Source organism: Urtica dioica, chromosome 1 (genome assembly GCF_054948205.1).
Source record: "Urtica dioica subsp. dioica isolate 48M chromosome 1, U.dioica_male_clone48M_v1_H2, whole genome shotgun sequence".
NCBI classification, from domain to species: domain Eukaryota; kingdom Viridiplantae; phylum Streptophyta; class Magnoliopsida; order Rosales; family Urticaceae; genus Urtica; species Urtica dioica.
In genome coordinates, this window is record NC_142756.1 from 38,187,057 (window position 1) to 38,259,145 (window position 72,089).

Genomic DNA, 72,089 nt, shown 5'->3' on the forward strand with positions numbered 1-72,089 from the left:
TTGACTCAAAGAAGATGTGTGTAGTCTTTCATGCCTAATCCCTCACGATGTTGGTCGAAGACCTTGTTCGCTAGGGCCTTGGTGAATGGATCTGTCAGAGATCTACTTCACCTCCACGTCTCCGCGCTGCGCGATCTCCAGAATCAAATGGTATTTCCTCTCAATATGCTTAGAGCGATTATGGCTTCGATGTTCCTTTGAGTTAGCGACAGCCCCACTATTATCACAATAAAGGGTCATTGGCTCGTCGACGTTTGGAACAACTTCCAAATACTTAAGGAATTTTCTAAGCCATACAGCCTCTTTCGATGCTTCACAAGCAGCCACATACTCTGCTTCCATTGTGGAGTCAGCAATGCAAGATTGCTTAATACTTCTACACAAAACAGCTCCACCATTAAGTATGAACACAGATCCCGAAGTGGATTTCCTCGAATCCTTATCCGCTTGAAAATTGGAGTCGATATATCCCGTCATAGTCAGGTCAGTACCTGAGTATGTAAGCATCAAGTTCCTAGTTCTTCGAAGATACTTAAGAACATGCTTAACAGCAATCCAGTGCTCGGGTCCAGGGTTCGATTGGAAACGGCTAACTACGCCAACGGCAGAGGCATAAGGAATTTTCCTCATGTCTTCAATCTCTTGTGCAGTCTTGGGAGACTAGTCCTTAGAGAGTGAAACTCCATGCCTAAAGGGTGTTTGACCCTTCTTGGAGTCTTGCATCGAGAAGCGATCCATCACCTTATCAATATAAGATGCTTGAGAGAGTGACAGGGTCCGGTTTTTCCTATCTCTAAAGATTTGGATTCCCAGAATGTACGCGGCTTCTCCTAGATCCTTCATATCGAATTGCATTGCTAGCCAGACCTTAACCTCAGATAACTTACCCACGTCATTACCAATGAGTAGTATATCATCGACATATAGCACCAGAAACATAACTTTGCCTTCGTGTATTAACTTGTAAACACAAGGCTCATCTATTGACTGTTCAAAGCCAAAGCTCTTACAGTTTCATCGAATCTAATATTCCATGACCTAGATGCTTGCTTTAATCCATAAATGGACTTAAGCAACTCACAAACCTTGGTCTCTTGACCTTCTTCCACGAAACCGTCTGGTTGAGCCATGTAAATGCGCTCGTCAAGATTGCCATTCAGAAAGGCTGTCTTGACATCCATGTGCCAGATCTCATAGTCGAGAGCTGCAGCTATGGATAGGAGTATGCGGATGGATTTAAGCATCGCGACTGGCGAGAAGGTTTCTTCATAGTCAATCCCTTCTTGTTGGGTATAACCCTTTGCCACAAGTCGTGCTTTGAACGTCTCGACGTTCCCATCAGGACCTCTTTTCTTCTTGTATATCCACTTACACCCTACGGGTTTAATCCCTTCAGGAAGGTCTACAAGTTTCCAGACATTGTTGACATACATCGAGTGCATTTCAACTTTCATGGCGTCAAGCCAAAGGTTTGATTCAGGCTTTTGAGTAGCCCTCCCACTACGTCTAAGTACTACTTGACGAGATTCTGATGAGTTAGGTTGTGTTTCAGTTGGGGTAAGAACAGTTCTTACAGATGAGGTAGAAGCTTCCTCACCCAACTTTTCTTCAAGCACAATTTTGCTTCTAGGTTTTGCATCTTTCATAAAGTCCTCCTCAAGGAAACGAGCATTCGTGCTAACGAAAGTCTTATCATCCTCGGGACTATAGAAAGTAAAACCTTTGGTTTCCTTTGGATATCCCACAAACAGGCACAATTCTGACCTACTAGCCAACTTGCTAGTCTTTTGCCTCAGCACGTGTGCAGGGCAACCCCAAATTCGGATGCGGCCAAGATTCACTTTACGGCCAGTCCATCGTTCATAAGGTGTACCAGGAACCGTTTTGGACGGAACTTGGTTCAGAATATAGGCGGCTGTTTCAAGGGCATATCCCCAAAAGGAAAGAGGGAGTGATGAGTAACTCATCATTGATCTAACCATCTCCATAAGAGTTCGGTTTCTTCTCTCTGACACTCCGTTTTGTTGAGGCATGCCAGGTGCGGTAAGCTGAGAAGCGATACCTTCTTCTTTAAGAAAGTCATCGAACTCTCCAGACATATACTCACCACCTCGATCAGATCGAAGGGTTTTGATCACTTTGCCAGTTTGCTTTTCCACTAAAGCCCTAAAGACCTTAAATACGTTAAAGGTCTCAAATTTGTGTTTGAGCAAATAGACAAACCCATATCGTGAGTAATCATCGGTGAAGGTAATGAAGTATTCGTATCCTCCACGTGCCTGTTGGTTGAGCGGACCACATACATCAGAATGTACTAGTTCCAGCAACTCAGTGGCTCTTCGACCCTTATCAGAGAAAGGTCGCTTAGTCATTTTTCCTTCTATGCAGGATTCACAAGTAGGTAGTGAACCTATTGCAGAGGCTTGGAGTGGACCGTCCCTCATAAGTCTCTTAATCCCATCTAGACTGATATGACCAAGTCTTAAGTGCCATAGGTATGTTGATTTTGTTAGATCGGAGGATTCAGAAAGTTTGATCCTCTTTGGCTCCCTAATTTGATCGTTATCTATTTCGGTGTCTAAAAGAGAAGGTTGAGTGGGATAGATGTAAAAAAGACCATTCTTCATACATGCATCAGTGACAAAAGAATTAGAAAAAGAAATACGAATTCTATTCTTTACAAACTTTAAACAATAATTTTGCTCAAAAAGTTGAGCAACAGATATTAGGTTTTTCCCAAAGGAAGGAACATAATAAACATTATTCAAATTTAAAGTTCGATCTTCAAAAGATAGCGTCACGGATCCCACAACCTTCGCAGACACCACGCTCCCATCACCCTATTTGAAGCAGAAGTTGCCATCCTCTAAGCTTTTGCTTTTCCTAAAACCAATCAAGGAGCAGCAAATATGGTTAGTAGCAGCGGAGTCAATAATCCACGATGATACATTATCAGCTACTAAACAAGCTTCAGGAACAAGTACAATACCTTTTACTTTGATTTTGAGGTAGGCATGACAGTTCCTACGCCAGTGACCAGGCTCATTGCAGTGGTGGCACTTGTCTTTAGACTTGTCCACCTTCGGAGCCTTTGGCGCCTTCTTCTTCGTTTGAACCTTATGTTGGTTCTTCTTCTCGGCATTGCGAGGTCTCTTCTTAGATCCAGAGGTGGAGGCAGTAGCATGTACTTCTTCTTGAGCCCTCTTTTTCTTAGTGAGTGCCTCAGCGGTTTGAAGTTCCTTCATGAGCTTGGGAACAGTGTACTCTAGCTTGTTCATGGAATAATTCTACTTGAAGGTATCAAAGGTTTCGGGGAGAGTTTCCAAGATCATATCTATTTTAGTCTCCCCATCAATCTCAGATCCAAGGATCTCCATCTCGTTGAGATAGCTAATGATCAGCATCATATGATCTCTAACAGGAGTTCCAGCCTTCATACGACAGTTCATGAATTGTCGGACCGCTTGTTGCCTAGCTTGACGTCCTTTCCCTCCAAACATCTCATGGAGATTGTAGACCATATCGGTGGCAGTTTCGTAATCACGATGTTGTTGTTGCAACACATTGTTCATCGATGCCAAAATATAGCATCTCGCAATCTCATCGGATCGAAGCCAGGCCGCCAGGGCGTCTTTCTCCTCTTGCGTCGAATCATCATTCGTTTGAGGACAGGGGGTGGTGAGAACCCATTTGTGCTTGTCGACAGTGAGGACTATGTTGAGGTTACGTTTCCAGTCGACGTAATTGTCGCCTTCGAGTTTATTCGAGGAAAGAATGGTTGAGAGAGGGTTGTGTTGTCACTGTTTTTCGGACAACTATTTAGGAGCCAAAGACGGTTAGACCCAAGGCCAGACCAAGTGGTCTCGTCTCGACTCGAGCGTGTCGGACCCGGTATCCCGAGTCGTCCCTTAGCTGTGGATGTCCCTTGAGTTCGTCAGAGTACCTGAAAAGGAGTAGAGAACACGTGAACTACAAAGGGGAAACAGGGGGGGTGCCCCTGTTTACCTCTCCGACGCTCAACATTAGCGGGATTGAGGTGGAGTATAGAGGTTTTAGGGGTGTTTAGAGGCCAAAGCTTGAGAGGAACGAGCGAGGTACGAGTTCGGCAGCGTTCCAGTACTCAAGAATGGATTACCTGGAGTAGGGGAGCGGCCCCTCTATTTATTGGCAGCCAAGGGGTGGTTTGAAGACCCCTTGGCCGAGTGAACTTGCTTGGTTCGGCCATTGAGTGGCTGGGTCGGCCAATGGCCGAGTGAACATGGTGGTGAGGTTCACTCGGCCATTAGCCGAGTGAAGAGCTTGGGCCGGCTGAGGTTCACTCGGCCATTGGCCGAGTGAACTGCTGGAAGGTTCACTCGGCCAATGGCCGAGTGAACTGCAGGGGCAGCTGGATGGTTCACTCGGCCATTGGCCGAGTGAACTGTTGGATGGTTCACTCGGCCAATGGCCGAGTGAACTGTCTTGGCGGCTGGAGGGTTCACTCGGCCATTGGCCGAGTGAACTGCTGGAAGGTTCACTCGGCCAATGGCCGAGTGAACTGCCTTGGTGGCTGGAGGGTTCACTCGGCCATTGGCCGAGTGAACTGCTGGAAGGTTCACTCGGCCAATGGCCGAGTGAACTGTCTTGGCGGCTGGAGGGTTCACTCGGCCATTGGCTGAGTGAACTGCTGGAAGGTTCACTCGGCCAATGGCCGAGTGAACTGCCTTGGTGGCTGGAGGGTTCACTCGGCCATTGGCCGAGTGAACTGCCGGAAGGTTCACTCGGCCAATGGCCAAGTGAACTGCCTTGGTGGCTGGAAGGTTCACTCGGCCAATGGCCGAGTGAACTGCCTTGGTGGCTGGAGGGTTCACTCGGCCATTGGCCGAGTGAACTGCCGGAAGGTTCACTCGGCCAATGGCCAAGTGAACTGCCTTGGTGGCTGGAGGGTTCACTCGGCCAATGGCCGAGTGAACTGCCCAATGGCCGAGTGAGCCATTGACTTGGCCATTGGTTTGGGCCGGCCCCTGGTTGGGTCGGGGTTTCGAAGCCCGAGACCTCGCACCAGCCACGTGGATTGCAGAGATGCCTTTGTCCTCGTCGGCCCTAGACGAGCCGACAACATTAGCCCCCCGAGTTTCCGGTCGAGCGTAGATCGAGTGGAAACTCAAAATCTACGCTTTTGTACGGATGCGGGATGAACGCTCTCGGGTTTGCGTCACGAGGATTGGCCTTCGCGCGTCGCGAGGGACGGCCTTTGGGCGTCGCGAGGGACGACTTATCGTTTCGGGTTGATCGTGCGCGGCTTATTTTCTCGATCTACCAGTGAGGGCGTGATCGATTAGCACGGCCTTATTGTGTTGTGCGCGTCTTGTTTTCTCGACTTGCCAATGAAGGCATAATCGATTTGCACGTCTTTTTTGTATTGTGCGCGTCTTATGTTCTCGATTTGCCACCGAAGGCATAATCGATTTGCACGTCTTTTTTGCGTTGTGCGCGTCTTATTTTCTCGACCTGCCAACGAAGGCATAATCGATTTGCACGTCTTTGTTGTATTGTGCGCGTCTTATGTTCTCGATTTGCCACCGAAGGCATAATCGATTTGCACGTCTTTTATGTATTGTGCGCGTCTTATGTTCTCGATTTGCCACCGAAGGCATAATCGATTTGCACGTCTTTTTCGTATTGGGCGCGTCTTACGTTCTCGATTTGCCACCGAAGGCATAATCGATTTGCACGTCTTTGTTGTATTGTGCGCGTCTTATGTTCTCGATTTGCCACAGAAGGCATAATCGATTTGCACGTCTTTTTTGTATTGTGCGCGTCTTATGTTCTCGATTTGCCACCGAAGGCATAATCGATTTGCACGTCTTTTTCGTATTGTGCGCGTCTTATGTTCTCGATTTGCCACCGAAGGCATAATCGATTTGCACGTCTTTTTTGCGTTGTGCGCGTCTTATTTTCTCGACCTGCCAACGAAGGCATAATCGATTTGCACGTCTTTGTTGCATTGTGCGCGTCTTATGTTCTCGATTTGCCACCGAAGGCATAATCGATTTGCACGTCTTTTTTGTATTGTGCGCGTCTTATGTTCTCGATTTTCCACCGAAGGCATAATCGATTTGCACGTCTTTTTTGCGTTGTGCGCGTCTTATTTTCTCGACCTGCCAACGAAGGCATTATCGATTTGCACGTCTTTGTTGTGTTGTGCGTGTCTTATTTTCTCGACCTTCCAACGAAGGCATAATCGATTTGCACGTCTTCGTTGCGTTGTGTTGTGTTGTGCGCGTCTTATGTTCTCGACCTGCCAACGAAGGCATAATCGATTTGCACGTCTTCGTTGTATTGTGCGTGTCTTATTTTCTCGACCTGCCAACGAAGGCATAATCGATTAGCACGACTTTGTTTTTGAGTTGTTGTTTTTTTTTTGTTGAGCGAGCGAGCTTTAGTTTCGTTGAGCATTGTTTCCCATTAGCCCCCCGAGTTTCTCGTGTACTCGTAAAGGAGACTAGAAATTATAACGCAACAAGATAAAGACTTCGAGGTGAAATGTAATCTAATTATCATGTAGAAATAGTCAAAAATTACATCCCTAGGCCATTGGCGTTATTGAAATTCGAGATTTTCTTAAAACTGGAAATAAAATGACATAATGAGAAACGGGAGCGGGCTTCCACTGCTGTGCCAACTTCTGCAGCATGACCGAGCTAGAGGATGGCCGCTCACCATCTTTTCCTTCCCTTTCCCGTCCACGCCTTGGATGTAGCACATCCTCGCCATCGATTGGTCTCCCAACATGATGGCAATCCCCTTCTCAGTTGGGAACTTCATCATCAGGTGATAGGTGGACGTTATGGCCTTCAGCCGGTTGAGAGTCGGGCGGCCGATGATGATGTTGTATGTCGAGGGCTGGTCCACAACTAGGAAGGATACGATGCGAGTGTCCTCGAGCCGCCCCGGTGTTCCGAAGGTGACCGGGAGGTCGATGGTTCCTTCCGTCATGACCCTCTCCCCAGAGAAGCCGAAGAGTGGGGTCGAGATTGGGGTCGGTTTCAGTCCGGTCAGCTTCATCCTGTCCAATGCTGATTTGAAGACGATGTCGGCCGAACTGCCGTTATCAATCAGGATTCTTCGGACGAGATTGTTGGCGACCGGGGCCAAGACGACTATTGCGTCATTGTGCGGGTGGAGGATTCGTGCCGCCTCTTGGCCGGTGAAGAACATGGACTCGAACGGGGCCGGAGGGGGAGCCTCGTATGTATGGTTGATGTAGTGCGCAATTTTTCCTCGAGAAACCTCGCGCACGTACTTCTTCCTTTGCGTGGACGAGTCCCCAAACTCCGGGCCACCCATGATCGAGCCCACGACATGCAGCTGTGAGCTCTCCGGTTCTTCAATCGCCTCCCGGTCCATGACAGTCACCGTCGCCGGACCCTTCCTTCCTGGCCGTGGACGGTCTTCGTGCATCGTGGCCGTCCCGACCGTTCTCAGGACATATTCTTTTAATTTCCCGTCTTGAATCAGGGCCTCGATCTGACGCCTGAGATGATAGCACTCGGACGTCAGATGCCCGTGATCCTGGTGGTACTCACAGAACTTGTTTCGATCCCTCTTCACTGGATCCTTCGCAAGAGAAGCCGGACTTCCTAGCTTGTCGCGGTGCAGGGCTAGGATCCGCTCTTGCGGAGTGTTCAGAGGGGTGTACGTTGATGACGCTCGGAAGCTATCAACGTGCGACGATCTTGGACCGGAGAGGGGGCGACCGTTAGGGGTCCGGCCTCCCTTGCTTCTCTTCCTTTGAGGGACGGGACGATCTTTGTCATGTTCTTCGCGGTGTTGACTACCTTGTCCTCCTGACTTTCGGCCATCGCGGCCATCGAGATAGTCCTCGATTCCCATATGTGTGCGGGCTCTCGTTATCAGCTCTGCCATGTCTCGCGGGACTTGCCCGACAATGGACTTGAGGAAGTCACTCGTGCGAACTCCCTCGGTGATCGCTGTGATGGCGTCCTTGTCGTTGAAGCCCTCGACTTTGTGAGACTCCTCGGTGAAGCGAGCGAGGTATTATCTCAATGTCTCATCTCTCCCCTGTCGAATGGAGAGGAGGTGGGTCTTCGACTTCTTTTGTGCCACAAGCGTGGCAAAGCGAGCGAGGAAAGCCTCTCGCAAGGCCCGGAAGGACGGGATGCTTCCAGGCCTCAAACTCCGGAACCACTCAAAGCCCGACCCTGTGAGGGTCAGGCTGAAGGCTTGGCAGAGGGTGGCGTCCGTCTGCCCTTGCATCTTCATCCACGTCTCATAATGTTGGACGTGGAAGTGGGGGTCCGTACGTCCATCATAGGGGGGAATGGACGGTAACTTGAAGTTTCCCACGCATGGCTGCGCGAGGACTTGTGCGGCGAAGGGAGAGTATGATTCCTCGATCCCTCCGTACGGCCTTTGCCTCCCTGACTCCCTCATCTCGATGATTTGATTTTGGAGGCTCTGAATCATCGTGACCATGTTAAGCCCGTTAGCAGGGCCGACCGTCGGGGCCACGGGAGTCACCGGTTGGCGCTCGTTGGACGCTTGGTCCACGACATTGACCTGAGGCCGGCCAAGAGTTGCGGCGGGGAGCGCGTCCCTTCGAGAATTTAGCCTTTGGCGGAGATCCTCCCCTCGGGAGTTTCTCTGCGCCGTCAAGCGCTCTCTAAGGTCCACGCTTGGTGCGTGACGAGGCGAGGTCGCCCTTGGTCGGGTCGTCCGGCGAGTGCTTCGGCTATCGGCTCCATCGTCGACCAGAGTCGCTCTCTCCTCGGCGAGGGGCCGTGTCCGGCCACCTCTTGAAACCGAGGGGGCGAGTCCCCGGGACTGTGACCGTGCCTGTTGTCGCGCCGGGTACAAAGGATCGGCCAACGCACCATTGGCCCTCTCGGGTTGTGCTTGAGCGAGGCTAGGGGTGGCCTCGTTGGTCCTCGACTCCTCCACGTATTCGGGGTCGGAGTCATCCTGAGCGGATCGATCCTCGACGTCGTAGCCGAGGAGATCGGCGATGAGGGAGCCGTCAACGCCAGGACAGTAAAGGAGCTCCGCGAGCCGCCGGGCCATGTCCTCTCGGAGCTCGGCCTCGGGGTCGTTCACCGGGTCTTGGGGCTGGCTCTCGCTATCGCGAGGTTGCCCTTCAAGACGGTGTGCGAGGAGTCGGAGACCGTACCTCGAGCTCGTCGCTCGGGTACCCGCGGAGGTAGTGGGTAGGTGACTCATCTCTCGAGAGTCGTAGAAGTGGTGAAAATGTGGAATGGAAGGGAGAGCGTGCCAAGGTCGGTGGTCCCCTCCTTCTAGCGCCAAAATGTTGTCGCTGTTTTTCGGACAACTATTTAGGAGCCAAAGACGGTTAGACCCAAGGCCAGACCAAGTGGTCTCGTCTCGACTCGAGCGTGTCGGACCCGGTATCCCGAGTCGTCCCTTAGCTGTGGATGTCCCTTGAGTTCGTCAGAGTACCTGAAAAGGAGTAGAGAACACGTGAACTACAAAGGGGAAACAGGGGGGGTGCCCCTGTTTACCTCTCCGACGCTCAACATTAGCGGGATTGAGGTAGAGTATAGAGGTTTTAGGGGTGTTTAGAGGCCAAAGCTTGAGAGGAACGAGCGAGGTACGAGTTCGGCAGCGTTCCAGTACTCAAGAATGGATTACCTGGAGTAGGGGAGCGGCCCCTCTATTTATAGGCAGCCAAGGGGTGGTTTGAAGACCCCTTGGCCGAGTGAACTTGCTTGGTTCGGCCATTGAGTGGCTGGGTCGGCCAATGGCCGAGTGAACATGGTGGTGAGGTTCACTCGGCCATTGGCCGAGTGAAGAGCTTGGGCCGGCTGAGGTTCACTCGGCCATTGGCCGAGTGAACTGCTGGAAGGTTCACTCGGCCAATGGCCGAGTGAACTGCAGGGGCAGCTGGATGGTTCACTCGGCCATTGGCCGAGTGAACTGCTGGAAGGTTCACTCGGCCAATGGCCGAGTGAACTGTCTTGGCGGCTGGAGGGTTCACTCGGCCATTGGCCGAGTGAACTGCTGGAAGGTTCACTCGGCCAATGGCCGAGTGAACTGCCTTGGTGGCTGGAGGGTTCACTCGGCCATTGGCCGAGTGAACTGCTGGAAGGTTCACTCGGCCAATGGCCGAGTGAACTGTCTTGGCGGCTGGAGGGTTCACTCGGCCATTGGCCGAGTGAACTGCTGGAAGGTTCACTCGGCCAATGGCCGAGTGAACTGCCATGGGGGCTGGAGGGTTCACTCGTCCATTGGCCGAGTGAACTGCTGGAAGGTTCACTCGGCCAATGGCCGAGTGAACTGCCTTGGTGGCTGGAGGGTTCACTCGGCCAATGGCCGAGTGAACTGCCCAATGGCCGAGTGAGCCATTGACTTGGCCATTGGTTTGGGCCGGCCCCTGGTTGGGTCGGGGTTTCGAAGCCCGAGACCTCGCACCAGCCACGTGGATTGCAGAGATGCCTTTGTCCTCGTCGGCCCTAGACGGGCCGACAACAGGTTGAGAGACATATTGCCTATAAAAGTTGAAACAAGTATATGATTAGTCTTTGGTTTAGGATTTAAGTTTTATTAACACTTTTATAAAATCCAAAGGTGTTATAAACCAAACGATAATTTACTCCCTCAAGAGAAGGCCGCAAAAAATCTCCTTTTATAAGTAAATGACACATCATTAATGCTAAGCCAAGATGTCAATACATCTATTTTGACTAGCCACCTTTTAAATTGGTTTGATCACTCACATCCTTTCGCAGAGCCTCAAGGGAGGATTACTAGGGATTGAGCCTAAGTGTGCAACCAACCACTTAGTCCAAAAGGTCAACTTTGAAAAACAATCCCCCAAGGGGAGGCCTTGCCATCATCGTCTCACTCTCGGACGTAGCACGTTGAGCAATGATCGAAGCAATAACGCCTTGAAGTACTCCCATTTAAGTGAGGGTCGCAAGAGCGGCTCTTAGTCCCACGTTAATTGATTCTTTCATTAGTGTTGGGGATCGTGGGTTACAAACAACAAGTATAACCCTCCCACTTAGTTTTTGGAGTTGGTTCATCGACTCTTATAAGTTCGGAAACAAATTTCCTAGTTAGAGAGCGATAGAGCGGAGAACTAGAAAAGAATCCTAGATCGACATGTTCAGAGTAGTATTAGTGCATAAAGGCACAAGGTACATACTCGATCTTTTCCTATTTTCTATTTCGGGAAAGTGCATGAGGGAAGTGTGAACTTCAACTCACTCGAACACTTGAAAGTTTGAGATTACACATCTTTTTATTTTTCGGCTTGTCTACAAAGAGACCTCCCACTCAAATTTTCAAGAGCATATAGATTTTGAACATATGTGATATAGATATAGTTTTGAAAACATTTTGAAAACTTATTTGATTTGGATGACAAAATATTTTCAAGTTTGAAAGTGAAAACGGTTTTTCAAAATTCAAACTAGTTTTGTAAAAACTCAATTTTAATTAAACTTTCAAAAATCAAAACATTTTAATCTTAAACATCATGTTTATAATCATATGAAAAACATTTTTGCTCAAGAAAATTTTCTCATTAGAGTTCTATAACTCATGGTAGTGGGGTTTGAAAATCCGGATTTCTAAAAAACTGGAGTTTCAGACAGCCACACACCTCGGCGTAAAATCGCCATATCTGGCGGCTCCGATGTCCGTTTTAGCCGAAACCGGTGGCATTGGACAGAGGACAGACAGAGCTTTAATTTGATTCTAGAATCATTAAATTTAAATTTCTGAGCAGAGAGTTATGCCACTTTTAATGCGGGTTTACTTCAGCTCAAAGAAAAAGAAATAATTAAAGCTTGGTCCTTTTTAGGTGCGAAAAAGAATCGAGTGTAACGGAACGTTTTATGAAGGTTGTTAAAGCTTTTATTTGTGTTTTATTAGCAAGGTAATAACAAGTCATAAAAGAAATAACAACAAGCATAAAACGATTCAAGTAAAAATAAGAAACTAGCAAGATAACAAAACTAGTCACAAAATTTTACTCGAAATTTCTCAAACCTTTAAAATACGTTTTTCAATATAAAAAATTAAAAACTTTTAGAACTGATTCTAATGTGTTTTAAAAACATCCCAAAATCATAGAAAAACAACATGGTTTTTAAATTAAAGGCAAGAGCAATAAATTAAAAAAAAATCTAAGATAACAATTATAACTTGTCACAAAATTAGTAAACTTTCGAAAACGATTTTCAAGCTCATATTTTTAAATACATGTACATGCTAATCTTTGACCATAGCTCTGATACCATTTGTTGGAATCGATCTAGGGTTTAAGAAAATAATTAACGCTTCGGTAAGCGGCGGAATTTTAAAAAATTTCTTTTACAAGTAAAACAGTTTTTACTAACCTAGACAAGTGCAAGTACATGTAATTAAAAACTAATATGAGCTAGAAGTTTACTAACCTTTCTTGAAGCTTGAACTTTAAAGAAGCTTTTGGAAAGTTTGCAACGCTCGTCTCCCCTCGCAGCACGTCTCTCTTTCTTTCCTCGGCACCTCGAGCAACCACGAAAGTTTCTATCACTAAATCACTCGAAATAAAGGAATTAGTGAGTGCGCACTTTTAAACACTACGACTTAAGAACGAGTCTTGAAGTCGCAGAGCTAAACACTAGGTCGAGTGAGGACCTAGGTGCCAAAACAAGAAAAATCGAAAATAAACTAGAGAGAGAGAGAGAGGAGTTTCGGCCACAATGTCTGGAGAGAGAGTCTCTCAATCTCTAACTTGTGTGGAATGAGAAAAATGAGAACAATGAGGCTCCTATTTATAGGAGAGGTCTTACCTTCAATAAGGTAGTTTCGTCTTCTATAGAATATCACATATTCATGAGCCAATTTCCTCTTTTCCTCTATGACATACTCGGCCAAGGTAGGCTTCATTAAGCCTTGGATTTGTTTCCTATTTTGTTCCTTGCCTTGCCTTTTATCTCATGTGGCCGAAGTTCCTTATGCAAATTTGTTTCCTCTTTTTCTTTTGGCAAGTATCTAAATACATTTATGCACAAAATAAACTCTCCTATTTCTCTATAGGGTAGGCGCCCAACATGTCTCTAGAAGGAGCTTCTAGAAGCTTCTTCATTTATTCATGAGAACATGAAAAAGGCCCATAAAGAATTTTCAATAAAACTCTTATGAAATGAAATTAATTCACGAGGCCCAATGATCAAGTCATGACCGAGTGACATTAAGTCATCAAATGAACTTGTCAAAAAAAATTTATTGACATTCATTTCATCCTTTGTCTCAAAAGACAAAAATACCCGTTTGACTATTTTCGTTCTCGTTTTGACTTAGCTTCCAGTTTAACTATTCCTATCGATGTGATTCGTGACAGTGACCTCATGGACCCAAATGAACAAAGCTTGAGCTAAACACTTGGACTCAAAAGTTCACAAACCTTTTCCAAGTTTAGCTTAATGCCAACTGAGTCCACTAAAGAGCTGACACTGAAAATCTCTCGGTTCAAATGAATTTATTTTCTACTCAAGAATTCACCTAATTATAATGAGCGGATCCACTAAATATTATCTATGTTTACCCTTCATAAATGTCATCAGCTAGTCGGGATTTACTAAATTACCATTTTACCCTTCTAGCTGTTATTTCCTCAACTCCTTTTTCGCTTGTGAATAAGTTAGAAACAATGTATTGACGAGGGGCTAATAAGTCACATTGTTTCATCCAAAAGAGTCAGGACTCAATTTGGACACTGGCCAGTCCATTTATTCACACTCCAAGGAACAAAGCATGAGGTGACATGCATTGCATTTCAGTAATCTTGTACATGAATTCCATATCTATGAGAACTTCACAAAGTTACTCATGACATACTCACAACTTAGTACTTCACCAATAGGCCCTGTTCGGAATCACATAGTGAGTCCGAACTCTGACTTTCTCAAATGAGAATACTAAGGTGTGAAATGACATGTCTCATTTCAGGATTAAGGTAAGCATGATGCAATTCATACATAGTGACTTCGAGACATAAGAGGTTAAATGGTTTGTTCTTATCTTGTCTCTAGAAGTGCACTGGTCAATTCAGTACCTTCGGAACATACCTAGAAGAACTATAGAGTCTCCAACTCTCAATGCCTCATAACCAGACATCATAGATTCTTCTAACAATCGTACTGAGGTCAATAGTCCTTTGACCCTAAGATTGCGAATATATTGTTTTAAGCAAACTACGAATAGTGTGTTCATGCAAATCTACATTTGTCTCTTCGTAAGTTGTTAAGTTTGTTTATGGAGTAAAAGACTAAGGTTTTATCATAAAGCTTCAAACAAAGAAAGAATGAATGAACGTTTCAACTTTATTAATGAATGAATAGGCAATTACAAGCAAGAGTCTTCATGAGACTTTATTACATCAAATGTACAAAATAAAGATTACAACTCTTCTTGTGGGCACCATTGACAACATTAACAACCCTGATAACGTCACCGGGACCAAAAAGTACTTCTTGCGCTCCGAAGCACATGGTGACGAAGAGAGCTCGACCCGCTCACCATCTCCATCTCCTGATAGCAGGGACAACCGCATCATGGAGTTAGAGGAGAGTATCCGCCGACTGAAGGCGAGGAACGCAAGGTACCACAGCCGAATGGCTGCGAAGAAACCTGTGCGTAACACGGTATTCCCCAACGGGGATCCTGAGAACCTCAACGAGGAAAGCCGCGACCGCGACCCTGATTACGAGGGTACTGGTGAGTCGAAGGATATCGAGACTTCTCTCACGAAGGACGGGGGACTGCCCGCCGTGTTTGAAGCCGGTCCATCGAATCCCTTACCCTGAACAGGCGATGCTCCGGCAGCTTCTCAAGTGGGGAATTCCCAATGTTTAGCTCTCGACCGACTAGGTCCGAGGGAGAATGTTGCGGAAAGTCAGGGCACGCGGAGAGCTCGCCGTCGCAGACGAAGCCTGTGCCTCCGTTCGACCAGCCCTGACCTTAGGGACCGCCTAACTGCTCAACGCATTGGGCGTGGCAATGATCTGAGAGAGCAGCTAAGCTCTAGACCCAGCATCCCGTTGGCAGCCCCAACTAACGGGAACCGCCGAGCAGGTCAAGGGTCTAACGAGAGGCTGCAGGTGACTCCTCCCGAACAAGGGGTTACTCCAACGACCGGTCTCGATGTGGTCACTATGATCCACAACCTTCGAAATGAGGTACGAGATCTCTGAGAATACGGAATAGGTGGAAGCGCCTATGGGGTCATTGAGGAGAATTCATCGCCTTTCACGGCTCAGATACTGGCTGAGGTTTGTACGGGGAATTTCAAGCTCCCGAACCTCAATCCCTATGATGGAAAAGCAGATCCTGCTTACTGTTGTCCGCCCGTCTAGAGCCGACGAGGACGAAGGCATCTCTTCGACCCGCGCGGCTGGTGTGAGGTCTTGAACGGCGAAACCCTGACCCAACCGGGGGCCGGCCCAAACCAATGGCCAAGTCAAATGCCTTGCCCGGCCATTGGCCGAGTCAATGGCTCACTCGGCCATTGGCTGAGTCAATGGCTCACTCGGCCATTGACCGAGTCAATGACTCACTTGGCCATTGGTTGAGTCAATGGCTCACTCGGCCATTGGCTGAATCAATGACTCACTCGGCCGATGGGCAGTTCACTCGGCCATTGGCCGAGTGAACCTTCCAGCAGTTCACTCAGCCAATGGCCGAGTGAACCTTCCAACGGCCTATGCAGTTCACTCGGCCATTGGCCGAGTGAACCTTCCAGCGGCCCATGCAGTTCACTCGGCCATTGGCCGAGTGAACCTTCCAGCAGTTCACATTCCCGGGGACTCGCCCCCTCGGTTTCAAGAGGCGGCCGGACACGGCCCCTCGTCGAGGAGAGAGCGACCCCGGTGGATGATGGGGCCGATAGCCGAAACACTCGCCGAACGATCCGGCCGAGGGCGACCTCGCCCCGCCACGCACCGAGTGTGGACCTTAGAGAGCGCTTGATGGCGCAAAGAAACTCCCGAGGGGAGGATCTCCGCTCGAGGCTCAACTCTCGAAGGGACGTGCTCCCCGCCATAACTCTCGGCCGACCTCAGGCTAACGTCGGGGACCAAGCGTCCAACGAGCGCCAACAGGCAACTCACGCAGTCCCGGCGGTCAGCCCCGCGAACGGGCTCGACATGTTGACAATGATTCAAAGCCTCCAAAATCAAATCATCGATATGAGGGAGTCGGGCAGGCAGAGGCCTCATGGAGGGATCGAGGAGTCATACTCTCCCTTCGCCGCTCAAATCCTCGCGCAGCCCTGCGTAGGGAACTTCAAACTGCCGTCCATCCCCCCCTACGAGACATGGATGACGATGCAGGGACAGTCAGACGCCACCCTGTGTCAAGCCTTCAGCCTAACTCTCACAGGGTCGAGAGTCTGAAACCAAGAAGCATCTCGTCCTTCCAGGTTTTGCGAGGAGCTTTCCTTGCTCATTTTGCCACTCTCGTGGCACAAAAGAAGTCAAAGACCTACCTCTTGTCTATCCGACAAGGGAGAGACGAGACCTTGAGACAATACCTCGCTCGCTTTACCGAGGAGTCTCACAAGGTCGAAGGGTTCGACGATAAGGACGCCATCACGGCGATCACTGAGGGAGCTCGCACGGGCGACTTCCTCAAACTATTGTTGGGAAGGTCCAACGGGACACGGCAGAGCTTATGTAAAGAGCCCGCACCTACATGGGAATCGAGGACTACCTCGACGGCCGAGATGGCCGGAGGACGGAGGGGCAGAACAGTCTCCGCTGTGACAATCAAGACGAAGATCGTCCCGACCCTCGAAAAAGGAGGAACAAGGGAGGCCAGGCCCCTGGCGATCGCTCCCGCCCGGGTCCTAGACCCCCACACGTCGATAGCTTCCGAACGTTCTCGGCATTCACCCCTCTGAACACTTCGCGAGAGCGGATCCTAGCTTTGCACCGCGACGAACTAGGAAGGCCCGCTCCGCTCACGAAGGATCCTGCGAAGCGGGACCGAAGCAAGTTCTGTGAGTACCACCAAGACCATGGGCACCCGACGTCTGAGTGTTACCAGCTCAAGCGCCAGATTGAAGCCCTCATCCAGGACGGGAAGTTGAAAGAATACGTCCTTAGAACGATCGGGACGGCCGCTGCGCACGGAGAGCGCCCGCGGCGGGAAAAGAAAGGCCCGGCGACGGTGACCGTCACAGACCGAGCTGCAGTCGAAGGACCGGAGAGCTCGCAACTGCACATCGTGGGCTCGATCTTGGGCGGCTCGGAGTTCGGAGACTCAAGCACGCAAAGAAAGAAATACGTGCGCGAAGTTTCCCGGGGGAAAGTAGCGCACTACATCAACCACACATACGAGGCCCTTCCTCCGGCCTCGTTCAAGTCCATGTTCTTCATCGGCCAAGAGGCGGCGCGTGTGCTCCACCAGCACAACGACGCGATAGTTGTCTCTGCCCCGGTCGCCAACAACCTTGTCCGGAGAATCCTAATCGACAATGGAAGCTCCGCTGACATAATCTTCAAGTCAGCACTGGACAAGATGAAGCTATCCGGAATGAGACCGACCCCGGTCTCGACTCCACTCTTCGGCTTCTCCGGGGAGAGGGTCATGACGGAGGGAACCATCGACCTCCCGATCACCTTCGGAACGCCGAGAGGGCTCGAGGTCGCTTGCATCGTATCCTTCCTAGTTGTGGACCAGCCCTCGGCGTACAACATCATCATCGGCCGCCCGACTCTCAACCGACTGAAGGCCAAAACGTCCACCTATCACCTGATGATGCAGTTCCCGGCTGAGAAGGGGATTGCCATCATGTTGGGAGACCAGTTGTAAAGGATAACTTTTGAATCTCGCCGTTTGTAAAATTTACGAGCTTCCGTTTGTTACAATTAAATTAATGAGTGAATTATGGACGTTGAAGTTTATCGAGTTAATTTAAGTTCTTTTAAGGTAATGGAAAATCTCGGAATAAATAAAGGATTTATCGAGTTCGTCTCGAGTAATAAATTATTTTCCGATGAAATATTCCGGAATTTAATTTAAGAAATAAATTCTCAAGGATGAGAATTATTTCCGAGAAACCTTAAATATATTTAAATTAATCAAGAACGAACGAGGAAACTCTCAGTTTGAATAACTTAATTAAAAGTTTGAGCGAGTACGGTTTTAGTCACAAAATTTTGTGACAAGGACGTGATTGTAACGTTTTTGGAGGTATTTGAAAATAAAAATGTGAGTTGGGGGTTGATTTAAGAAGATGGAGGAAAAAATGGGTTTGATGAATAAATTCATTTTCTTTCTTCTTATCTCCTCTTTCTCTTATCTTCTTCTTCCTTCTATTACGTTCCTTCACGTGCAAAAAGAGAAATCTCCTTCTCTTCTTCTCTTCCTCACCCGTGCGAGCCACATGCAGAGGATAACAAAGAAAAAAAAAATTCCTAACCGCTCCAAGGACGAGCTCCGGCCGAACCAGACCACCTCATCACTCTCGCGGCTTCATTCTTCTTCCTCCCCGTTCGTTATCCTCGTGCGCCATCAGCCCGAGCCCGAGCTCCATGCGTGCGCGCCTCGCCGAGGAGATCGACCGACCGCCGCCAAGCCGTCGTGAAGCTTGAGCCGCCGCGAGCTAGAGAGAGGACGTCGGTGAAGAAAAGAGTGAGCACGGAGAGGTTGATTTCTCCAAAAGCAAGGTGAGGTTTGTTTACCAAATTGAAGAACTCGAAATTAGGTTTCATTGATTTGGGGATTTCGAATTCTATGATGATTTCTGAAGAATTGAGGGTGATTAGTTGTTATTTGAGCTTGATAATCGATGTTGATGACTTGAATTGGAGAAATTGAGCTCGAATTTGTTTGGGTTCTTTGTTGTGGCCGTGAGTTTACTTGGCCGAGGGACTTGTTTCAGTTGTGAGTCCTTTTGATTGTTTGTGAAGATAAAATCTGAGTCTCGGGGTTTTATTTTGTGGTTAATGCTCGGTTTGATTGTTGGTTGAGTTAGTTCTCGGGTTGTGAAGTTATGTGAATTTGAAATCGTCGTTTGTGTTTTGAGATGAGTTGGTTCGTTTCGAGTTTGGTTAGCTCGTTGTGAGATTGAAATGTGAATTTATTGACAAGTTTGGGTTTTGTGACAAGTGATGTTATTAGTGGTTTGATTTCGGGTTCTAAGTCGAGTCGGGAACTGGATTTGTGAATTGACTCGGTGTTTATTTCTGAATTTCACAGCTCAGTCACAGATCGGATAGAATCGAGCGAGAGCCGGCGGAATTGAACACGTTGAAGCCGGAAAAGTAGTGAATTCAGAACAGATTTTTTTAATGCTCGATCTCACTCGTGAGTCGTTTATCGCTTTATAGCGTTAGACTCGAGTCTTAATTTTGGATTTAAGATTTGTACTCAAGGATTATTAATTATTTATTAAGAGATGTTCGAGAATTTAATTTTTGGTTAATTCATTTAGAATTCTCGGTTTGTACTATTTTCGGATTATTCATTTAATTTATTTAAGACTCGTTAAATAATGATTTGGATTTTATTTCGTACTCATTCTCTGGTACGAATTCGTACGAGTCTTGAATAAGTTTAAATTCCGAAAAGCCGGGAAATAAGTGAATTAAATTCTCGAACCCCTGAACCGACTCGCAGTGAATCCCGATAACGAACCTTAAGCTTGTCACCACCCTTTGGATCATTGACTAATGAGTTTTCAACTTTGGGTTTTAGTTTCTCGACGCTTCAGGACGTGTTAACGCTTCAGGATGTGTAGAGTCTCGGGAAGCATGAAAAGCATGGAAACTCTCGATGCTAGTTCTTTCGACGTTTCGACAAGAGTCAAGTGCCTCGAAGAACGTGTGAAGCAAGACATCTTCGGGAATCGTCGAGCTTTCTGTCAAATAATTCCAGGTAAGGGAGGAGACCTAAGTCAACTACTTACCAAGGGAATAACCCTGTTTGTTTGTGCATTTGTTTGCTAGTAAACAAGAGTAGGTGAAAGCCCTAAAATGAATAAACTTAAAAGTTAAGGCTTCGGCCACTCTTGCTTGAAAACTTAGTTCGGGTACGCCCGTTAGGTTCAAACGCTAACTTGAACCAGCCACGTTGTTGCTTTGTTGTTGTTAGATCCCTCTGCTAACCATAGAGTTTGGCTAGATCGGAGGTGACAGGAGAGCATGTTAGACTCTCAGATTCGAGCCGAGGGTAGAAGTACCGGGAGTCACATCCTGAGTCTTCAATCTAAAACACTTAACGAGCATGAAAGGGAAACCATAATTCTTTCGGGATTTATCCCGAGACGCTCTCCTGTTTGTTATTAGTTGTATACTCTATAAGCTAGAGTATCCAAACAATAAATAATGTTGTCGGTGGTACCCACGAGTTCCTACTCGTGTTGAGGACTAAGACGGTCCTGATGGCGCTGAGTACTCCACGGGAGCTGCTGAGAGCACCCCGTTCTAGCAATGGGAAAGGTCGCCCCGGCGAGCCCATTTGCTGTGTCATGACGACACGTAGCGCCGGCGCCCAAATGAAGATGGTACCACTAGTGGATCCCAGACAGTCTTAAAACTCTAAGCCACTGATGACTACTGCTCGAAGTCTGAGGTTGGCTTCTTGTCATTCCAAGGGTTATAGCAGTGGATGTTGTATAACCTTGTGGAATGGCAAGTGATAGCGTAGAGCGAGGCCCCGCGTTAGGCATGCTCTTGAATCATATGTATCTGCATTCTGCATTCTTGTATATTTGTTTGCACGTCACATGGCATTAGTCGTTTTACTTTATAGATAGACTCCCACTTACTGAGTCAATCGACTCATAGTTTTATGACCCTTGGTAATGTAGATAAGGGAAAAGCTGGTAAGCGGGACACGAGATTGAAGACCAAGACCGAGCGCGTATTGCCTTGACCTATGGGCTATGGGGTTTCTTAATCGGGGTTAGTATCTTTTGATAAAACGTTCCGGAACATATTTGTATAGGAGTCGCTATAAGACTCTAAGTTATAAAAGCGAAAAATTTCCCCGGATTTTCGCAAACTATTTTATTATATAATCTTATGAGATATTATGCTTAATTAATGTGTTTATATTATGAGTTATGTATAGATTTGAGTTGATCGGTTGGGGTTCGTGGGCGAGCTGTCGCTCGCGGGTCGTGACAGATTTTGTGGTATCAGAGCCCCAGGTTTAGCCGTTTCTGTAGACTTGGGATACGTGTTCTCGGTATAGGTCGCGAGTATGCCATGTGATAGTGTTGTGCTTAGAGTCGACCTGTCTAGAGATAGGTTCAACATGATGCAGGATGAGTTGCTAGGAGTTAGATCTCTCCTCCCCGATGAGATTCGTCTGTACCGCGATGCGATCACGTGAATTCCTTCGACCGCAAGTACGTTTAGTGTCGTGAGAGGCACCATCACTTAGGGGCCGGTGGATCGGTCTGACTTGTGAGTGGATGAGTGTCATCTCGACGTTTCACTGCTCCAGTACGAATATCGCGATGACCCCTCCTTATTGGCCAACGTTGAGTCGATGGACTCGTTTCACCGCTGACGGTATTATCAGCCGAGATTGTGAGATGTTCCAGAAGGTGATACAATACACGTTGGGGCCAGGAGAGGGGGACGAGAGGGAGGAGCAACTTACGAATTCTACCGGCTCGGGATTGGATCGGTTGTCCGATATGGAGACCGACTTGTCCAAGAAATTGTGGACCGGTGTCCGATGTGCTAGAGGATAGACTCCAGTGAGGTATCGAGTATTGGGAGCTATGTGTAGAGCTCCAATATCTGACGCTGGAATCTGATTGTCCCTTGTTCGCTGTCTTGCGAATGCAGACTGAATTCCTCGTCGTGACGCGATGTGGTATATGAGTACCTTACCCCCGATGATTGTTTTTCCGGTGGTTGTTCCGCATGATGACGAGAAGGTTGACTGTGACGAGGGAGATTCCGAGGAGGATCCCGCTGAGCGTTCGGACGACCCAGCTGCGTAGACGTTTGCTTGTCAACCACGAGAGTGGTTGCTTTGTGTGTGTAACGAGAGAACTAGCATTTTGTGCTTAAGTCTCGTTTGACTAGGCCTTGAGAGGCTAGTCCAGGTTGGTTATGCATTCTCGATGATGTGACTTGGATTTTAACCATGCCCTCTTCCATGTGTAGAATTGAGTAGGCATGAGGCCTAGACAAGACCCGTCTAATGCCGAGAATGTTACAACGGCGGATCTCACGGAGATCAGACGCATGCTGGAGAGACAAGGTGCCGACGCAACCCAGAGAGATGAGATGAATCGGAGGTTCGCGCAGCAGCTAGAAGAGCATAACCACACGATCGCGGAACTCAACAAGGTTGAACGCGCCGTCTCAACAGCACCCAACGCCTCCAATTCCTGGAGAACGACGTGAGAATCCACAGCCAGTGCATTTGGATCCTCTTGAAGAGCTTAACCTCCTGATTCCTGACGTCGACCCTCCAGTGGGCAAGCCTGTGTACGAGAGATTTTGTAAGCAAAAAAAAAAAAAAAAAAAAACCTCCGACGTTTGGAGGCAATGTTGATCCAGCTGCATTTGGGAATTGGATCAAGAAGATGCAGCAGATCCTCAACTTTATGTAGCTATCTAATACAGAGTGAGTGGCTTGCGTCATAATCAGTTGGAAGATGAGGCTAGGGGCTGATGAGAGGTGATGGCATCGTCTGAGGATGTCCACTCGATGACATGGATCCATGGGAAGTACTTGAGTGAAGCTAACTTGTCGGACAAGGTACGTGAGCTTGTGAGCCTATGACAAGGTTCAATGTCAGTATCAGAGTCTACGACAGAGTTCGACATGTTAGCAAGGTTCGCTTCTTCCCTAGTCCCTACTGATCAGGCTAGAAAGATGAAATACATGCATGGGCTCAACGTGGATATCGTGAGCCAAGTGGATAGCGGCGATGATGGACCTCGCTCTTACGCCAACGCCGTGCAAAGAGCTTTGCGGATTGCTGGTTGGCGCGAGGGTGATCGGACTCCTGCACCAGAACCAACTGCTGCAACATCTTTTAAAGCTGCTGGCCCTAAGCATAGTGAATCAAGGAAAAGATTCAGAACCCAATCGAGATGGGAGAGTCGGTCGCATCAAAGAGACGGAATGAGGTCCCAGCAAGGCTTGAGTTATTGACCTCATGTAAGTTCTGGAAACTGATCACTGTCGGTGAACCATACCAAAAGCCGAAAAGATAGCGGACGGTCAGGGCCGCCTAGTAAGAAACCTATGACCTCTGGAAGCAATCAGTCGCCCATGTGCCGAATGTGTGGCAGATCGCACGAGGGAGAGTGTTATGCTCGTGCGCTGGTGTGTTTCAGATGCGGGAAATAGAGTCATCTGTCTCGGGTATGTGAGAATCCAGAAGTAAAGACCCCTGCACCCAAAGAGCGCCGAAAGCTAATGCCAGAGTCTTCTCCATCCGTGAAGATGAAGTATGAGCAGGGTCGTCCACCGCTGTCACAAGTTAGATTAGGCATTGATAGGTGCAGGAGCCACGCATTCATTCATCACATCCAGAAAGTCTGACCAGTTGGGTGAGCATCAGAAGGAAGTCTCGTACCCGTTTGTTACGGCTACGCCTTCTGGAGAAAAGTACCGGTCGTTATGCTGGTATAGAGATGTGCCCATCCGAGTTCATGATTGGATAATGGAAGCACACTTGATAGAATTGGAAATGGTGGACTATGACGTAATCCTTGGAATGGATTGGTTGAGTATGCACCGTGCAATCATAGATTGCCAAGGGAAATCAGTTATGTTCCAGAACCCAGGACTTGGACCGCTGCAGTTCCAAGGTTCCTCTTAGAAATCGAGTTTTCCGATCGTATCGGCGCTGAAGGTCGTGAAGATGATGCTTTAGGGATGTGCTGGTTACCTTGCAAGTGTGGCAGATGTCACGAAGACAGTCAAGCCACAGCCGTAGGGGATTCCAGTTGCTAGAGATTTCCTTGATATTTTTCCTGAAGATCTTCCAAGTCTACCTCCTAATTGAGAAGTTGAATTCAACATAGAGCTCATTCCAGGTACAACTCTGATATCGAAAGCTCCATATCGTATGGCTTTGGCAGAATCGAAAGAACTCAAGAGGCAGCTACAAGAGTTACTTGACAAAGGGTTCATACGACCGAGCCATTCACCTTGGGGATCGCATGTCTTGTTCGTTAAAAGGCTGATGGTTCATCACGGCTATGTAATAACTACCGTGGGTTGAACAAAGTAACGATCGAGAACAAGTATCCGTTGCCATGGATCGCAGATCTTTTTGATCAATTGTCAGGAGCGACAGTGTTCTCGAAGATTGACCTGCGTTCGGGATACCATCAGCTGAAGGATTACGAAACCCGATATCCTACACATAATCTAGAACTTGCTGCAGTAGTGTTTGCAGTCAAGATATGACGACACTACCTGTACGGAGTCCGTTGAGACATCTATACAGACCACAAAACGGTAAACAGGGTGACTTCAAGTTGGATGAGAATGAGATTCTAAGGTGCAACGGAAGAGTTTGTGTGCCTTCCAACGAGGAAGTCAGGAAGCAGTTAATGGAAGAAGCTCACAGGACACCATATTCGGTACATCCAGGCGTGATAGAGATGTATCAAGACTTGAGAAAGGTGTATTGGTGGCCAGGAATGAAGAAAGACATAGCCGAGTTTGTCCAAAAGTGCCTAACTTGTCAACAAGTTAAGGCATAACATAAGAAACCAGCTGTAATGCTGCAACCACTAGAGATTCCACAGTGGAAGTGGGAGCAGATAACGATGGATTTTGTGTCAGGATTGCCAAAAAACCACAACTGGACACGACTCAGTATGGGTCATTGTTGACAGATTGACCAAATTAGCTCATTTCCTGCCCATCAAAACCACTCACACCGTGGATAAGCTCGCTGAACTCTAAATAAAGGATATTGTACGTCTTCATGGGGTTCCTAGCTCGATTGTTTCTGACCGTGATGCTCGCTTCACATCCAGGTTCCGGAAAAGATAACAAGAGAACCTGGGGACTCGCTTGAAGTTTAGTATTGTTTTCACCCGCAAACCGATGGTCAAAGCGAACGAACGATCCAAGTGTTGGAAGATATGCTCCGAGCTTGTGTTTCAGACTTCCAGGGCTCGTGAAGTCGTTATCTTCCGCTAGTTGAGTTCTCGTACAACAATAGCTATCAGGCGTCAATTGACATGGCGCCGTATGAAGCTCTATATAGGTGGAAGTGTCTCTCTTCAGTTCATTGGGATGAAACTGGTGAGAGCAAGTTTGTTGGACCTGAGATACTAGAGCAGACCACAGAAGCAGTTAAGAAAATCCAAGCTCGGATGAAATCGTCCCAGAGTTATCGGGAAAAACTACGCTGACATAGGAGGCCTCTAGAGTTTAGAAGCAGGAGAGAATGTTTTTATGAAGATCTCACCCTTGCGAGGAGTTATGAGGTTTGGAAAGAAAGGAAAGCTCAGTCCAAGGTATGTTTGACTTGTTGAGATCCTTGAGCGTGTAAGCCAGACAGCTTATCGCTTGGCGTTACCGCCGTCTATGTCAAACCTGCACGATGTGTTCCACATGTTCATGTTACGAAAGTACGTGTCTGACCCTTCGCATGTTCTGCAAGAGCAAGAGGTTGAGATCTCTCCTGAAATCAGATATGAGGAGCCAACCGTTGCGGTTCTCGATCGCAAAGATAAAGTCTTGAGAAACAAGACCATTCCCTTGGTCAAGGTTTTGTGGAAGAGACATGTTGTAGAAGAAGTTACATCGGAGCTCGAAAGTGAGATACAAAAGAAGTACCCTGCTCTGTTTTAAGTTTCGAGGACGAAACTCTTTTAAGGGGGTAGGAATTGTAAAGGATAACTTTTGAATCTCGCCGTTTGTAAAATTTACGAGCTTCCGTTTGTTACAATTAAATTAATGAGTGAATTATGGACGTTGAAGTTTATCGAGTTAATTTAAGTTCTTTTAAGGTAATGGAAAATCTCGGAATAAATAAAGGATTTATCGAGTTCGTCTCGAGTAATAAATTATTTTCCGATGAAATATTCCGGAATTTAATTTAAGAAATAAATTCTCAAGGATGAGAATTATTTCCGAGAAACCTTAAATATATTTAAATTAATCAAAAACGAACGAGGAAAGTCTCAGTTTGAATAACTTAATTAAAAGTTTGAGCGAGTACGGTTTTAGTCACAAAATTTTGTGACATGGACGTGATTGTAACGTTTTTGGAGGTATTTGAAAATAAAAATGTGAGTTGGGGGTTGATTTAAGAAGATGGAGGAAAAAAATGGGTTTGATGAATAAATTCATTTTCTTTCTTCTTATCTCCTCTTTCTCTTATCTTCTTCTTCCTTCTATTACGTTCCTTCACGTGCAAAAAGAGAAATCTCCTTCTCTTCTTCTCTTCCTCACCCGTGCGAGCCACATGCAGAGGATAACAAAGAAAAAAAAAATTCCTAACCGCTCCAAGGACGAGCTCCGGCCGAACCAGACCACCTCATCACTCTTGCGGCTTCATTCTTCTTCCTCCCCGTTCGTTATCCTCGTGCGCCATCAGCCCGAGCCCGAGCTCCATGCGTGCGCGCCTCGCCGAGGAGATCGACCGACCGCCGCCAAGCCGTCGTGAAGCTTGAGCCGCCGCGAGCTAGAGAGAGGACGTCGGTGAAGAAAAGAGTGAGCACGGAGAGGTTGATTTCTCCAAAAGCAAGGTGAGGTTTGTTTACCAAATTGAAGAACTCGAAATTAGGTTTCATTGATTTGGGGATTTCGAATTCTATGATGATTTCTGAAGAATTGAGGGTGATTAGTTGTTATTTGAGCTTGATAATCGATGTTGATGACTTGAATTGGAGAAATTGAGCTCGAATTTGTTTGGGTTCTTTGTTGTGGCCGTGAGTTTACTTGGCCGAGGGACTTGTTTCAGTTGTGAGTCCTTTTGATTGTTTGTGAAGATAAAATCTGAGTCTCGGGGTTTTATTTTGTGGTTAATGCTCGGTTTGATTGTTGGTTGAGTTAGTTCTCGGGTTGTGAAGTTATGTGAATTTGAAATTGTCGTTTGTGTTTTGAGATGAGTTGGTTCGTTTCGAGTTTGGTTAGCTCGTTGTGAGATTGAAATGTGAATTTATTGACAAGTTTGGGTTTTGTGACAAGTGATGTTATTAGTGGTTTGATTTCGGGTTCTAAGTCGAGTCGGGAACTGGATTTGTGAATTGACTCGGTGTTTATTTCTGAATTTCACAGCTCAGTCACAGATCGGATAGAATCGAGCGAGAGCCGGCGGAATTGAACACGTTGAAGCCGGAAAAGTAGTGAATTCAGAACAGATTTTTTTAATGCTCGATCTCACTCGTGAGTCGTTTATCGCTTTATAGCGTTAGACTCGAGTCTTAATTTTGGATTTGAGATTTGTACTCAAGGATTATTAATTATTTATTAAGAGATGTTCGAGAATTTAATTTTTGGTTAATTCATTTAGAATTCTCGGTTTGTACTATTTTCGGATTATTCATTTAATTTATTTAAGACTCGTTAAATAATGATTTGGATTTTATTTCGTACTCATTCTCTGGTACGAATTCGTACGAGTCTTGAATAAGTTTAAATTCCGAAAAGCCGGGAAATAAGTGAATTAAATTCTCGAACCCCTGAACCGACTCGCAGTGAATCCCGATAACGAACCTTAAGCTTGTCATCACCCTTTGGATCATTGACTAATGAGTTTTCAACTTTGGGTTTTAGTTTCTCGACGCTTCAGGACGTGTTAACGCTTCAGGATGTGTAGAGTCTCGGGAAGCATGAAAAGCATGGAAACTCTCGATGCTAGTTCTTTCGACGTTTCGACAAGAGTCAAGTGCCTCGAAGAACGTGTGAAGCAAGACATCTTCGGGAATCGTCGAGCTTTCTGTCAAATAATTCCAGGTAAGGGAGGAGACCTAAGTCAACTACTTACCAAGGGAATAACCCTGTTTGTTTGTGCATTTGTTTGCTAGTAAACAAGAGTAGGTGAAAGCCCTAAAATGAATAAACTTAAAAGTTAAGGCTTCGGCCACTCTTGCTTGAAAACTTAGTTCGGGTACGCCCGTTAGGTTCAAACGCTAACTTGAACCAGCCACGTTGTTGCTTTGTTGTTGTTAGATCCCTCTGCTAACCATAGATTTTGGCTAGATCGGAGGTGACAGGAGAGCATGTTAGACTCTCGGATTCGAGCCGAGGGTAGTGTTGGAATCGATCTAGGGTTTAAGAAAAAGTTTAACGCTTCGTTAAGCGGCGGAATTTTAAAAATTTTCTTTTTAAGTAAAACTAGTTTTTACTAACCTAGACAAGAGCATATGCATGTAAATAAAAACTAATATGAGCTATAAAAGTTACTAACCTTTTTGATGCTTGAACGTTGATGAGCCTTTGGAAGGTTGGCAACGTTCGTCTCCCCTCGCAGCACGTCTCTCTTTTCTTTCCTCGGGAACTCGAGCAACCACGATAGTTTCTATCACTAAATCACTCGAAAAGAAGGAATTAGTGAGTGGGCACTTTTAAACACTACGACTTGAGAACGAGTCTCGAAGTCGCAGAGCTAAAGACTAGGTCGAGTGAGGACCTAGGTGCCAAGACAAGAGAAAACCGAAAATAAACTAGAGAGAGAGAGAAGAGGACTTCGGCCAAAGTTCTAGAGAGAGAGTCTCTCAAATCTCTTAAACTTGGATGAATGAATTGTGAGGAAATGGGGCTCCTATTTATAGGAGAGGTCTCACCTTCAATAAGGTAGTTTCCTCTTCTATAGAATATCACATATTCATGAGCAAAAATCCTTCATTTCCCATTCCTTGTTGGGCGCCCAAGGCTGCCTCCTAGAGGCAAGGATTTGTTTCCTTTTTTGTTCCTTGGCTTTCCCTTTTCTCACTTGGCCGAATTTCCCATTGCATGTGTGGGAAATTTGTTTCCTCTTTTTCTTTTGGCAAGTATCTAAATACATTTATGCACAAAATAAACTCTCTTTCCTTGGGTATTATGGGCGCCCATTTCACTTCTAGAAGGAGCTTCTAGAAGCTTCTTCATTTATTCATGAGAACATGAAAAAGGCCCATTAAGAGTTTTCAATAAAATTCTTATGAAATGAAATTAATTCACAAGGCCCAATGATCAAGTCATGGCCGAGTGAAACATGTCATAAAATGACCTTGTCAAAAAATTTATTGACATTCATTTCATCCTTTGTCTCAAAAGACAAAAATACCCTTTTAACTATTTTCGTTCTTGTTTTGGCTTAGCTTCAAGTTTAACTATTCCTATCGATGTGATTCGTGACAGTGACCTCATGGACCCAAATGAACAAAGCTTTAGCTAAACACTTGGACTCAAAAGTTCACAAACCTTTTCCAAGTTTAGCTTAATGTCAACTGACTCCACTAAAGAGCTGACACTGAAAATCTCTCGGTTCAAATGAATTTATTTTCTACTCAAGAATTCGACCTAATTATGATGAGCGGATCCACTGAATATTATCTATGTTTACCCTTCATGAATGTCATCAGCTAGTCGGGATTTACTAAATTACCATTTTACCCTTCTAGCTGTTATTTCCTCAACTCCTTTGTCGCTTGTGAATAAGTTAGAAACAATGTATTGACGAGGAGCTAACAAGTCACATTGTTTCATCCAAAAGAGTCAGGACTCAATTTGGACACTGGCCAGTTCATTTATTCACACTCCAAGGAACAAAGCATGAGGTGACATACATTGCATTTCAGCAATCCTGTACATGAATTCCATATCTATGAGAACTTCACAAAGTTACTCATGTCAGACTCACAACTTAGTACTTCACCAATAGGCCTTGTTCGGAATCACATAGTGAGTCCGAACTTTGACTTTCTCAAATGAGAATACTAAGGTGTGAAATGGCATGTCTCATTTCAGGATTAAGGTAAGCATGATGCAATTCATACATAGTGACTTCGAGACATAAGAGGTTAAATGGTTTGTTCTTATCTTGTCTCTAGAAGTGCACTGGTCAATTCAGTACCTTCGGAAGATACCTAGAAGAACTATAGAGTTCCTAACTCTCAATGCCTCATAACCAGACATCATAGATTCTTCTAACAATCATACTGAGGTCAATAGTCCTTTGACCCTAAGATTGCGAATATATCGTTTTAAGCAAACTACGAAGAGTTTGTTCATGCAAATCTACATTTGTCTCTTCGTAAGTTGTTAAGTTTGTTTATGGACTAAAAGACTATGGTTTTATCATAAAGCTTCAGACAAGGAAGATTGAATGAACGTTTCAACTTTATTAATGAATGAATAGGCAATTACAAGCAAGAGTCTTCATGAGACTTTATTACATCAAATGTTCAAAATAAAGACTACAACTCTTCTTGTGGGCACCATTGACAACAAACTCCCACTTGACTCAAAGAAGGTGTGTGTAGTCCTTCATGCCTAATCCCTCACGATGTTGGTCGAAGACCTTGTTCGCTAGGGCCTTGGTGAATGGATCTGCGAGGTTGTCCACCGTTGAGATCTTCTTCACTTCCACGTCTCCGCGCTGCACGATCTCTCGAATCAAATGGTATTTCCTCTCAATATGCTTAGAGCGCTTATGGCTTCTAGGTTCCTTTGAGTTAGCGACAGCCCCACTATTATCACAATAAAGGGTCATGGGCTCGTCGACGTTTGGAACAACTTCCAAATACTTAAGGAACTTTCTAAGCCATACAGCCTCTTTGGATGCTTCACAAGCAGCCACATATTCTGCTTCCATTGTGGAGTCAGCAATGCAAGATTGCTTAATACTTCTCCACACAACAGCTCCACCATTAAGGATGAACACAGATCCCGAAGTGGATTTCCTGGAATCCTTATCCGCTTGAAAATCGGAGTCGGTATATCCCGTCATAGTCAGGTCAGTACCTGAGTATGTAAGCATCAAGTTCCTAGTTCTTCGAAGATACTTAAGAACATGCTTAACAGCAATCCAGTGCTCGGGTCCAGGGTTGGATTGGAAACGACTAACTACGCCAACGGCGAAACATATATCAGGTCGGGTGCAAAGCATAGCATACATGAGGCTTCCTACGGCAGAGGCGTAAGGAATTTTCCTCATGTCTTCAATCTCTTGTGCAGTCTTGGGAGACTGGTCCTTAGAGAGTGAAACTCCATGCCTAAAGGGTGTTTGACCCCTCTTGCAGTCTTGCATCGAGAAGCAATCCATCACCTTATCAATATAAGATGCTTGAGAGAGCGACAGGGTCCGGTTTTTCCTATCTCGAAAGATTTGGATTCCCAGAATGTACGCGGCTTCTCCTAGATCCTTCATATCGAATTGCTTTGCCAGCCAGACCTTGACCTCAGATAACTTACCCACGTCATTACCAATGAGTAGTATATCATCGACATATAGTACCAGAAACACAACTTTGCCTTCGTGTATTAACTTGTAAACACAAGGCTCATCTATTGACTGTTCAAAGCCGAAGCTCTTTACAGTTTCATCGAATCTAATATTCCATGACCTAGATGCTTGCTTTAGTCCATAAATGGATTTAAGCAACTCACAAACCTTGGTCTCTTGACCTTTATCCACGAAACCGTCTGGTTGAGCCATGTAAATGCGCTCGTCAAGATTGCCATTCAGAAAGGCTGTCTTGACATCCATTTGCCAGATCTCATAGTCGAGAGCTGCAGCTATGGATAGGAGTATGCGGATGGATTTAAGCATCGCGACTGGCGAGAAGGTTTCTTCATAGTCAATCCCTTCTTGTTGGGTATAACCCTTCGCCACAAGTCGTGCTTTGAACGTCTCGACGTTCCCATCAGGACCCCTTTTCTTCTTGTATATCCACTTACACCCTACGGGTTTAATCCCTTCAGGAAGGTCTACAAGTTTCCAGACTTTGTTGACATACATCGAGTGCATCTCAACTTTCATGGCGTCAAGCCAAAGGTTTGATTCAGAACAAGCCATTGCTTGGCTATAGGAAACAGGATCATCCATGTCGGAGACGGCTACAAGAGAGTCTCCATAAGACATGTACCTGTCAGGCTTTTGAGTAGCCCTCCCACTACGTCGAAGTACTACTTGACGAGATTCTGATGAGTTAGGTTGTGTTTCAGTTGGGGTAAGAACAGTTCTTACAGATGAGGTAGAAGCTTCCTCACCCAACTTTTCTTCAAGCACAATTTTGCTTCTAGGTTTCGCATCCTTCATAAAGTCCTCCTCAAGGAAACGAGCATTCGTGCTAACGAAAGTCTTATCGTCCTCGGGACTATAGAAAGTAAAACCTTTGGTTTCCTTCGGATATCCTACAAACAGGCACAATTCTGACCTACTAGTCAACTTGCTAGTCTTTTGCCTCAGCACGTGTGCAGGGCAACCCCAAATTCGGATGCGGCCAAGATTCACTTTACGGCCAGTCCATCGTTCATAAGGAGTACCAGGAACCGTTTTGGACGGAACTTGGTTCAGAATGTAGGCGGCTGTTTCGAGGGCATATCCCCAAAAGGAAAGCGGGAGTGATGAATAACTCATCATTGATCTAACCATCTCCATAAGAGTTCGGTTTCTTCTCTCTGACACTCCGTTTTGTTGAGGTGTGCCAGGTGCGGTAAGCTGAGAAGCGATACCTTCTTCTTTAAGAAAGTCATCGAACTCTCCAGACATATACTCACCACCTCGATCAGATCGAAGGGTTTTGATCACTTTGCCAGTTTGCTTTTCCACTAAAGCCCTAAAGACCTTAAATACGTTAAAGGTCTCGGATTTGTGTTTAAGCAAATAGACAAACCCATATCTTGAGTAATCATCAGTGAAGGTAACGAAGTATTCGTATCCTCCACGTGCCTGTTGGTTGAGCGGACCACATACATCAGAATGTATTAGTTCCAGCAACTCAGTGGCTCTTCGACCCTTATCGGAGAAAGGTCGCTTAGTCATTTTTCCTTCTATGCAGGATTCACAAGTAGGTAGTGAACCTATTGCAGAGGCTTGGAGTGGACCATCCCTCACAAGTCTCTTAATCCTATCTAGACTGATATGACCAAGTCTTAAGTGCCAGAGGTATGTTGATTTAGTTAGATCGGAGGATTCAGAAAGTTTGATCCTCTTTGGCTCCCTAATTAGATCGTTATCTATTTCGGTGTCTAAAAGAGAAGGTTGAGTGGGATAGATGTAAAAAAGACCATTCTTCATACATGCATCAGTGACGAAAGAATTAGAAAAAGAAATACGAATTCCATTCTTTATAAACTTTAAATAATAATCTTGCTCGAAAAGTTGAGCAACAGATACTAGGTTTTTCCCAAAGGAAGGAACATAATAAACATTATTCAAATTTAAAGTTCGATCTTCAAAAGATAGCGTCACGGATCCCACAGCCTTCGCAGACACCACGCTCTCATCACCCCACTTGAAGCAGAAGTCGCCATCCTCTAAGCTTTTGCTTTTCCTAAAACCAGTCAAGGAGCAGCAAATGTGGTTAGTAGCAGCGGAGTCAATAATCCACGATGATACATTATCAGCTACTAAACAGGCTTCAGTAACAAGTACAATACCTTTAGCTTTGGTTTTGAGGTAGGCGGGACAGTTCCTACGCCAGTGACCAGGCTCGTTGCAGTGGTGGCACTTGTCTTTAGGCTTGTCCACCTTCGGAGCCTTTGGCGTCTTCTTCTTCGTTTGAACCTTAGGTTGGTTCTTCTTCTCGGCGTTGCGAGGTCTCTTCTTGGATCCAGAGGTGGAGGCAGTAGCATGTACTTCTCCTTGAGCCCTCTTTTTCTTAGTGAGTGCCTCAGCGGTTTGAAGTTCCTTCATGAGCTCGGTAACAGTGTACTCCAGCTTGTTCATGGAATAGTTCAACTTGAAGGTATCAAAGGTTTCGGGGAGAGTTTCCAAGATCATATCTATTTTAGTCTCCCCATCAATCTCAGATCCAAGAATCTCCATCTCGTTGAGATAGCTAATGATCAGCATCATATGATCTCTAACGGGAGTTCCCTTCATACGACAGTTCATGAATTGTCGGACCGCTTGTTGCCTAGCTTGACGTCCTTGCCCTCCAAACATCTCATGGAGATTGTAGAGCATATCGGTGGCATTTTCGAAATCACGATGTTGTTGTTGCAACACATTGTTCATCGATGCCAAAATATAGCATCTCGCAATCTCATCGGATCGAAGCCAGGCCGCCAGGACGTCTTTCTCCTCTTGCGTCGAATCATCATTCGTTTGAGGACAGGGGGTGGTGAGAACCCATTTGTGCTTGTCGACAGTAAGGACTATGTCGAGGTTACGTTTCCAGTCGACGTAATTGTCGCCTTCGAGTTTATTCGAGGAAAGAATTGTTGAGAGAGGGTTGAGAGACATATTGCCTATAACAGTTGAAACAAGTTTATGATTAGTCTTTGGTTTAGGATTTAAGTTTTATTAAGACTTTTGTAAAACCCAAAGGTGTTATAAACCAAACGATAATTTACTCCCTCAAGAGAAGGCCGCAAAAAATCTCCTTTTATAAGTAAATGACACATCATTAATGCTAAGCCAAGATGTCAGTACATCATTTTGACTAGCCACCTTGTAAATTGGTTTGATCACTCATATCCTTTCGCAGAGCCTTAAGGAAGGATACTAGGGATTGAGCCTAAGTGTGCAACCAACCACTTAGTCCAAAAGATCAGCTTTGAAAAACAATCCCCCAAGGGGAGGCCTTGCCATCATTGCATCACTCTCGGACGTAGCTCATTGAGCAATGATCGAAGCAATAACGCCTTGGAGTACTCACATTTAAGTGAGGGTCGCAAGAGCGGCTCTTAGTCCCACGTTATTGCATCTTTCACTAGTGTTGGGGATCGCGGGTTACAAACAACGAATATAACCCTCCCACTTAGTTTTTGGAGTTGGTTCATCGACTCTTATAAGTTCGGAAACAAATTTCCTAGTTAGAGAGCGACAGAGCGGACAACTAGAAGAGAATCCTAGATCGACATGTTCAGAGCAGTATTAGTGCATAAAGGCACAAGGTACATACTCGATCTTTTCCTATTTTCTATTTCGGGAAAGTGCGTGAGGGAAGTGTGAACTTCAACTCACTCGAACACTTGAAAGTTTGAGATTACACATCTTTTTATTTTTCGGCTTGTCTACAAGGAGACCTCCCACTCAAAACTTCAAGAGCATATAGATTTTGAACATATGTGATATAGATATAGTTTTGAAAACATTTTGAAAACTTATTTGATTTGGATGACAAAATATTTTCAAGTTTGGAAGTGAAAACGGTTTTTCAAAATTCAAACTAGTTTTGTAAAAATTCAATTTCAATTAAACTTTCAAAAATCAAAACATTTTAATCTTACACATCATGTTTATAATCATATGAAAAACATTTTTGCTCAAGAAAGTTTTCTCATTAGAGTTCTATAACTCATGGTAGTGGGGTTTGAAAATCCGGATTTCTAAAAAAACTGGAGTTTCAGACAGCCGCGCACCTCGGAGTAAAATCGCCATAACTGGCGGCTCCGATGTCCTTTTGAGCCGAAACCGGTGGCATTGGACAGAGGACAGACAGAGCTTTAATTTGATTCAAGAATCATTAAATTTCGATTTCTGAGCAGAGAGTTATGCCGCTTTTAATGCGGGTTTACATTCCAGCTCGAAGAAAAAGAAATAAATTAAAGCTTTGTCCTTTTAGGTGCGAAAAAGAAACGAGTGTAACGGAACGTTTTAAGATGTTGATTAAAGCTTTTATTTGTGTTTTATTAGCAGGGTAATAACATAGAATAAAAGAAATAACAACATGCATAAAACGATTCAAGTAAATAAACGAAACTAGCAAGAAAATAAAACTAGTCACAAAATTTACTCGAAAAATCTCAAACCTTTAAAACACGTTTTTCAATATAAAAAAAATTAAAAACTTTTAGAACTGATTCTAATGTGTTTCAACATCATCCCAAACTCATAGGAAATCAACATGGTTTTTAATTTAAAGGCATGAGCAATAAATTAAAAAAGGATCTAAGATTACAATTCTAACTTGTCACAAAATTAGTAAACTTTCGAAAACGATTTTCAAGCTCATAATTTAAAAACATGCACATGCATTCCTTTGACCATAGCTCTGATACCATTTGTTGGAATCGATCTAGGGTTTAAGAAAAAGTTTAACGCTTCGTTAAGCGGCGGAATTTTAAAAATTTTCTTTTTAAGTAAAACTAGTTTTTACTAACCTAGACAAGAGCATATGCATGTAAATAAAAACTAATATGAGCTATAAAAGTTACTAACCTTTTTGATGCTTGAACGTTGATGAGCCTTTGGAAGGTTGGCAACGTTCGTCTCCCCTCGCAGCACGTCTCTCTTTTCTTTCCTCGGGAACTCGAGCAACCACGATAGTTTCTATCACTAAATCACTCGAAAAGAAGGAATTAGTGAGTGGGCACTTTTAAACACTACGACTTGAGAACGAGTCTCGAAGTCGCAGAGCTAAAGACTAGGTCGAGTGAGGACCTAGGTGCCATGACAAGAGAAAACCGAAAATAAACTAGAGAGAGAGAGAAGAGGACTTCGGCCAAAGTTCTAGAGAGAGAGTCTCTCAAATCTCTTAAACTTGGATGAATGAATTGTGAGGAAATGGGGCTCCTATTTATAGGAGAGGTCTCACCTTCAATAAGGTAGTTTCCTCTTCTATAGAATATCACATATTCATGAGCAAAAATCCTTCATTTCCCATTCCTTGTTGGGCGCCCAAGGCTGCCTCCTAGAGGCAAGGATTTGTTTCCTTTTTTGTTCCTTGGCTTTCCCTTTTCTCACTTGGCCGAATTTCCCATTGCATGTGTGGGAAATTTGTTTCCTCTTTTTCTTTTGGCAAGTATCTAAATACATTTATGCACAAAATAAACTCTCTTTCCTTGGGTATTATGGGCGCCCATTTCACTTCTAGAAGGAGCTTCTAGAAGCTTCTTCATTTATTCATGAGAACATGAAAAAGGCCCATTAAGAGTTTTCAATAAAATTCTTATGAAATGAAATTAATTCACAAGGCCCAATGATCAAGTCATGGCCGAGTGAAACATGTCATAAAATGACCTTGTCAAAAAATTTATTGACATTCATTTCATCCTTTGTCTCAAAAGACAAAAATACCCTTTTAACTATTTTCGTTCTTGTTTTGGCTTAGCTTCAAGTTTAACTATTCCTATCGATGTGATTCGTGACAGTGACCTCATGGACCCAAATGAACAAAGCTTTAGCTAAACACTTGGACTCAAAAGTTCACAAACCTTTTCCAAGTTTAGCTTAATGTCAACTGACTCCACTAAAGAGCTGACACTGAAAATCTCTCGGTTCAAATGAATTTATTTTCTACTCAAGAATTCGACCTAATTATGATGAGCGGATCCACTGAATATTATCTATGTTTACCCTTCATGAATGTCATCAGCTAGTCGGGATTTACTAAATTACCATTTTACCCTTCTAGCTGTTATTTCCTCAACTCCTTTGTCGCTTGTGAATAAGTTAGAAACAATGTATTGACGAGGAGCTAACAAGTCACATTGTTTCATCCAAAAGAGTCAGGACTCAATTTGGACACTGGCCAGTTCATTTATTCACACTCCAAGGAACAAAGCATGAGGTGACATACATTGCATTTCAGCAATCTTGTACATGAATTCCATATCTATGAGAACTTCACAAAGTTACTCATGTCAGACTCACAACTTAGTACTTCACCAATAGGCCTTGTTCGGAATCACATAGTGAGTCCGAACTTTGACTTTCTCAAATGAGAATACTAAGGTGTGAAATGGCATGTCTCATTTCAGGATTAAGGTAAGCATGATGCAATTCATACATAGTGACTTCGAGACATAAGAGGTTAAATGGTTTGTTCTTATCTTGTCTCTAGAAGTGCACTGGTCAATTCAGTACCTTCGGAAGATACCTAGAAGAACTATAGAGTTCCTAACTCTCAATGCCTCATAACCAGACATCATAGATTCTTCTAACAATCATACTGAGGTCAATAGTCCTTTGACCCTAAGATTGCGAATATATCGTTTTAAGCAAACTACGAAGAGTTTGTTCATGCAAATCTACATTTGTCTCTTCGTAAGTTGTTAAGTTTGTTTATGGACTAAAAGACTATGGTTTTATCATAAAGCTTCAGACAAGGAAGATTGAATGAACGTTTCAACTTTATTAATGAATGAATAGGCAATTACAAGCAAGAGTCTTCATGAGACTTTATTACATCAAATGTTCAAAATAAAGACTACAACTCTTCTTGTGGGCACCATTGACAACAGGTAGAAGTACCGGGAGTCACATCCTGAGTCTTCAATCTAAAACACTTAACGAGCATGAAAGGGAAACCATAATTCTTTCGGGATTTATCCCGAGACGCTCTCCTGTTTGTTATTAGTTGTATACTCTATAAGCTAGAGTATCCAAACAATAAATAATGTTGTCGGTGGTACCCACGAGTTCCTACTCGTGTTGAGGACTAAGACGGTCCTGATGGCGCTGAGTACTCCACGGGAGCTGCTGAGAGCACCCCGTTCTAGCAATGGGAAAGGTCGCCCCGGCGAGCCCATTTGCTGTGTCATGACGACACGTAGCGCCGGCGCCCAAATGAAGATGGTACCACTAGTGGATCCCAGACAGTCTTAAAACTCTAAGCCACTGATGAGTACTGCTCGAAGTCTGAGGTTGGCTTCTTGTCATTCCAAGGGTTATAGCAGTGGATGTTGTATAACCTTGTGGAATGGCAAGTGATAGCGTAGAGCGAGGCCCCGCGTTAGGCATGCTCTTGAATCATATGTATCTGCATTCTGCATTCTTATATATTTGTTTGCACGTCACATGGCATTAGTCGTTTTACTTTATAGATAGACTCCCACTTACTGAGTCAATCGACTCATAGTTTTATGACCCTTGGTAATGTAGATAAGGGAAAAGCTGGTAAGAGGGACACGAGATTGAAGACCGAGACCGAGCGCGTATTGCCTTGACCTATGGGCTATGGGGTTTCTTAATCGGGGTTAGTATCTTTTGATAAAACGTTCCGGAACATATTTGTATAGGAGTCGCTATAAGACTCTAAGTTATAAAAGCGAAAAATTTCCCCGGATTTTCGCAAACTATTTTATTATATAATCTTATGAGATATTATGCTTAATTAATGTGTTTATATTATGAGTTATGTATAGATTTGAGTTGATCGGTCGCGGTTCGTGGGCGAGCTGTCGCTCGCGGGTCGTGACACCAGTCGATGGCGAGGATGTGCTACATCCAAGGCGTGGACGGGAAAGGGAAGGAAAAGATGGTGAGCACCATCCTCTAGCTCGGTCAGGCTACGGAAGCCGGTACTACAGTAGAAGCCCGCTCCCGTTCTCATTATGTCATTTTATTTTCGGTTTTAAGACAATTTCAGATTTCGATAAGGCCAATGGCCTGGGAATGTAATTTTTTACTATCTCGACATGGTAATTAGATTACATTTCGCCTCGAAGCCTTTATCTTGTTGCATTATAATTTCTAGTCTCCTCTACGAGCACACGAGAAACTCGGGGGGCTAATGGGAAACAATGCTCAACGAAACTAAAACTCATTCACTCAACTAAATAATTAAAAAACAAAAAACAAAAACAACAAACAAAAGCAAAAGTGTAGCGAAGTCTCAAGGGGCCAATGGTCAGGCCGGAGGTCCCAAAGAGAAACACACCCTATACATATCTCCTCGAGTTGAGTTCACTCCTCGAGTCTAGTACCGAGTCCACGAGTCGACTAGCTACTCCTCGTGCTGACTCTTCATTTCTCCTCGAGTTGAGTTCACTCCTCGAGTCGAGTACCGAGTCCACGGGTCGACTAGCTACTCTTCGTGCTGACTCTTCATTTCTCCTCGAGTTGAGTTCACTCCTCGAGTCGAGTACCGAGTCCACGAGTCGACTAGCTACTCCTCGTTCTGACTCTTCATTTCTCCTCGAGTTGAGTTCAATCCTCAAGTCGAGTACAGAGTCCACGAGTCGACTCGCTACTCCTCGTACCGACTCTTCACGTAACTCCTCGTGCTGACTCTTCATTTCTCCTCGAGTTGAGTTCAATCCTCGAGTCGAGTACCGAGTCCACGAGTCGACTAGCTACTCCTCCTGCCGACTCTTTACGTAACTCCTCGTGCAGGCTCTACATGAGTCCTCGAGTTGAGTCCCAAGTCCACGAGTCGACTAGCTACTCCTCGTGCTGACTCTTCATTTCTCCTCGAGTTGAGTTCAATCCTCGAGTTGAGTACCGAGTCCACGAGTCGACTAGCTACTCCTCGTGCCGACTCTTCACGTAACTCCTCGTGCAGGCTCTACATGAGTCCTCGAGTCGAGTTCGAGCCCACGAGTCAACTAGTCTTCCTCGTGCTGACTCTTCACGTAACTCCTTGTGCAGGCTCTACATGAGTCCTCGAGTTGAGTCCCGAGTCCACGAGTCGACTAGCTACTCCTCGTGCTGACTCTTCATTTCTCCTTGAGTTAAGTTCAATCCTCGAGTCGAGTACCGAGTCCACGAGTCGACTAGCTACTCCTCGTGCCGACTCTTCATGTAACTCCTCGTGCAGGCTCTACATGAGTCCTCGAGTCGAGATCGAGCCCACGAGTCAACTAGTATTCCTCGTGCCGACTCTTCACGTAACTCCTCGTGCAGGCTCTACATGAGTCCTCGAGTCGAGTTCGAGTCCACGAGTCGACAAATATTCCTCGTGCCGACTCTTCACGTAACTCCTCGTGCAGGCTCTACATGAGTCCTCGAGTCGAGTTCGAGTCCACGAGTCGACTAATATTCCTCGTGCCGACTCTTCACGTAACTCCTCGTGCAGGCTCTACATGAGTCCTTGAGTTGAGTCCCGAGTCCACAAGTCGACTGATACCCCTCGTGCAGGCTCTACATGAGTCCTCGAGTTGAGTCCCAAGTCCGCGCTCGCCGCCCAGCTCGTGAGCCGAAAGGCAGCGAGTTTCAAATGGGTTTCAAAGGCTTGCGTCCGGTGGACGTATCTGGTCTAGCCAGCATCCGCCGTAAAATCGCCATGCAAGTGTGGCACCGCGCTCGCCGCCCAGCTCGTGAGCCGAAAGGCAGCGAGTTTCAAATGGGTTTCAAAGGCTTGCGTCCGCCGGGCGTATCTGTTCTAGCCAGCGTCCACGGGAAAATCACCACGCAAATGTGGCTCCGCGCTCGCCGCCCAGCTCGTGAGCCGAAAGGCAGCGAGTTTCAAATGGGTTTCAAAGACTTGCGTCCGCCGGACGTATCTGGTCTAGCCAGCATCCACGGGAAACCTCGCCACGCAAATGTGGTTCCGTGCTCACCTGCCCAGCTCGTGAGCCGAAAGGCATCGAGTTTCAAATGGGTTTCAAAGGCTTGCGTCCACCGGGCGTATCTGGTCTCACCAGCGTCCACGGGAAACCTCGCCACGCAAATGTGGCTCCGCGCTCGCCGCCCAGCTCGTGAGCCGAAAGGCAGCGAGTTTCAAATTGGTTTCAAAGGCTTGCGTCTGCCAGACGTATCTGGTCTAGCCAGCGTCCACGGGAAACCTCGCCACGCAATTGTGGCTCCGTGCTCACCGCCCAGCTCGTGAGCCGAAAGGCAGCGAGTTTCAAATGCGTTTCAAAGGCTTGCATCCGCCGGACGTATCTGGTCTCACCAGCGTCCACGGGAAACCTCGCCATGCAACTGTGGCTCCGCGCTCGCCGTCCAGCTCGTGAGCCGAAAGGCAGCGAGTTTCAATTGGGTTTCAAAGGCTTGCGTCCGCCGGACGTATCTGGTCTAGCCAGCGTCCACGGGAAACCTCGCCACGCAAATGTGGCTCCGCGCTCGCCGCCCAGCTCGTGAGCCGAAAGGCAGCAAGTTTCAAATGGGTTTCAAAGGCTTGCGTCCGCCGGACGTATCTGGTCTAGCCAGCGTCCACGGGAAAATCACCACGCAAATGTGGCTCTGCGCTCGCCGCCCAGCTCGTGAGCCGAAAGGCAGCGAGTTTCAAATGGGTTTCAAAGGCCTGCGTCCGCCGGGCGTACCGAGTCTAGCCAGCGTCCACGAGAAACCTCGCCACACAAATGTGGCACCGCGCTCGCCGCCCAGCTCGTGAGCCGAAAGGCAGCGAGTCACAAATGTGTCTCGAAGGCTTGCGTCCGCCGGGCGTACCTGGTCTAGCCAGCGTCCGCGGGAAACCCAGTCACACAAGCGTGACACCAAGACCCCCCGAGGCCCAAGTCGTGCTAATCGATCACGCCTTCATTGGTAGGTCGAGAAAATAAGCCGCGCACAGTAAAGCCGTGCAAATCGATCGCGCCTTTATTGGTAGGTCGAGAAAATAAGCCACGCACGATCAACTCGGAACAAAAGCCGTCCCTCGTGACGCACATAAGTCGTCCCTTGTGATGCATAATAAGTCGTCCCTCGCGACGCACAAAAGCCATCCCTCGCGACGCAATAAAGGCGTCCCTCGCGACGCACAAAGGCCGTTCCCCGTGACGCAAACCCGAGAGCGTTCATCCCGCATCCGCATAAAAGCGTAGATTTTGAGTTTCCACTCGACCTACGCTCGACCAGAAACTCGGGGGGCTAATGTTGTCGGCCCGTCTAAAGCCGACGAGGACGAAGGCATCTCTTCGACCCCCGCGGCTGGTGTGAGGTCTTGAACGGCGAAACCCTGACCCTGTTGTCAATGGTGCCCACAAGAAGAGTTGTAATCTTTATTTTGTACATTTGATGTAATAAAGTCTCATGAAGACTCTTGCTTGTAATTGCCTATTCATTCATTAATAAAGTTGAAATGTTCATTCATTCTTTCTTTGTTTGAAGCTTTAAGATAAAACCTTAGTCTCTTAGTCCATAAACAAACTTAACAACTTACGAAGAGACAAATGTAGATTTGCATGAACAAACTCTTCGTAGTTTTCTTAAAACGATATATTCGCAATCTAAGGGTCAAAGGACTATTCACCTCAGTATGATTGTTAGAAGAATCTATGATGTCTGGTTATGAGGCATTGAGAGTTGGAGACTCTATAGTTCTTCTAGGTATCTTCCGAAGGTACTGAATTGACCAGTGCACTTCTAGAGACAAGATAAGAACAAACCATTTAACCTCTTATGTCTCGAAGTCACTATGTATGAATTGCATCATGCTTACCTTAATCGTGAAATGAGACATGCCATTTCACACCTTAGTATTCTCATTTGAGAAAGTCAGAGTTCGGACTCACTATGTGATTCCGAACAGGGCCTATTGGTGAAGTACTAAGTTGTGAGTATGTCATGAGTAACTTTGCGAAGTTCTCATAGATATGGAATTCATGTACAAGATTGCTGAAATGCAATGCATGTCACCTCATGCTTTGTTCCTTGGAGTGTGAATAAATGAACTGGCCAGTGTCCAAATTGAGTCCCGACTCTTTTGGATGAAACAATGTGACTTGTTAGCTCCTCGTCAATACATTGTTTCTAACTTATTCACAAGCGACAAAGGAGTTGAGGAAATAACAGCTAGAAGGGTAAAATGGTAATTTAGTAAATCCCGACTAGCTGATGACATTCATGAAGGGTAAACATAGATAATATTCAGTGGATCCGCTCATCATAATTAGGTTGAATTCTTGAGTAGAAAATAAATTCATTTGAACCGAGAGATTTTCAGTGTCAGCTCTTTAGTGGAGTCAGTTGGCATTAAGCTAAACTTGGAAAAGGTTTGTGAACTTTTGAGTCCAAGTGTTTAGCTCAAGCTTTGTTCATTTGGGTCCATGAGGTCACTGTCACGAATCACATCGATAGGAATAGTTAAACTGGAAGCTAAGTCAAAACGAGAACGAAAATAGTCAAGAGGGTATTTTTGTCTTTTGAGACAAAGGATGAAATGAATGTCAATAAATTTTTTGACAAGTTCATTTGATGACTTAATGTCACTCGGCCATGACTTGATCATTGGGCCTCGTGAATTAATTTCATTTCATAAGAGTTTTATTGAAAATTCTTAATGGGCCTTTTTCATGTTCTCATGAATAAATGAAGAAGCTTCTAGAAGCTCCTTCTAGAGACATGTTGGGCGCCTACCCTATAGAGAAATAGGAGAGTTTATTTTGTGCATAAATGTATTTAGATACTTCCCAAAAGAAAAAGAGGAAACAAATTTGCATAAGGATGCATAAGGAACTTCGGCCACATGAGATAAAAGGCAAGGCATGGAACAAAATAGGAAACAAATCCAAGGCTTAATGAAGCCTACCTTGGCCGAGTATGTCATAGAGGAAAAGAGGAAATTGGCTCATGAATATGTGATATTCTATAGAAGAGGAAACTACCTTATTGAAGGTAAGACCTCTCCTATAAATAGGAGCCTCATTCTTCTCATTTTTCTCATTCCACACAAGTTAGAGATTGAGAGACTCTCTCTCTAGACATTGTGGCCAAAAACTCCTCTCTCTCTCTCTCTAGTTTATTTTCGATTTTTCTTGTTTGGGCACCTAGGTCCTCACTCTATCTAGTGTTTAGCTCTGCGACTTCAAGACTCGTTCTTAAGTCGTAGTGTTTAAAAGTGTCCACTCACTAATTTCTTTATTTCGAGTGATTTAGTGATAGAAACTTTCGTGGTTGCTCGAGGTGCCGAGGAAAGAATGAGAGACGTGCTGCGAGGGGAGACGAGCATTGCAAACTTTCAAAAAGCTTCTTCAAAGTTCAAGCTTCGAGAAAGGTTAGTAAACTTCTAGCTCATATTAGTTTTTAATTACATGTACTTGCACTTGTCTAGGTTAGTAAAAACCGTTTTTACTTGTAAAAGAAAATTTTTAAAATTCCGCCGCTTCCCGAAGCGTTAATTATTTTCTTAAACCCTAGATCGATTCCAACAAATGGTATCAGAGCTATGGTCAAAGAGATGCATGTACATGTTTTTAAAAATATCAGCTTGAAAATCGTTTTCGAAAGTTTACTAATTTTGTGACAAGTTAGAATTGTTATCTTAGATTTTTTTAATTTATTGCTCTTGTCGTTAAATTAAAAATCATGTTGATTTTCTATGGTTTTGGGATGTTTTTAAAACACATTAGAATCAGTTCTAAAAGTTTTTAATTTTTTATATTGAAAAACGTGTTTTAAAGGTTTGAGAAATTTCGAGTAAAATTTTGTGACTAGTTTTGTTATCTTGCTAGTTTCTTATTTTTACTTGAATCGTTTTATGCTTGTTGTTATTTCTTTTATGCCTTGTTATTACCTTGCTAATAAAACACAAATAAAAGCTTTAACAACCTTCATAAAACGTTCCGTTACACTCGATTCTTTTTCGCACCTAAAAAGGACCAAGCTATAATTATTTCTTTTTCTTCGAGCTGGAGTAAACCCGCATTAAAAGTGGCATAACTCTCTGCTCAGAAATCAAAATTTAATGATTCTTGAATCAAATTAGATCTCTGTCTGTCCTCTGTCCAATGCCACCGGTTTCGGCTCAAAAGAACATCGGAGCCGCCAGATATGGCGATTTTACTCCGAGGTGCGCGGCTGTCTGAAACTCCAGTTTTTAGAAATCCGGATTTTCAAACCCCACTACCACGAGTTATAGAACTCTAATGAGAAAATTTCCTTGAGCAAAAATGTTTTTCATATGATTATAAACATGATGTGTAAGATTAAAATGTTTTTATTTTTGAAAGTTTAATTGAAATTGAGTTTTTACAAAACTAGTTTGAATTTTGAAAAAACCGTTTTCACTTTCAAACTTGAAAATATTTTGTCATCCAAATCAAATAAGTTTTCAAAATGTTTTTAAAACTATATCTATATCACATATGTTCAAAATCTATATGCTCTTGAAAATTTGAGTGGGAGGTCTCTTTGTAGACAAGCCGAAAAATAAAAAGATGTATAATCTCAAACTTTCAAGTGTTCGAGTGAGTTGAAGTTCACACTTCCCTCACGCACTTTCCCGAAATAGAAAATAGGAAAAGATTGAGTATGTACCTTGTGCCTTTATGCACTAATACTACTCTGAACATGTCGATCTAGGATTCTCTTCTAGTTGTCCGCTCTGTCGCTCTCTAACTAGGAAATCTGTTTCCGAACTTATAAGAGTCGATGAACCAACTCCAAAAACTAAGTGGGAGGGTTACATTTGTTGTTTGTAACCCACAATCCCCAACACTAATGAAAAGTGCAAGTGTCGCCGGACTAAGAGTCACCCTCGTGGCCCTCTCTTAAATGAGAGTACTCAAGGGCGCTTTGCTCTGATCATTGCTCAATGAGCTACATCCGAGAGTGAGACGATGATGGCAAGGCCTCCCCTTGGGGGATTGTTTTTCAAAGTTGATCTTTTGGACTAAGTGGTTGGTTGCACACTTAGGCTCAATCCCTAGTAATCCTCCCTCGAGGCCCTGCGAAAGGATGTGAGTGATCAAACTAATTTACAAGGTGGCTAGTCAAAATAGATGTATTGACATCTTGGCTTAGCATTAATGATGTGTCATTTACTTATAAAAGGAGATTTTTTGCGGCCTTCTCTTGAGGGAGTAAATTATCGTTTGGTTTATAACACCTTTGGATTTTATAAAAGTCTTAATAAAACTTAAATCCTAAACCAAAGACTAATCATAAACTTGTTTCAACTTATAAAGGCAATATGTCTCTCTATCTTTCTTTCCTCGATCAAACTCGAAAACGAAAACTACGTAGATTCGAAACGTAACCTCGACATAATACCTACCTTTAACAAGCACAAATGGGTACTCACCACCCCGTGTCCTCCTCTGACGAATGATGATTCAACTCAAGAGGACAATGACGCCTTAGCGACCAGGCTTCGATCCGATGAGATTGTGAGGTGCTATATCTTGGCATCTATGAACAATATGTTGAAAGAGCAACATCGTGACGTCGAGACTGCCGCTGACATGCTCTACAATCTCCTTGAGATGTTTGGAGGGCAAAGGCGTCAAACAAGGCTACAAGCAGTCCGACAGTTTATGGACTGTCATATGCAGGCTAGGACTCCTGTTGGAGACTTCATGATACTGATCATTAGTTTTCTGAATAAAATGGAAATCCTAGGATCTGAGATTGATGGGAAGAATATCCTAGATATGATCTTAGAAACTCTCCCCGCATCTCTTGATACCTCCGAGATGAACTACTTCATAAACAAGCAAGAGTAAACTGTTACCAAGCTTATGAAGGGACTTCACACTGCTGTAGGTCTCACTAAGAGAAAGAGGAATCAAGGAGAGGCACATGCTACTGAGCAAAAAGCCTCCGCCTCTGGAACTAAGAACAGACCTTACAAAGCCGATAAAGAGAACTGTCCTGCCTATCTCAAAGCAAAGGAACATAGTATTGTACTAGTTACCGAAGCATGCTTAGTAGCTGATAATGTATCAACGTGGATTCTTGACTCCGCTGCTACTAACCATATTTGTTGTTCCTTGAATGGTTTCAAGAAAACCAAAAGCTTAGAGGAAGGCGAGTTCTGTTTCAAATGGGGTGATGGGAGCCTGGTGTCCGCGAAGGCTGTGGGATCCGTGACGCTGTCTTTTGAAGACCGCACTTTAAACTTGAATAATGTTTATTTTGTTCCTACCTTTGGGAAGAACTTAATATCCGTTGCTCATCTTCGTGAGCAAGATTATTGTTTAAAGTTCATTAAGAATGGAATTCGTATTTCGTTTCCTGATAATTCTTTTGTCACTGATGCATGTATGAAGAATGCTCTTTTCTACATCTATCCCACTAAACCTTCTCTTTTAGACACCAAAATAGATAATGATCTAATTAGGGAGCCAAAGAGGATCAAACTTTCTGAATCCTCCGATCTAACAAAATCAACACACCTATGGCACTTAAGACTTGGTCATATCAGTCTAGAAAGGATTAAGAGACTTGTGAGGGATGGTCCACTCCAAGCCTCTGCAATAGGTGCACTACCTACTTGTGAATCCTGCATAGAAGGAAAAATGACTAAGCGACCTTTCTCCGATAAGGGTCGAAGAGCCACTGAGTTGCTGGAACTGATACATTCTGATGTATGTGGTCCGCTCAGCCAACAGGCACGTGGGGGATACGAATACTTCGTTACCTTCACCGATGATTACTCACGATATATGTTTGTCTATTTGCTCAAACACAAATCCGAGACCTTTAACGTATTTAAGGTATTTAGGGCTTTAGTGGAAAAGCAAACTGGCAAAGTGATCAAAACCCTTCGATCCGATCGAGGTGGTGAGTATATGTCTGGAGAGTTCGATGACTTTCTTAAAGAAGAAGGTATCGCTTCTCAGCTTACCGCACCTGGCACACCTCAACAGAACGGAGTGTCAGAGAGAAGGAACCGAACTCTAATGGAGATGGTTAGATCAATGATGAGTTACTCATCACTCCCTCCTTCCTTTAGGGGATATGTCCTCGAAATAGCCGCTTATATTCTGAACCAAGTTCCGTCCAAGACGGTTCCTGGTACTCCTTATGAAAGATGGACTGGCCGTAAAGTAAGTTTGGGCCACATCCGAATTTGGGGTTGCCCTGCGCATGTGCTAAGGCAAAAGACTAGCAAGTGGGCTAGTAGGTCAGAATTGTGCCTGTTTGTGGGATATCCAAAGGAAACCAAAGGTTTTACTTTCTATAGTCCCGAGGACGATAAGACTTTCGTTAGCACGAATGCTCGTTTCCTTTAGGAGGACTTTATGAAGGATGCAAAACCTAGAAGCAAAATTGTGCTTGAAGAAAAGTTGGGTGAGGAAGCTTCTACCTCATTTGTAAGAACAGTTCTTACCCCAACTGAAATACAACCTAACTCATTAGAATCTCATCAAATAGTACTTAGACGTAGTGGGAGGGCTACTCAAAAGCCTGACAGGTACATGTCTTATGGAGACTCTCTTGTAGCCGTCTCCGACATGGATGACCCTGTTACCTATAGCCAAGCGATGGCTTGTTCTGAATCAAACCTTTGGCTTGACGCCATGAAAGTTGAAATGCACTCGATGCATGTCAACAATGTCTGGAAACTTGTAGACCTTCCTGAAGGGATTAAACCCGTAGGGTGTAAGTGGATATACAAGAAGAAAAGGGGTCCTGATGGGAACGTCGAGACGTTCAAAGCAGGACTTGTGGCGAAGGGTTATACCCAACAAGAAGGGATTGACTATGAAGAAACCTTCTCACCAGTCGCAATGCTTAAATCCATCCGCATACTCCTATCCATAGCTGCAGCTCTCGACTATGAGATCTGGCAAATGGATGTCAAGACAGCCTTTCTGAATGGCAATCTTGACGAGCGCATTTACATGGCTCAACCAGACGGTTTCGTGGATAAAGGTCAAGAGACCAAGGTTTGTGAGTTGCTTAAATCCATTTATGGACTAAAGCAAGCATCTAGGTCATGGAATATTAGATTCGATGAAACTGTAAAGAGCTTTGGCTTTGAACAGTCAATAGATGAGCCTTGTGTTTACAAGTTAATTCACGAAGGTAAAGTTGTGTTTCTGGTACTATATGTCGATGATATACTACTCATTGGTAATGACGTGGGTAAGTTATCTGAGGTGATGGATCGCTCTCGATGCAAGACTCCAAGAAGGGTCAAACACCCTTTAGGCATGGAGTTTCACTCTCTAAGGACCAGTCTCCCAAGACTGCACAAGAGATTGAAGACATGAGGAAGATTCCTTACGCCTCTACCGTAGGAAGCCTCATGTATGCTATGCTTTGCACTAGACCTGACATCTGTTTCGCCGTTGGCGTAGTTAGCCGTTTCCAATCCAACCCTGGACCCGAGCACTGGATTGCTGTTAAGCATGTTCTTAAGTATCTTCGAAGAACTAGGAACTTGATGCTTACATACTCAGGTACTGACCTGACTATGACGCGATATACTGACTCTGATTTTCAAGCGGATAAGGATTCCAGGAAATCCACTTCGGGATCTGTGTTCATCCTTAATGGTGGAGCTGTTGTGTGGAGAAGTATTAAGCAATCTTGCATTGCTGACTCCACAATGGAAGCAGAATATGTGGCTGCTTGTGAAGCATCCAAAGAGGCTATATGGCTTAGAAAGTTCCTTAAGTATTTGGAAGTTGTTCCAAACGTCGACGAGCCCATGACCCTTTATTGTGATAATAGTGGGGCTGTCGCTAACTCAAAGGAACCTAGAAGCCATAAGCACTTTAAGCATATTGAGAGGAAATACCATTTGATTCAAGAGATCGTGCAGCGCGGAGACGTGGAAGTGAAGAAGATCTCAACGGTGGACAACCTCGCATATCCATTCACCAAGGCCCTAGCGAACAAGGTCTTCGACCAACATCGTGAGGGATTAGACATGAAAGGCTACACACATCTTCTTTGATTCAAGTGGGAGTTTGTTGTCAATGGTGCCCACAAGAAGAGTTGTAATCTTTATTTTGTACATTAGATGTAATAAAGTCTCATGAAGACTGTTGCTTGTAATTGCCTATTCATTCATTAATAAAGTTGAAACGTTCATTCATTCTTTCTTTGTTTGAAGCTTTATGATAAAACCTTAGTCTCTTAGTCCATAAACAAACTTAACAACTTACGAAGAGACAAATGTAGATTTGCATGAACAAACTCTTCGTAGTTTGCTTAAAACGATATATTCGCAATCTAAGGGTCAAAGGACTATTGACCTCAGTATGATTGTTAGAAGAATCTATGATGTCTGGTTATGAGGCATTGAGAGTTGGAGACTCTATAGTTCTTCTAGGTATCTGCCGAAGGTACTGAATTGACCAGTGCACTTCTAGAGACAAGATAAGAACAAACCATTTAACCTCTTATGTCTCGAAGTCACTATGTATGAATTGCATCATGCTTACCTTAATCCTGAAATGAGACATGCCATTTCACACCTTAGTATTCTCATTTGAGAAAGTCAGAGTTCGGACTCACTATGTCATTCCGAACAGGGCCTATTGGTGAAATACTAAGTTGTGAGTATGTCATGAGTAACTTTGTGAAGTTCTCATAGATATGGAATTCATGTACAAGATTGCTGAAATGCAATGTATGTCACCTCATGCTTTGTTCCTTGGAGTGTGAATAAATGAACTGGCCAGTGTCCAAATTGAGTCTCGACTCTTTTGGATGAAACAATGTGACTTGTTAGCTCCTCGTCAATACATTGTTTCTAACTTATTCACAACCGACAAAGGAGTTGAGGAAATAACAGCTAGAAGGGTAAAATGGTAATTTAGTAAATCCCGACTAGCTGATGACATTCATGAAGGGTTAACATAGATAATATTCAATGGATCCGCTCATCATAATTAGGTCGAATTCTTGAGTAGAAAATAAATTCATTTGAACCGAGAGATTTTCAGTGTCAGCTCTTTAGTGGAGTCAGTTGGCATTAAGCTAAACTTGGAAAAGGTTTGTGAACTTTTGAGTCCAAGTGTTTAGCTCAAGCTTTGTTCATTTGGGTCCATGAGGTCACTGTCACGAATCACATCGATAGGAATAGTTAAACTGGAAGCTAAGTCAAAACGAGAACGAAAATAGTCAAAAGGGTATTTTTGTCTTTTGAGACAAAGGATGAAATGAATGTCAATAAATTTTTTGACAAGTTCATTTGATGACTTAATGTCACTCGGCCATGACTTGATCATTGGGCCTCGTTAATTAATTTCATTTCATAAGAGTTTTATTGAAAATTCTTAATGGGCCTTTTTCATGTTCTCATGAATAAATGAAGAAGCTTCTAGAAGCTCCTTCTAGAGACATGTTGGGCGCATACCCTATAGAGAAATAGGAGAGTTTATTTTGTGCATAAATGTAATTAGATACTTGCCAAAAGAAAAAGAGGAAACAAATTTGCATAAGGATGCATAAGGAACTTCGGCCACATGAGATAAAAGGCAAGGCATGGAACAAAATAGGAAACAAATCCAAGGCTTAATGAAGCCTACATTGGCCGAGTATGTCATAGAGGAAAAGAGGAAATTGGCTCATGAATATGTGATGTTCTATAGAAGAGGAAACTACCTTATTGAAGGTAAGACCTCTCCTATAAATAGGAGCCTCATTCTTCTCATTTTTCTCATTCCACACAAGTTAGAGATTGAGAGACTTTCTCTCTAGATATTGTGGCCAAAAACTCCTCTCTCTCTCTCTAGTTTATTTTCGATTTTTCTTGTTTTGGCACCTAGGTCCTCACTCGACCTAGTGTTTAGCTCTGCGACTTCAAGACTCGTTCTTAAGTCGTAGTGTTTAAAAGTGCCCACTCACTAATTTCTTTATTTCGAGTGATTTAGTGATAGAAACTTTCGTGGTTGCTCGAGGTGCCGAGGAAAGAAAAAGAGACATCCTGCGAGGGGAGACGAGCGTTGCAAACTTTCCAAAAGCTTCTTCAAAGTTCAAGCTTCAAGAAAGGTTCGTAAACTTCTAGCTCATATTAGTTTTTAATTACATGTACTTGCACTTGTCTAGGTTAGTAAAAACCGTTTTTACTTGTAAAAGAAAATTTTTAAAATTCCGCCGCTTCCCGAAGCGTTAATTATTTTCTTAAACCCTAGATCGATTCCAACAGACCCAACCAGGGGCCGGCCCAAACCAATGGCCAAGTCAAATGCCTTGCCCGGCCATTGGCCGAGTCAATGGCTCACTCGGCCATTGGCTGAGTCAATGGCTCACTCGGCCATTGGTTGAGTCAATGGCTCACTCGGTCATTGGCTGAATCAATGACTCACTCGGCCATTGGTTGAGTCAATGGCTCACTCGGCCACTGGCTGAATCAATGACTCACTCGGCCGATGGGCAGTTCAGTCGGCCATTGGTCGAGTGAACCTTCCAGCAGTTCACTCGGCCAATGGCCGAGTGAACCTCACCACCATGTTCACTCGGCCATTGGCCGACCCAACCACTCAATGGGTCAATGTCCGAATCAGGCTTGCTCACTCGGCCAAGGGGTCTTCAAACCACCCCTTGGCCGCCTATAAATACAAGGGTCCCTCCCTTGACCCAGGGAATCCAATTTTGAGTCCCGAAACGCTGTCGAACTCGTACTTCACTCGTTTCGCTCATCTTTGGCCTCTCTCCACCTCTAAAACCTCTATACTCGACCTCAATCCTACTAATGTTGAGCGTCGGAGAGGTAAACAGAGGCACCCCCTCTGTTTTCCCTTCTTAGTTCACCTGTTCTTTACTCCCTTTCAGGTACTCTTACAAACTCAAGGGACATTCACAGCTAAGGGACGACTTGGGAGACCAAGTCCGACACGCTCGAGCCGAAGTGAGACCACTTGGTCTGGCCTTGGGTCTAACCACTTTGGGCTCTTAAATAGTTGTCCAAAAAACAGTGACAACACTTACCACATCCAGCATTATGAAACCTGGATGACGATGCAGGGTGTTTCTCCTGGTGCCATGTGCCAAGCTTTTAGTCTGACCCTCGCCGGACTCGGTTTTGAGTGGTTCAAGAACTTAAGGCCAGGAAGCATCCGCTCGTTCAAAGACCTGAAGGACATGTTCCTAGCACGGTTCGCTACATCTATGATCCAAAAGAAGACCAAGATGTACCTGTGGTCAATCAGGCAAGAGAGTGGCGAGTCTCTTAGACGATACCTCGCCCGATTCACTGAAGAGTCAAACAAGGTCGACCGCTTTGACGACGGTGACGCAATTGTCGCTATCATAGAAGGCTTGCGCACTAGTGACTTCCTCAAGTCAGTCGTCGGCCGTGTCCCTTCAACCATGGCCGAGTTGATGACTCGAGCTAAGACCTTCGTGGGAGTCGAAGATTACCTCGACGGCCGCAAAAGCACTAATCAAAGCTCTCGTCGTCGAGAAGAACCTAGCCACGAGCAGAACGAACCTCGTAAAAGGCGAAACAAGGGGAATCAGGTTTCTAATATCCAAGCCCCTGTACCCCAGAAGCAGCGACTTGCGGAAAACTTCAAAGGGTACTCGTCGTTCACACCATTGAACACGGCGCCGGAACGGATTCTGGCTCTGGCACGTGACAAGTTCACGCCCCCGGCTCCAATGAAAAACGATCCCGTAACTCGCGATCGATCCAGATATTGTGAGTTCCATTGGGAATACGGTCATTTGACCTCGGAATGCTACAACCTTGAAAGGCAAATCTAGGCTTTGATCCAACGGGGTGAGCTGAAAGAGTTTGTGTTACGCATGATTAGCACTGCAGGCCCCACCACGAACAGACAATAGTCTGGTCAGGGAGGAGGAACAGCCGCTGCTGCCGATCGAACCACGGCTGCTGCCAACGCCAATCCACAACTCCACGTGGTAACCACCATATTGGGAGGTCCACAAGATGGAGATTCAGCCCGACAACGGAAGAAATTCCTTAGGGCCGTGGCTCAGGAAGACGCTGCTATGCACGTCAACTTTACATATGAAGAACCTCCGTCCGTGCCTCACGAGACGATGTATTTGAGCAATGAAGAGGCCAAGCGAGTTGTGCATCCGCACAATGACGCGATCGTGCTCAAAGCCCAAGTGGCAAATAACCTGGTGAAAAGGGTTCTCATCGATAACGGCAGCGCTGCCGACATAATTTTCAAGTCCACCCTAGAGCGCATGAAGCTCGGGGAGCTGCGTCCGACTCCGACCCAAACGCCATTGTTTGGGTTCACTGGAGAAAAGGTTATGACCGAGGGCATCATCGACCTGCCGGTCACCTTTGGGACCCCTGGAGGAATTGAGGACGTTCACATGGTCCCATTCCTAGTGGTCGACCAGGAGTCGCCCTATAACTTAATCATTGGGCGACCCACGTTAAACCGGCTAAGGGCAATCACTTCCACGTACCACCTGCTGGTGAAATTCCCCACCGAAGAGGGAATTGGCATTATGGTTGGAGACCAATCCCAAGCCAGAATATGCTACGTGCAAGGAGTTGATGGCAAATCCGCGGGAAAAGCGGTCAACACAATCTTCCAACTGGAAGACGATTACCCATGCAACCCAAGGGATGCAAGGAAGTTCGGAGAACTTGACCCCCGGGATGAAATCGAAAGACTCAAGGTGGAAACCTCCGATGATCTTGTGCCAATCGTCCTGGACGAATCTAAGCCTGATCAGGTTGTAAAGGTCGGCACCCGACTTCCACTCGCCATCAAAACTCAGCTTACTACCTTCCTCAGGGAGTTCAAGGATGTTTTTGCATGGACTCATGCGGACATGCCCGGAATAGATCCGAGGTAATAGTGCACCGACTGAACGACGACTCAAAAGTCGCCGAAAAAGTGCAGGCTAGACGAACGTTCAACCCGGAACGGTACCTGGCCATAAATGAAGAGGTCGAGAAACTCCTCACTGCAAACTTCATTCGAGAGGCTAAATATCCTAAGTGGGTCGCCAACGTGGTAATGGTGAAAAAGCCTAACGGGAAGTGGCGAATTTGTATAGACTACAAAGATCTTAACAAAGCCTGCCCTAAGGACTGCTTTCCACTCCAGCGCATCGAACAACTGGTGGACGCCATGGCCGGCCATGAACTTCTAAGCTTCATGGACGCCTATTCAGGCTACAACCAAATTCGAATGCACGAGCCCGATCAGATTAAGACGACCTTTGTCACCGATCGAGGTCTCTATTGTTACAAGGTCATGCCTTTCAGCCTTAAGAACGCGGGAGCAACGTACCAGCGCTTGGTAAATCGGATCTTCGCCGATCAAATCGGCAAGACAATGGAAGTATACGTGGACGACATGCTCGTTAAATGTCTACTGGCAACCAATCAAGTACACGACCTAAGGGAGATGTTCACAATCCTCCGCCGATATAAAATGAAGCTCAACCCCAACAAATGCGTGTTCGGGGTTGAATCCGGGAAGTTCCTCGGATACATCGTCAGCCGACGAGGCATAGAGGCGAATCCGGAAAAAATCAAGGCACTCCTTGAAATGAAGTCGCCAAGACGAGTCAAAGAGGTGCAAAGCCTGACCGGTCGGATTGCCGCTCTGACACGCTTCGTGTCTAAAGCCACCGACAAGTGTCAACCGTTCTTCAAAGCTCTAAAGAAGACGGACGGCTTTGAGTGGACAGACGAATGCGAAAGTGCCTTCCAAGAAATGAAGGCTTACTTTGGGTCCCCACCATTCCTCTCTAAACCAAGAGAAGGCGAGACGCTATACGTATATCTCGCCGTCTCTGAAAGAGCTGTAAGTGTTGTCCTTGTCCGCGAAGAAGACAAGGTCCAATGGCCGATCTACTACGTGAGCAAAGCCTTACTCGACGCGGAAACGCGCTACACCGAGATTGAGAAACTTTCTCTGGCTCTCGTAACGGCAGCTAAGAAGCTACGACCGTACTTCCAAGCTCACCCAATCGTGGTGCGAACCGAGCATCCGATCGGTAAAGCTCTTCAAAAGGGAACATTGACTCGCATGGCGATCTGGTCCCAAGAATTGAGCGAGTACGGGATTGAGTTCCACCCAAGAACGGCTATAAAGGGGCAGGCCTTAGCCGACTTCGTGGCAGAATTCTCCTATACTCCCGATATGGGAAGAGCAGAAACCGAGCTAAACTATGATGTGTTAACTCGGAAAAGGAAGGTAGACCCAACAGGTCCCATCTGGGAGTTATACGTAGACGGAGCATCTAATGCTCTAGGGGCTGGCGCCAGAATAGTCTTGATTAACCCCGACGGGGAAAGGCTGCGATACGCCCTCCACTACGGCTTCCAAGCCTCCAACAATGAAGCCGAATACGAGGCGCTCATTGTAGGGATAGAGCTGGCGCAGAAGCTCAGCTCCCGTAACCTACGAATACACTGCGACTCGCAATTGATCGTAAACCACGTAAATGGAGATTACACCGCCAAGGAACCTAATATGGTTGCGTACCTGGCTAAGACAAACTCCAAACTCGATGCCTTCTCTTGGTTCGAGATTCACCAAATCCCAAGAGAACAAAATTCAGAGGCTGACGCACTTGCTCGCCTCGGATCTGGCATCGACGAAGACGGATTGGGGACCGTACCCATTGAATTTCTCCCACGGCCATCCGTCTCCCGAGACGAAATCGGGGCCATAGACGTGGCATCTCAGTCAACTTGGATTGACTCGATTGTTGAGTTTCTGCGAAGAGGGGAACTCCCCGAAGATCGCAAAGAAGCCGATAAGCTGAGGGCCTTAGCATCCAAATACACGCTCCATGAGGGCATTCTCTATAAGCGCGGTTATTCAACACCGCTGCTCCGATGCCTCGACAGCGTTGAGTCGACCAAGGTCCTCCGCGAAATTCATGAGGGCATCTGTGGGAACCACGCCGCTGGAACTTCCCTCGCACTCAAAGCACTTAAGTAAGGCTATTTCTGGCCTACCATGAAGCGAGATGCTTGCGAATGGGCGAGGCATTGTGATAAATGCCAGCGCTTCGCGGAAATTCCGCGACAACCCCCGACCCCATTAAGCAGCATCGTTGTCCCATGTCCCTTTGCTAAGTGGTGCGTGGACATCATTGGTAAGCTCCCTAGAGCGCCAAGGCAATACGAATATGCCATTATCGCCATTGACTACTTCACTAAGTGGGTAGAGGCCGAGCCGCTCACCAGAATAACTAAACCAAACACGACAAACTTCATCTGGAAAAGCGTCATATGCAGGCATGGTATCCCCGCCTCGATTATGACCGACAACGGAGCACAATTCGACAACGCGCAAGTAAGAGATATCTGCGATCAACTGAAGATCAGCAAGACCTTCTCCTCGCCGCGTCATCCTCAGGCCAATGGCCAGGTCGAAGCAGTCAACAAGACTATCAAGAGCAACCTTAAAAAGAAGCTCGAAGACAGGAAAGGCGCCTGGGCCGAGGAATTTCCGTTCGTCCTTTGGGCTTACAGGATGACCGCGCGAAACGCCATTCTCCCTTGCATATGGGGTCGAGGCCGTTGTTCCGATAGAAACCGAGATACCCACGTTCCGAGTCGACACGTTCGACGAAGCGGACAACGACGAGGCCATGCGCCTTGAGTTGGATCTGATCGATGAAAAGAGAGCGGAAGTATTCAGACTCCTCGCCGCACAGAAGGGCAAGGTCGGAAGATACTACAACTCCAAGATCAAAAGGCGAACCTTTGCCGTCGGAAGCCTCGTACTCAGGCGAGTGTTCCAGAACACGCAAGTCCAAGGCGCCGGCGTCCTAGGCCCGAACTGGGAAGGTGCTTATAGAGTCCGCAAAGTCATTCAGGACGGGACATACTACATCGAGCACACGGACGGAACTCCGATTCGCCACCCATGGAACGCGGAGCACTTGAGGAAATACTACCAGTAGCTAGCGTTTCCCACATTTTTATCGCTTTTATTTCCAATTTTCAATAAGGCCTACGAGCCAATGTTTTAGGATTTTAATTTTCTCGCAAGTTTTTCGCAAAAGTAATAAAACTCAAGTTTTCCGGTTCAAATTCTGTCTGTGCAAGTTTTCCGGTTACCAAAAATCAAAATTATAACCCAAAAACTTGGGGGGCTAGCTATGGTAAGGAAACCCTCAAAAGAACACGCTCCACCAAAAAACCTAAGACGCCTACATGGCGCACCTAAGACGCCTACATGGCGCACCTAAGACGCCTACATGGCGCACTTAAGACGCCTACATGGCGCACTTAAGACGCTTACATGGCGCACCTAAGACGCCTACATGGCGCACCTAAGACGCCTACATGGCGCACTTAAGACGCCTACATGGTGCACTTAAGACGCCTACATGGCGCACTTAAGACGCCTACATGGCGCACCTAAGACGCCTACATGGCGCACCTAAGACGCCTACATGGCGCACTTAAGACGCCTACATGGCGCACCTAAGACGCCTACATGGCGCACCTAAGACGCCTACATGGCGCACCTAAGACGCCTACATGGCGCACTTAAGACGCTTACATGGCCCACCTAAGACGCCTACATGGCCCACCTACGACGCCTACATGGCCCACTTAAGACGCCTACATGGCCCACCTAAGACGCCTACATGGCGCACTTAAGACGCCTACATGGCGCACCTAAGATGCCTACATGGCGCACCTAAGACGCCTACATGGCGCACTTAAGACGCCTACATGGCGCACTTAAGACGCTTACATGGCGCACATAAGACGCCTACATGGCGCACTTAAGACGCCTACATGGCGCACATAAGACGCCTACATGGCACAACTTAAGACGCCTACATGGCGCACGTAAGACGCCTACATGGCGCAACCTAAGACGCCTACATGGCGCACCAAAGACGCCTTCATGGCGCAACCTAAGACGCCAGCATGGTGCACCTAAGACGCCTACATGGCGCACCTAAGACGCCTACATGGAGCAACCAGGACGCCTACCAGGCGCGACCTGAGACGTCTATGTGGCATAATCCGGCTCACGTAAGGCGCCTACTTAGCATGGATGACTCGCAGTTGAAAAAACTTAAGAACGCAAACCATCCAAGTGACTGGCGCGTCTGAAAAGGTATCCTGCTGAGGTAAAAGGATTGGCAAAACCATTGACACAAACAATTGTCCATCTAAACATGCCATAAAAGATGAATGTGCGAAAACGTTCATAAATAAATAATATCGCACAAAAGAAAAGGGCAACTGCCTCAAAACCCTAGAAAGCGTGCGCTAAGACAAGTGCGCTAACGGAAAAATCCTAGTAAGCAAGTGCTAAAACAAGTGCGCTGAATGGAAAAAACCTAAAAGAAAGCATGCGCTAAACACTTGCGCTAGAAAAATAAAGAAAAATGTCACTCGGCGGGATCGTCGCCTACAGGATCGGCCCCGTGAAGTGGTGGGAACAACGAGTCAAAGAAGTGGATGGTGACCCCCCGAGAAACATTCTCGGTAGCTGTGGCGTCCCGACACTCCACCGCCGCCGCATGTCTTGCCTCCTTGACTCCGACATCAAAGTCGTCTTGAAGGTCGGACGCGATCTATTCCGCCGCGGCTTTCTCCGCGGTGACCCGAACCACCTCCTCCGCCAAGGAGTCGCGCTCGCGCTCCACTCGAACACGGGCAGCCTCGCTCGATGTAAGCTGGCCCTAAAGAATACCAACTTCTTCTGTGCACGATTCCAACTGGCGTCGAAGATCCCGCGCCTTCGAGAGCTTGACGCTCCGTCGTTAGCTCCTCAGCCATCTTCGCCACCGCCGACTGAGCACGGTCGCATTTGCCGCGGGTAACTCCCAATTCCACACGGGCCTCTTGAAGCTGCTCGCAAAGAATCGCGAACTCCGCCCTTGAGTGAGAACTTCGCTCGGCACGGGCTAGCTGAGACTTCGCTTGAGCGAGCTCCTCTTGAGCAAGGCTTATACGTCTGATGAGGTCATGAAGGATCTTTTCGCCCCGGGTCGCTCGAGCAAGCACCTGAGAAGGCAAGGAGACAATTCAGCAAAAGGCAAAGCCCCAAAATAGACAAGGCAAGAGAAACTTACTCTCTGCGCGTCAGAAACGCCGTGGCGAAAGAACTCCGCGTCGCTACTGGCCACGATGCTCTTCCACATCTTCATCGAGGATTGAGCAAGGCCCAGGGAACATTCCCCCCTAACCTCCGTGGCCTCCACGTCGACCATCGAGTTCACACACTTGGAGTCCGAAGACGTGTCTGGTAGAGCCGAGGAAGAGGGTCACTTCAAAGAAGCGCGAGGGCCGTTCTCCAGTGGATGACCAATGTCGGGTTTCTCCCGACCGTTTCGTGCGGCAATCCGACAACGGACCACCGCCAACGACTTCGGATCCCTGGAGGCCTTCGCCAATCGCGCCCGAGCCCTCACCCTAGCCGAAGAGACTACAAAAGCGACAAAGTCAAAACCCTAAGCTAAAAACAAAATCAAAAAGTGTTGTCGCACGAAAATGAACAACTATTGAAAACCTCGGGCGGTTCGATCCAAGGCCGGACCAAGTGATCGCACCCGGGCCAAGTGTGTGAACTCGAAAGTCTCGAGCTAGGTTTTCTCCGATCAACCCGCCTCTCGGGAGAGGTAGTGGGCGAGGAGGAGGAGTGACCGTGCCTTGGGTGTCGGCTGCCTACGTACCCGTGTGTGGGATCAGGTCAGAACGTAGTTCAATCGTGTGAGACGCAGTATGAGGCGCGGAGCCTTGGTGGAGAGGCGTGCTCGACCAAGGAGACGAGGCGCGGAGGAGTCCTCGGCGACGTCTCAGAACTTCGGAGATCGCGTATGCGAGAGAGAATGTGTGTTTTCTCTCTTTTGGAGACGTGGAAGACTCTAAGTCAAGAGTTCCTTGTTGTGGTGGAGATTCCGGACGCGTATGCCATTCCAAGTTGGAAATGCCGGAGGCGTAGGCGATTTCTTGCCAGAAATGGTGGACGCGTCTAGGGTGCTAGACGCGTAGGCGATTTTCAGTCGAAAACCGTTAGAGCACTCATGGGCTCGAGATTAATCGTTCGATCAAGAGAGGCTGCACTCGGGAGTCCCCGGAAAGCGCTTCTGAATCTCTAAGAACGAGAAATCGAGGAGAATCCGCTTCAGGCCAAGGATGGCATCCAGAGAAGCAGAGAGAAGTCTCAAGTTCCTTGAGAAAGAATGGGATGGCTTTCCCCTCAATGAGAGGGGGTATTTATAGGTGTTTGAGGGCCTTAGAAGGCTTCTTTTTCGTCCATGTGGGACTAGGAACGCGCGCGCCGTCAACAAGAGGCGCACGGCGCAGGAGGCACGGCGCGCGGGTCGTCTGGCGCAGCGCGCGGGTCACTGGACGCGGCGCAGGATGCGCGGCGCATGGAGCGCGCGGCGCGGGCACGTCTGTTGTCAATGGTGCCCACAAGGAGAGTAGTAGTGTCTATTTGTGTACATTTGATGTAATATAGTCTCATGAAGACTCTTGCTTGTAATTGCTTATTCATTAATAAAAAGTTGAAACGTTCATTCAATCTTCCTTGTCTGAAGCTTTATGATAAAACTTTAGTCTTCTAGTCCATAAACAAACTAAACAACTTACGAAGAGACAAATGTAGATTTGCATGAACAAACTCTTCGTAGTTTGCTTAAAACGATATATTCGCAATCTAAGGGTCAAAGGACTATTGACCTCAGTATGATTGTTAGGAGAATCTATTATGTCTGGTTATGGGGCATTGAGAGTTGGAGACTCTATAGTTCTTCTAGGTATCTTCCGAAGGTACTGAATTGACCAGTGCACTTCTAGAGACAAGATAAGAACAAACCATTTAACCTCTTATGTCTCGAAGTCACTATGTATGAATTGCATCATGCTTACCTTAATCCTGAAATGAGACATGTCATTTCACACCTTAGTATTCTCATTTGAGAAAGTCAGAGTTCGGACTCACTATGTGATTCCGAACAGGGCCTATTGGTGAAGTACTAAGTTGTGAGAATGTCATGAGTAACTTTGTGAAGTTCTCATAGATATGGAATTCATGTACAAGATTCCTGAAATGCAATGTATGTCACCTCATGCTTTGTTCCTTGGAGTGTGAATAAATGAACTGGCCAGTGTCCAAATTGAGTCCTGACTCTTTTGGATGAAACAATGTGACTTGTTAGCTCCTCGTCAATACATTGTTTCTAACTTATTCACAAGCGACAAAGGAGGTGAGGAAATAACAGCTAGAAGGGTAAAATAGTAATTTAGTAAATCCCGACTAGCTGATGACATTCGTGAAGGGTAAACATAGATAATATTGAGTGGATCCGCTCATTATAATTAGGTGAATTCTTGAGTAGAAAATAAATTCATTTGAACCGAGAGATTTTCAGTGTCAGCTCTTTAGTGGACTCAGTTGGCATTAAGCTAAACTTGGAAAAGGTTTGTGAACTTTTGAGTCCAAGTGTTTAGCTCAAGCTTTGTTCATTTGGGTCCATGAGGTCAGTGTCACGAATCACATCGATAGGAATAGTTAAACTGGAAGCTAAGTCAAAACAAGAACGAAAATTGTCAAAAGGGGATTTTTGTCTTTTGAGAGATAGGATGAAATGGATGTCAATAAATTTTTTGACATGTTCATTTCATGACCTAATGTCACTCGGCCATGACTTGATCATTGGGCCTTGTGAATTAATTTCATTTCATAAGAATTTTATTGAAAATTCTTAATGGGCCTTTCTTATGTTATCATGAACAAATGAAGAAGCTTCTAGAAGCTCCTTCTAGAAAAGAAATGGACGCCCAAATACCCAAGAGAAAGAGAGTTCCTTTTGTGCATTAATGTATGAAGATACTTGCCAAAAGAAAAAGAGGAAACAAATTTCCCATACTTGTATAGGGAATTTCGGCCAAGGCAACCAAGAGAGAAACAAAAGAGGAAACTAATCCCTTGTGGATGTGCATGAGGCACATGCTACTGGGCAAAAAGCCTCTGCCTCTGGAACTAAGTACAGACCTTACAAAGCCGATAAAAAGAGCTGTCCTGCCTATCTCAAAGCAAAGGAACATAGTATTGTACTAGTTACCGAAGCATGCTTAGTAGCTGATAATGTATCAACGTGGATTCTTGACTCCGCTGCTACTAACCATATTTGTTGTTCCTTAAATGGTTTCAAGAAAACCAAAAGCTTAGAGGAAGGCGAGTTCTGTTTCAAATGGGGTGATGGGAGCCTGGTGTCCGCGAAGGCTGTGGGATCCGTGACGCTGTCTTTTGAAGACCGCACTTTAAACTTGAATAATATTTATTTTGTTCCTACCTTTGGGAAGAACTTAATATCCGTTGCTCGTCTTCGTGAGCAAGATTATTGTTTAAAGTTCATTAAGAATCGAATTCGTATTTCGTTTCCTGATAATTCTTTTGTCACTGATGTATGTATGAAGAATGCTCTTTTCTACATCTATCCCACTCAACCTTCTCTTTTAGACACCGAAATAGATAATGATCAAATTAGGGAGCCAAAGAGGATCAAACTTTTTGAATCCTCCGATCTAACAAAATCAACATACCTCTGGCACTTGAGACTTGGTCATATCAGAATAGATAGGATTAAGAGACTTGTGAGGGATGGTCCACTCCAAGACTCTGCAATAGGTTCACTACCTACTTGTGAATCCTGCATAGAAGGAAAAATGACTAAGCGACCTTTCTCCGATAAGGGTCGAAGAGCCACTGAGTTGCTGGAACTAATACATTCTGATGTATGTGGTATGCTCAGCCAATAGGCACGTGGGGAATACGAATACTTCGTTACCTTCACCAATGATTACTCGCGATATGGTTTTGTCTATTTGCTCAAACACAAATCCGAGACCTTTAACGTATTTAAGGTCTTTAGGGCTTTAGTGGAAAAGCAAACTGGCAAAGTGATCAAAACCCTTCGATCTGATCGAGGTGGTGAGTATATGTCTGGAGAGTTCGATGACTTTCTTAAAGAAGAAGGTATCGCTTCTCAGCTTACCGCACCTGGCACACCTCAACAAAACGTAGTGTCAGAGAGAAGGAACCGAACTCTAATGGAGATGGTTAGATCAATGATGAGTTACTCATCACTCCTTCCTTCCTTTTGGGGATATGCCCTCGAAACAGCCGCTTACATTCTGAACCAAGTTCCGTCTAAAACGGTTCCTGGTACTCCTTATGAAAGATGGACAGGCCGTAAAGTAAGTTTGGGCCACATCCGAATTTGGGGTTGCCCTGCACATGTGCTAAGGCAAAATACTAGCAAGTTGGCTAGTAGGTCAGAATTGTGCCTGTTTGTGGGATATCCAAAGGAAACCAAAGGTTTCATTTTCTATAGCCCCGAGGACGATAAGACTTTCGTTAGGACGAATGCTCGTTTCCTTTAGGAGGACTTTATGAAGGATGCAAAACCTAGAAGCAAAATTGTGCTTGAAGAAAAGTTGGGTGAGGAAGCTTCTACCTCATCTGTAAGAACTGTTCTTACCCCAACTGAAACACAACCTAACTCATCAGAATCTCGTCAAGTAGCACTTAGACGTAGTGGGAGGGCTACTCAAAAGCTTGATAGGTACATGTCTTATGGAGACTCTCTTGTAGCCGTCTCTGACATGGATGATCCTGTTTCCTATAGCCAAGCGATGGCTTGTTCTGAATCAAACCTTTGGCTTGACGCCATGAAAGTTGAAATGCACTCGATGTATGTCAACAATGTCTGGAAACTTGTAGACCTTCCTGAAGGGATTAAACCCGTAGGGTGTAAGTGGATATACAAGAAGAAAAGGGGTCCTGATGGGAACGGCGAGACGTTCAAAGCACGACTTGTGGCGAAGGGTTATACCCAACAAGAAGGGATTGACTATGAAGAAACCTTCTCGCCAGTCGCGATGCTTAAATCCATCCGCATACTCCTATCCATAGCTGGAGCTCTCGACTATGAGATCTAGCAAATGGATGTCAAGACAGCCTTTCTGAATGGCAATCTTGACGAGCGCATTTACATGCCTCAACCAGACGGTTTCGTGGAAGAAGGTCAAGAGACCAAGGTTTGTGAGTTGCTTAAGTCCATTTATGGATTAAAGCAAGCATCTAGTGTTGTCAATGGTGCCCACAAGAAGAGTTGTAATCTTTATTTTGTACATTTAATGTAATAAAGTCTCATGAAGACTCTTGCTTGTAATTGCCTATCTATTCATTAATAAAGTTGAAACGTTCATTCATTCTTTCTTTGTTTGAAGCTTTATGATAAAACCTTAGTCTTTTAGTCCATAAACAAACTAAACAACTTACGAAGAGACAAATGTAGATTTGCATGAACAAACTCTTCGTAGTTTGCTTAAAACGATATATTCGCAATCTTAGGGTCAAAGGACTATTGACCTCAGTACGATTGTTAGAAGAATCTATGATGTCTGGTTATGAGGCATTGAGAGTTGGAGACTCTATAGTTCTTCTAGGTATCTGCCGAAGGTACTGAATTGACCAGTGGACTTCTAGAGACAATATAAGAACAAACCATTTAACCTCTTGTGTCTCGAAGTCACTATGTATGAATTGCATCATGCTTACCTTAATCCTGAAATGAGACATGCCATTTCACACCTTAGTATTCTCATTTGAGAAAGTCAAAGTTTGGACTCACTATGTGATTCCGAACAAGGCCTATTGGTGAAGTACTAAGTTGTGAGTATGTCATGAGTAACTTTGTGAAGTTCTCATAGATATGGAATTCATGTACAAGATTGCTGAAATGCAATGTATGTCACCTCATGCTTTGTTCCTTGGAGTGTGAATAAATGAACTGGCCAGTGTCCAAATTGAGTCCTGACTCTTTTGGATGAAACAATGTGACTTGTGAGCTCCTCGTCAATACATTGTTTCTAACTTATTCACAAGCGACAAAGGAGTTGAGGAAATAACAGCTAGAAGGGTAAAATGGTAATTTAGTAAATCCCGACTAGCTGATGACATTCATGAAGGGTAAACATAGATAATATTCAGTGGATCCGCTCATTATAGTTAGGTGAATTCTTGAGTAGAAAATAAATTCATTTGAACCGAGAGATTTTCAGTGTCAGCTCTTTAGTGGAGTCAGTTGGCATTAAGCTAAACTTGGAAAAGGTTTGTGAACTTTTGAGTCCAAGTGTTTAGCTCAAGCTTTGTTCATTTGGGTCCATGAGGTCACTGTCACGAATCACATCGATAGGAATAGTTAAACTGGAAGCTAAGTCAAAACAAGAACGAAAATAGTCAAAAGGGTATTTTTGTCTTTTGAGACAAAGGATGAAATGAATGTCAATAAATTTTTTGACAAGTTCATTTGATGACTTAATATCACTCGGCCATGACTTGATCATTGGGCCTTGTGAATTAATTTCATTTCATAAGAATTTTATTGAAAATTCTAAATGGGCATTTTCTTATGTTGTCATGAACAAGTGAAGAAAATTCTAGAAGCCTTTTCTAGAAGTCATGGGCGCCTACCCTATAGAGAAAAAGGAGAGATTATTTTGTGCATAAATGTATTTAGATACTTGCCAAAAGAAAAAGAGGAAACAAATTTGCATAAGGATGCACAAGGAATTTCGGCCAAGAGAGTAATAGGCAAGCCAAGGAACAAAACAAGAAACAAATCCAAGGCTTCTAGAAGGCTGCCTTGGGCGCCCAAATGGAATGGGAAATAAGGGTTATTTTGCTCATGAATATGTGATATTCTATAGAAAAGGAAACTACCTTATTGAAGGTGAGACCTCTCCTATAAATAGGAGCCTCATTTCCTCACATTTCATTCATCCAAGTTTAAGAGATTTGAGAGACTCTCTCTCTAGAACTTGTGGCCGAAAATCCTCTCTCTCTCTCTCTAGTTTATTTTCGATTTTTTCTTGTCTTGGCACCTAGGTCCTCACTCGACCTAGTGTTTAGCTCTGCGACTTTAAGACTCGTTCTTAAGTCGTAGTGTTTAAAAGTGCCCACTCACTGATTCCTTCTTTTCGAGTGATTTAGTGATAGAAACTTTCGTGGTTGCTCGAGGTGCCGAGGAGAGAAAGAGAGACGTGCTGCGAGGGGAGACGAGCATTGCAAACTTTCCAAAAGCTTCTTCAAAGTTCAAGCTTCAAGAAAGGTTAGTAAACTTCTATGCTCATATTGGTTTTTATTTACATGTACTTGCTTCTTTGTCTAGGTTAGTAAAAACTGTTTTTACTTGAAAATAAATTTTTTAAAATTCCGCCGCTTCCCGAAGCGTTTAATCTTTTTCTTAAACCCTAGATCAATTCCAACAAATGGTATCAGAGCTATGGTCAAAGATTAGCATGTACATGTATTTAAAATTATGAGCTTGAAAATCGTTTTCGAAAGTTTACTAATTTTGTGACAAGTTAGAATTGTTATCTTAGATTTTTTTTTAATTTATTGCTCATGCCTTTAAATTAAAAACCATGTTGTTTTTCTATGATTTTGGGATGTTTTTAAAACACATTAGAATCAGTTCTAAAAGTTTTTAATTTTTTATATTGAAAAACGTGTTTTAAAGGTTTGAGAAATTTCGAGTAAAATTTTGTGACTAGTTATATTGTCTTGCTAGTTTCTTTTATTTACTTGAATCGTTTTATGCTTGTTGTTATTTCTTTTATGCCTTGTTATTACCTTGCTAATAAAACACAAATAAAAGCCTTAACAATCTTCATAAAACGTTCCGTTACACTCGATTCTTTTTCGCACCTAAAAAGGACCAAGCTTTAATTATTTCTTTTTCTTCGAGCTGGAGTAAACCCGCATTAAAAGTGGCATAACTCTCTGCTCAGAAATCCAAATTTAATAATTCTAGAATCAAATTAACGCTCTGTCTGTCCTCTGTCGAATGCCACCGGTTTCGGCTCAAAAGGACATCGGAGCCGCCAGATATGGCGATTTTACTCCGAGGTGCGCGGCTGTCTGAAACTCCAGTTTTTTAGAAATCCGGATTTTCAAACCCCACTACCATGAGTTATAGAACTCTAATGAGAAAATTTTCTTGAGCAAAAATGTTTTTCATATGATTATAAACATGATGTGTAAGATTAAAAGTTTTGATTTTTGAAAGATTAATTGAGATTTAGTTTTTAGAAAACTAGTTTGAATTTTGAAAAACCGTTTTCACTTTCAAACTTGAAAATATTTTCTCATCCAAATCAAATAAGTTTTCAAAATGTTTTCAAAACTATATCTATATCACATATGTTCAAAATCTATATGCTCTTGAAAATTTGAGTGGGAGGTCTCTTTGTAGACAAGCCGAAAAATAAAAAGATGTGTAATCTCAAACTTTCAAGTGTTCGAGTGAGTTGATGTTCACACTTCCCTCATGCACTTTCCCGAAATAGAAAATAGGAAAAGATCGAGTATGTACCTTGTGCCTTTATGCACTAATACTGCTCTGAACATGTCGATCTAGGATTCTCTTCTAGTTGTCCGCTCTGTCGCTCTCTAACTAGGAAATCTGTTTCCGAACTTAAAAGAGTCGATGAACCAACTCCAAAAACTAAGTGGGAGGGTTATACTTGTTGTTTGTAACCCCCGATCCCCAACACTAATGAAAAGTGTGTTGGAATCGATCTAGGGTTTAAGAAAAAGTTTAACGCTTCGTTAAGCGGCGGAATTTTAAAAATTTTCTTTTTAAGTAAAACCAGTTTTTACTAACCTAGACAAGAGCATATGCATGTAAATAAAAACTAATATGAGCTATAAAAGTTACTAACCTTTTTGATGCTTGAACGTTGATGAGCCTTTGGAAGGTTGGCAACGTTCGTCTCCCCTCGCAGCACGTCTCTCTTTTCTTTCCTCGGCACCTCGAGCAACCACGAAAGTTTCTATCACTAAATCACTCGAAAAGAAGGAATCAGTGAGTGGGCACTTTTAAACACTACGACTTGAGAACGAGTCTCGAAGTCGCAGAGCTAAAGACTAGGTCGAGTGAGGACCTAGGTGCCAAGACAAGAGAAAACCGAAAATAAACTAGAGAGAGAGAGAAGAGGACTTCGGCCAAGTTCTAGAGAGAGAGTCTCTCAAATCTCTTAAACTTGGATGAATGAATTGTGAGGAAATGAGGCTCCTATTTATAGGAGAGGTCTCACCTTCAATAAGGTAGTTTCCTCTTCTATAGAATATCACATATTCATGAGAAAATATTGCCTTATTTCCTCATGAGTCACTCGGCCAAGGCAGCCTTCTAGAAGGCTTGGATTAGTTTCCTTTTTTGTTCCTTGCCTTGCCTTTGACTCACTTGGCCGAATTCCCTTAAGCATCCTCATGCAAATTTGTTTCCTCTTTTTCTTTTGGCAAGTATCTTGATACATTTATGCACAAAATATTCTCTCTTTCTTGGGTATTATGGGCGCCCAACATTTCTAGAAAAGACTTCTAGAATTTTCTTCACTTGTTCATGACAACATAAGAAAAGGCCCATTTAGAATTTTCAAATAAAATTCTTATGAAATGAAATTAATTCACAAGGCCCAATGATCAAGTCATGGCCGAGTGAAACATGTCACAAAATGACCTTGTCAAAAAATTTATTGACATTCATTTCATCCTTTGTCTCAAAAGACAAAAATACCCTTTTAACTATTTTCGTTCTTGTTTTGGCTTAGCTTCCAGTTTAACTATTCCTATCGATGTGATTCGTGACAGTGACCTCATGGACCCAAATGAACAAAGCTTTAGCTAAACACTTGGACTCAAAAGTTCACAAACCTTTTCCAAGTTTAGCTTAATGCCAACTGACTCCACTAAAGAGCTGACACTGAAAATCTCTCGGTTCAAATGAATTTATTTTCTACTCAAGAATTCGACCTAATTATGATGAGCGGATCCACTGAATATTATCTATGTTTACCCTTCATGAATGTCATCAGCTAGTCGGGATTTACTAAATTACCATTTTACCCTTCTAGCTGTTATTTCCTCAACTCCTTTGTCGCTTGTGAATAAGTTAGAAACAATGTATTGACGAGGAGCTAACAAGTCACATTGTTTCATCCAAAAAAGTCAGGACTCAATTTGGACACTGGCCAGTTCATTTATTCACACTCCAAGGAACAAAGCATGAGGTGACATACATTGCATTTCAGCAATCTTGTACATGAATTCCATATCTATGAGAACTTCACAAAGTTACTCATGACATACTCACAACTTAGTATTTCACCAATAGGCCCTGTTCGGAATGACATAGTGAGTCCGAACTCTGACTTTCTCAAATGAGAATACTAAGGTGTGAAATGGCATGTCTCATTTCAGGATTAAGGTAAGCATGATGCAATTCATACATAGTGACTTCGAGACATAAGAGGTTAAATGGTTTGTTCTTATATTGTCTCTAGAAGTGCACTGGTCAATTCAGTACCTTCGGAAGATACCTAGAAGAACTATAGAGTTCCTAACTCTCAATGCCTCATAACCAGACATCATAGATTCTTCTAACAATCATACTGAGGTCAATAGTCCTTTGACCCTAAGATTGCGAATATATCGTTTTAAGAAAACTACGAAGAGTTTGTTCATGCAAATCTACATTTGTCTCTTCGTAAGTTGTTTAGTTTGTTTATGGACTAAAAGACTATGGTTTTATCATAAAGCTTCAGACAAGGAAGTTTGAATGAACGTTTCAACTTTATTAATGAATGAATAGGCAATTACAAGCAAGAGTCTTCATGAGACTTTATTACATCAAATGTTCAAAATAAAGACTACAACTCTTCTTGTGGGCACCATTGACAACAAACTCCCACTTGACTCAAAGAAGGTGTGTGTAGTCCTTCATGCCTAATCCCTCACGATGTTGGTCGAAGACCTTGTTCGCTAGGGCCTTGGTGAATGGATCTGCGAGGTTGTCCACCGTTGAGATCTTCTTCACTTCCACGTCTCCGCGCTGCACGATCTCTCGAATCAAATGGTATTTCCTCTCAATATGCTTAGAGCGCTTATGGCTTCTAGGTTCCTTTGAGTTAGCGACAGCCCCACTATTATCACAATAAAGGGTCATGGGCTCGTCGACGTTTGGAACAACTTCCAAATACTTAAGGAATTTCTTAAGCCATACAGCCTCTTTGGATGCTTCGCAAGCAGCAACATATTCTGCCTCCATTGTGGAGTCAGCAATGCAAGATTGCTTAATACTCCTCCACACGACAGCTCCACCATTAAGGATGAACACAGATCCCGAAGTGGATTTCCTGGAATCCTTATCCGCTTGAAAATCGGAGTCGGTATATCCCGTCATAGTCAGGTCAGTACCTGAGTATGTAAGCATCAAGTTCCTAGTTCTTCGAAGATACTTAAGAACATGCTTAACAGCAATCCAGTGCTCGGGTCCAGGGTTGGATTGGAAACGACTAACTACGCCAACGGCGAAACATATATCAGGTCGGGTGCAAAGCATAGCATACATGAGGCTTCCTACGGCAGAGGCGTAAGGAATTTTTCTCATGTCTTCAATCTCTTGTGCAGCCTTGGGAGACTGGTCCTTAGAGAGTGAAACTCCATGCCTAAAGGGTGTTTGACCCCTCTTGCAGTCTTGCATCGAGAAGCGATCCATCACCTTATCAATATAAGATGCTTGAGAGAGCGACAGGGTCCGGTTTTTCCTATCTCGAAAGATTTGGATTCCCAGAATGTATGCAGCTTCTCCTAGATCCTTCATATCGAATTGCTTTGCCAGCCAGACCTTAACCTCAGATAACTTACCCATGTCATTGCCAATGAGTAGTATATCATCGACATATAGT

The 72,089-nt window shown here is 44.8% G+C and overlaps 1 protein-coding gene and 2 long non-coding RNA genes across 4 annotated transcripts; all 3 read left to right on the plus strand.

Annotated features, from left to right (window-relative positions):
* The first annotated feature begins 18,340 nt into the window (after positions 1 to 18,340).
* LOC149407925 (uncharacterized) lies at positions 18,341 to 21,087 on the plus strand. The gene is made up of 4 exons (XR_016301566.1): positions 18,341 to 18,677; positions 19,210 to 19,317; positions 19,708 to 19,887; positions 20,822 to 21,087. It is a non-coding gene; the product is annotated as an uncharacterized LOC149407925 (long non-coding RNA).
* A 4,100-nt stretch (positions 21,088 to 25,187) lies between these two features.
* Positions 25,188 to 25,803, plus strand: LOC149407926 (uncharacterized). The gene is made up of 2 exons (XM_089622649.1): positions 25,188 to 25,301; positions 25,507 to 25,803. The coding sequence occupies exons 1-2, from the start codon at positions 25,188 to 25,190 to the stop codon at positions 25,801 to 25,803; spliced, it is 411 nt and encodes a 136-aa protein (XP_089478775.1).
* A 693-nt stretch (positions 25,804 to 26,496) lies between these two features.
* LOC149407927 (uncharacterized) lies at positions 26,497 to 39,247 on the plus strand. Of its 2 annotated transcripts, XR_016301569.1 has the most exons (4): positions 26,497 to 26,702; positions 27,235 to 27,342; positions 27,733 to 27,912; positions 38,936 to 39,247. It is a non-coding gene; the product is annotated as an uncharacterized LOC149407927 (long non-coding RNA). The 2 variants fall into 2 exon arrangements; XR_016301568.1 differs by lacking the exons at positions 27,733 to 27,912; positions 38,936 to 39,247 and having other exon boundaries at positions 27,235 to 27,647.
* Positions 39,248 to 72,089: the final 32,842 nt, after the last annotated feature.

Bases quoted from the DNA above. Each gene is read 5' to 3' on its own strand.
- LOC149407926 (XM_089622649.1), top strand. From the start codon at position 25,188: ATGGCGCCGTATGAAGCTCTATATAGGTGGAAGTGTCTCTCTTCAGTT. The intron at 25,302-25,506 runs GTTAAGAAAATC...CGTGTAAGCCAG, and splicing joins TAGAGCAGACCACAGAAGCA to ACAGCTTATCGCTTGGCGTT.